The sequence below is a fragment of the Meriones unguiculatus genome, chromosome 6, assembly GCF_030254825.1.
Source record: "Meriones unguiculatus strain TT.TT164.6M chromosome 6, Bangor_MerUng_6.1, whole genome shotgun sequence".
NCBI lineage: Eukaryota > Metazoa > Chordata > Mammalia > Rodentia > Muridae > Meriones > Meriones unguiculatus.
In genome coordinates this window covers 27,932,563-28,004,651 of record NC_083354.1, presented here as the reverse complement: position 1 = coordinate 28,004,651, position 72,089 = coordinate 27,932,563, and the positions used below count along the sequence as shown (strand labels likewise).

At 41.4% G+C, this 72,089-nt stretch overlaps 1 pseudogene; it reads right to left on the bottom strand.

Moving 5' to 3' along the window:
- Positions 1-17,361: 17,361 nt before the first annotated feature.
- LOC132654820 (baculoviral IAP repeat-containing protein 1a-like) lies at positions 17,362-60,503 on the bottom strand (annotated as a pseudogene).
- Between the last annotated feature and the right edge of the window lie 11,586 nt (positions 60,504-72,089).

Here is a 72,089-nt window from a genome sequence, read left to right as displayed (position 1 = left end):
TTCTCAAGTGTGCTGTGACCTTCAGCCATTTTCATGCTTTCAAGATGAAGTTTCTCAGACTTCCTAACATCTAGGAAGCACATCCAGGAAGATACTGCCAACTGCAACATCTATTGATCACAGAATGCAGGGGAAGCCCTGTGCTGGTCTCTAGATTCACAAAATAAATGAGACATCTCCCCAACCAACAGCATGGGAACAACTGTTTTTGCATATGCAAAAGAACACAGTTGGATTCCTGCTTCCAACTCATAAAAAGGTTAACTTGGATTGACAACATATGTAAGAGATAAAACTATAGAACTCTTAGAAGAATACAAGTAATCTTCATGACCTTGGATTTCACAATGGATCCTTAGATATGCTATAAAAAGCAATAGCAAAAAAAAAAAAAAAAAATAGACCTTAGGCCATCCTTGGTTGTTAACTTCATTACATCTAAAATTAACTAAAACCTAAATGATTGAGCACACCTGTGAGGTTTTTTCTTTTTTCTAATTAAATAATTTGAAGTGGGAAGATCAACTTCTAACTTGGACCTTTGAGTCAGGAAGAGCCATCTTTAATCAGGACCATACTTCCTCCAGGCAGCCTATGTAAGGACATAAAAAAAATGAAAGTTCTCTTTCTCTCCCTCTCTCTCTCTCTCTCTGCCTGCTTGCTATGCCTCTTGTTGGCAAATTTGTTCTTTCACTATCATTAGAGCCTGTTTCTTCAGGATTCTAGCATATACTGAAGACCAGCTGAGACAACCAGCCTCATAAACTGAACAACTACTGGATTCTTGGACTAGCATTTGTAGACAATAATTATTGGACTAGCTAGACCACATCATGTAAGTCATTCATATATATATATATATATATATATATATATATATATATATATATGCTCTGTAAGTTCTGTTCTTCTATTGGACCCTTGCTAGTACAGACCTTATCAAAATTAACAGTTGTTCATGCATCAAAGGACATTACAAGATGAAATGACAATCTACAGGATGGGAGAAAATGTCTTTCAAGCTACATCTCTGAATTTAGGTTTGGATAGATTTTTTTTCAGGCTGAGACAGAACTCCAGGTCTTACAACTGGTAGACCAATGCTCTCCCAGTGAGATGCTTTCCCTGTATCATAAGGGTTTAATATCCACAGTACACAAAGATCTCCTGCAATAGAGCAACAATGATTCTGTTCTGTTTTGTTTGAGATAGTTTTACTCTAGAGCCTTGGCTGCCCCAGACCCATTATATAGCTCAAGCTGGTCTCAAAGTCAAGACTGCCTTCTTCCCTCACATTGGATTCCTGAGAGTGCAGGTATGAACCTCCATACCTTGACAACATGTTTATATGGACAAGGATTTAAGCGCAATTTTCTCACAGAAAGGTACACAGCCACACAAAGTGGCCCAAACAGTCACTAGAGGAATGTAAATCCGAACTACAGGCGAGAATGCTCACTTACTAGAATGTGTCTAAGATAAGCAAAACAAAGGGAAAATGGGGTGGAAGATGTAGAAAAAGTGGAGGCTTGCACATTGCAGTGTGAGATACATGGGGTAGCCACCATGGAACACAGTTGGGGAGTTCCTGAAAGGTTAAACACAAAAAAGATATGGTGCCTCATAGATCTAACCCCAATGACTGGGAGACTGAGGCTGGAAGATTCCTGTGAGTTCCAAGCCATTCTACCATAGAGAGAGACCCTGTCTCAAAAACATAAGAACTATATAAAGCAACCATTCTACTCGTGGGAATATATAAAAACCAATACAGCAGAGCTCAGACACTAATGACACAAATTATAACTGCAGCATTAAAACTCAGTGTCCAGGAACAGATTAATAGATAAACAAAATGGCACGTGCACAATTATAAACCTACACACAAAGTAATATTATTATTATTCACTTACAAAAAGAAATGAAAGTCTAATATATGTTATGCCATGGTAAACTTTGAAAACATTATATGAAGGCATATGAGCTACACATGGGGTTAATTATTATATGATTATACTTATATAATATATCTAGGTAGATAAGTTTGTTAGGACAGACAGTAAAACAGATTCTACAAAAGACTGATCAAACTATCCCTGATTTTAAGCTGTACTACAGAGTGACAATGATAAAAACTGCGCGGCACTGGCATTGAAACAGACTGGTGAATCAATGGAATCCAGTTGAAGGCTGAGAAAAAAACCCAGACACTTATGGACACTTGCTTTTTGACAAAGGAACCGAAACTTTACAATGGAAAAATAATAGCATCTTCAACAAATGACACCGGTTTAACTGAATGTCTACATGTTTAAAATGTAAATACATCCATATTTATCACCCTGCAGAAAACTAAAGTCCAAGTGGATCAAGGATCTTAACATAAAGCCAGAGATACCAAATCTGTTAGAAAAAAAAGTGGGGAAGAGCTTTGAATGCATTGGCACAGGAGACAGCTTCCTGAACAGAACACCAACAGCTCAAGCTCTAAGATCAATAGTCAATAAAAAGGACCTCTTGAAATTGAAAAATTTCTGTAAGGCAAAGGACACTGTCAACAGAACAAAATGGCAGCCTACAGATTGGGAAAAGATCTTCACCAATCCTATATCTGACAAAAGGCAAACATCCAAAATATATCAAGAAATTAAACACCAACAAAACAAATATTCCAACTTTTAAAATGGGCACAGAGATAAAAAGAGAATTCTCAACAGAGGAATCTCTAATGTCTGAGAAGCACTTAAAAATGTTCAACATCCTTAGTCATCCAGGAAATGCAAATCAAAACAACTCTGAGATTCCACCTTACCGTAGGCGGAATGGCTGGGATCAAAAACTCAAGTGACAGAATATGCTGGCAAGGATGTGGAGAAAGGGCACCACTCCTGCATTGTTCGTGGGAGTGTAAACTTGTACAACCACTTTGAAATTCAATCTCGCAGTTTCTCAGAAAATTGGGAATAACTCTACCTCAAGACCCTGCTGTACCACTCCTGGGCATATACCCAAAGGATGCTCTATCACAAAACAAGGATATTTGCTCAACTATGTTCATAACAGCTTTATTTGAAATAGCCAGAAACTGGAAACAACCCAGATGTCCCTCAACCAAAGAATGGATAAAGAAACTGTGGTACATTTACATAATGAAATACTACTCAGCTATTAAAAACTAGGAAATCATGAAATTTGCAGGCAAATGGTGGGAACTAGAAAACATTATTCTGAGTGAGATAACCCAGACCCGAAAAGAAACAGATAGTATGTTCTTACTTATAAGCAGATATTAGGATGCAGGACATAGAGGATAACCATACTATAATTCACAGATCCAAAGAAGCTAAGTGACAAGGACACAGGGGAGGATGCATGAATCTCACTGAGAAGGGGAAATAGAATAGATAGAGGAAGTGCTCAAAGAGAGGGGACAGGATAGGAGAGAGAGCGCTGAGGGACATGAGATAGGGATCTGGTGCGAGGAGAGAAGGAGAGGTGGAAGGAGGACAGAGGGCATGCAGGAGAAGAGAAATCATGGCCTGGGCCATCTCTGAGACAGGCTGGAGACCTACAATAGGGTAGGCTTCTGGGAGGCCTTGGGGGTGACTCTAGTGGAAAACCCTCCTAGCGAGAAACATGGAGATTAAAGAGGCCACCCAATAACTGGACAAGACTCCAAGTAGAGGGAGGGAAACACCAACCCACCTACAAAAACTTGGACCCAAAATTTACCCTGCCTGCAAAATGTGCAGGGATCAAAATGTGCAGAGACTGAGGTATGTCCAAGCAATGTTTGGCCACACCATGGGGGAGCGGCAACCCCTAACACTATTAAGGGTTCTCTGCCATGCTTGTAGACAGGAGCTAGCATAGCTGGCTTTTGAGAGGCTCCACCCAGCAGCAGATTGAAACAGATGCTGAGGCTCACAGCCAAACATTGGGTGGAGCACAGGGAGCCTTGTGGGAGAGTGGGAGGAAGAGTAGAAGGACCTGGAGGGAACATGATCTCCACAAGAAGACCAACAGAGCCAAATAACCTGGGCACAGGGGGCTTGAGGAGACTCAAATAACAACTAAGAACCATGCATGGAGTGGTTCAAGGTCCCTACTCGTGTGTACATGATGGACAGCTTGGGCTTCATGTGGGTCCCTTAGCAAAGGGAGCAGGGTCTGTCTCTGACAAGGACTCTCCTGTATGCTTTGTGGGGCTGCCTTGCCTGCCCTCTGTAGTAGAAAATATGCTCAGTACTGATATGCCTTGATGTGCTGGGAAGAGTAGGTGGGAGGGGGCTCCCCTTTTATAAGGGGGAGGAGAGGAGGGATATGGGGAAGAAGGAAGGAGGGTGGGAGAAGAGGAGGGAGGGGGCTGAGATTGTGATGTAAAGTGAATAAATAAATGAAGAAAGAAAGAAAGAAAGAAAGAAGGAAGGAAGGAAGGAAGGAAGGAAGGAAGGAAGGAAGGAGGAAGGAAGGAAGGAAGGAAGGAAGGAAGGAAGGAAGGAAGGAAAGAAAGAAAGAAAGAAAGAAAGAAAGAAAGAAAGAAAGAAAGAAAGAAAGAAAATGGGCTAATGAAGGGAAGAGTTACTGTTTAGGGCTGGAGAGATGGCTCAGTGGTTAAGAGCCCTGTCTGCTCTTCCTGAGTTCAATTCCCAACATAAACATGGTGGCTCACAACCATCTATAATGGGATCTGATGGCACCTTACAACATGCTATTGTATATGCAGGGCACACATATACACAAAATAAATAAATGAATAATTTTTAAAAAATCAAATTTAAATTAAAAAAAAATAGTTTCTGTTTAATGGAATCAAGTTGCTGGATGGGAGAATTAAAAGGTCCTAAGAAAGGGTAGGGGTGATGGATGGACAAGAATGTGGATGTTATTTATGCCATTAAATCATATATTTTAAATGGCCAAAACATTATTTTGTTGTTTGTAATTTGGTGTAATAAAATTCAGGCAACAGGACAGGAGCTTAGCACAAAGGGCTGTTGAAAGACTTTACCCAGCAAGGTAAAGGAGATGCTGAGACTCATAGCCAAACTTTGGGCCCAGTGCAAGGAATATTGTGAAAAAATGGGGAGAAAGAAAGACCTGGAGGGGACAGGAGCTCCACAAAGTGAGCAACAGAACCAAAAAATCTGGGCACAGGGGTCTTTTCTGAGACTGATACTCCAACCAAAGACCATGCATGGAGATAACCTAGAACCCCTGCACAGATGTGGACCATGGCATCTCAGTCTCCAAGTGGGTTCCATAGTAATGGGAACAGGGACTGTCTCTGACATGAGCTCAGTGGCTGGCTCTCTGATCCCATCCCCTTGAGGGGGAACAGCCTTACCAGGCCACAGAGGAAGACAATGCAGACAGTCCTGCTGAGACTTGATAAGCTAGTGTCAGAGGGAAGGGGAAGAGGATCTCCTCTATCAGTGGACTTGGGGATGGGCATGAAAGGAGATGGTGGAGGGAGGGTGGGAGTGGGAGAGGATGAGAAAAGGGGCTACAGTGGGGATACAGTGAATAAACTGTAATTTATAAAAATATTTAAAAATAAAGTGGAAATAACAGTTTAAAATAAAATATTTCTCTTTTTAGAGCAAGCCTGTGGTATTTCTCTCTCTGTCCCAAGCAACCACTGAACATTTGATCCTTCTGCCTCTGCCTTCTACATGCTGGCCTCACAGGCATGCACCACCTTGCCCAGATTGCAAAATTCTATGGCCAAACCCAGCTATTTGTGCCAGGCAAGTAATCAACACCTGAGTTCATCTCCAGCTGGTTTACTTAAAGTCAATCAATGTTTTTTATAATGAGTGAGTTGGTACTTATTAAATTTTGATGCTGTTTCAGAGCCAGGATGTGGTGCCATACCCTGCAATCCTGTAATCTAGTGCTGGGGAAATGGAGGCAGAAGGATCAGGTAGATAACCAGGATAAGGCCAGTCTAGACTACAGAAGACATCATCTCAAAGCATGTCCAACCATGCAACAGGCTGATGAAAAGGAAGCTTTACTATTCATTATAAAATAAAAAAGTTAAATACTTACAGTGATATCAACACATCAAAATATATTGAAGGAAATAAAATGACAATCACCTATAATTCAGGAATAAATGGGAAGGATGGGTGGCAATATTTTTCTAGTGTTGTCTGAGTTACTTGAAACCCATTCTAGGATTCAGGGCCTTATACACTGCCCCAAACAGTGAGAGTATTCAGATCTCTCCTATCGAGGCAAATTCATGGCTTGTGCCTGAGAAGTTTTACTCATCTAACACTAAGAATGAGAAACCGCAGAGTCAGCCAGAATGCTTGTGAAAGCACACTCAGGGATACCTGGTAGATGGTGCATCCCATAGAACTCAAGAGACTGCATGGCAGGCAGGGTGAGAAGCAGCTCCTGTTCTGCTGTGCTGAGCTCCAGCATGCACATGGAGCACTTGGTGACAGAGGCCTTATTCAGCTCCAGAGCCCGGCAGATGCTTTCAAGAAAGCCACTGCTGTCGGACAAGCAGAGCTCAATATTCTGTGAAGCTGAGAAAACTTCCATTAGGACCCAGTGCAGTGCTTGGTCTGCTGGCCCATGTCAGCCACTGCAACTTTCAACCTAGGGATCTTGTGTGGCTTGGGTGACAGTTTCCAGCACCCTTCCCTGATGTCTGGGGAGGCCCTGGGTCGGATATTTACATATTTACTGATGATCTCCTCATTTTCAGTAAATGTTTTCTTCCAATCTTTTATATGTTCAAAAGCACATGTGTACTCCTTATCTATAGCTGGTGGCTGTAAGTTTTCAAAATATGTCTTGAATGAATAATCTATATGAGAAGACATTTTATTTCCTATTATGGAAACCTGTAAACTCTTCAACATTGACAGGCATTCTGGGTGGTCCCAAAAGTACAGGAAATTCAATATTCTCAAAGCCAGTGTTCTCCCTCGAGGGAATTGCAAAGTCAAAGGAGAACATGCAGAAACTGTGTTGCTTTCATAAGCAATGTTTAAAGCAATATCTAATAAATGCTCTGAAAGGAATGAACAGAAAGCTTCTGGAGATTCCTGGCACAGCACCCTAACAAACTCGACCCACTTGAAAATTTCCGGGTAGAGTTTCTTGTAATTCTCATAGTCAGACATGTTCTCCAGCGACTCTTTCTCATCCACCAACTGAAGCAAATGAGACACAACTTCTGGCCCTGCCTTTGATGAAGGGTGGCTAGAGACATACTATAAAAAGTTGTTGTAGGTGGTCAGAGCCTTCAAGGGCGAGTTAATTTGTCTCAAATAATAAATTCCCAGGTCTTGGTCTTCCTGTCTGTCTGAACTTAGAGTTCAGTCAGCCTCATGGCAGCAAGAAATTCTTCAAAGAGAGGACTTAAAAATCGGTAGACTGATCTCAGCCTCTGGGCAATGAATTTGCTCATCAAGCAGGTGGTCATGTCTTCATCTTCATCCACTCCAGCCTCTGTGAGGTCATCATTGTTGAACTCAAAGCATGAAGAAAAACACCCCCTCAAGGCAGCTGCCCACATGAGCACACAGTGGCCTTGAGGGCCTCAGCTGCAGCTTTGTACTTTAAGGACAAGGTACTTCATATAGGACCTGAAAACTGCCACATCATGAAAGGGCTGATCAGAAGGATTTTGAAACCAGTCAGAACAGACTGCTGCCATGAAGAGAGGAGTTTTGTGAATTCCCTGTAAATTCTGTCCAAAGTAAACCATAAACTTTTGCAGAAGTGTTATACTCTATGAGAAGACCTTTTGTAATACAGAGAATGAATTATAGAAAGGAAACTCTTTGATCTCTAGAATTGTATCCAGGTATGGACAGATGGACCTGGCCCTGTTTGTATGGACAGCGATCAATAAGCAGATTAGTGACAAGTAGTTTTTGGTAATCAGTGTCTCTAGTGCTTGGGGGAGGGAGTCCATCCCATTATAGTCATCCAACAGGAACAGCACCTGGTGTTTTAACTGCTGGCTGCTGCTGCTCAGGCATGCTTCACTAACACAGCCTCCTGCATCTAGAAGTTGGGCACAAATGATACTGGCCAGACCCTGGTCTGGTCTGGTGGAACTAAGGGAGAGGTAGAAGACTAGCTGGAACCTGTTCAAGAGGTGAAAGCACCCTGATGCCCAAAGAAAAGCTATTTTCTTCAGGAAGGTTGTCTTCCCACTGCCAACTTCCCCCTCCACACACATGACCAAGCTGAGTTTGGCGAAGACCTTGGGGATCGTCAGGGCCCCTTGCACTGGCCTGCTGATGTGCTTTGAAATGATGGACACATCACAGCCAAGCAAGTGGTCAGTGCCTTGGCTATAGCACAACTCTGGCAAATTCATGTGGTGGAAAGTGGCTTTGGGGTAGGCGCCTCTCAGCTGCTCACTCAGACTCTTTGCCTCCTGAAACCACTGGGCTTCCCTCAGAGCCAAGCCTGTGGAGAGAAGGGAGGCAGAGGAAGGTGTATCTTCATATCTCTCCGACTGCTTTGCTTGTCTGCTAAGAGTAGATTAGGACTCTCCTTCACTTCCCATGAACCCCCTCCATACCCATCTTTTCATAGCATCAGAATATGGGGTACTGTGTCTAAGGCCTCTCATTTGACAGAGACTTGGATATCCTGGTACCCTATCTTCCTTTTAGGATCTCAGGAGACCAGCCTGCTGCACAATGCCTTTAACACTGGCTGCTTTGGATCTGGCATGAGGACTGCTGTCAGTAGTCCTGCATTCACTCACAAGATGCCATGGGAGCACTGACTCTCTCACCCACAACTCGCTTCACCTCAGTGCTCTCCTCTAGGAGCTCCTTAGACAATTAGAAATATGCTTTCCTGTCCAATGTACAAATACACAGAATCCCATGTGCTTTCATGTTCCTATCAGCCTCCCTGGGATGAACTGGGTCCTTGTGATTGCTTTCACTTGTGATTTCCTTTGAAAGGGAAATCCTTGGCCATTCTGATGGGTGTAAGGTGATATCTCAGGGTCATTTTGATTTGCATTTCCCTGATGGCTAATGAGGATGAGCATTTCTTTAAGTGTTTTTCTGCCATTCGATATTCCTCTGTCGAGAATTCTCTCTTTAGCTTTGTTCCCCATTTTTTAATTGGATTACTTGGATTGCTGCTTTTCAGCTTCTTTAGTTCTTTGTATATACTGGATATTAGTCCTCTGTCAGATAAAGGGTTAGTGAAGATTCTTTCCCAATCTGTAGGCAGTTATTTTGTTTTGATGACGGTATCCTTTGCTTTACAGAAAATTTTCAGTTTTATGAGGTCCCATTTATTGATTGTTGCTCTTAGAGCCTGTGCTGTTGGTGTTCTGTTCAGGAAGTTGTCTCCTGTGCCAATGAGTTCTAGGCTGTTCTCCACTTTTTTTTCCAATTGATTTAGGGTATCTGGTTTTATGTTGAGGTCCTTGATCCACTTTGACTTTAGTTTTGTGCAGGGTGATAAATATGGATCTATTTTCATTTTTCTGCATTATATAGACCTATAAGATATGATAAACATAATGAAATCTATACACCTAAAAAAGATAATCAATTGAGCGGACATGGGGTAAGATGATCAATCCTCGTTTAGAAAGACAGATGGGATGTGCATTGAACGTATGACAGGAGTGTACTGAGCGCATCTGAAAGACTCTAACTAGCAGTGTTTTCAAAGCAAAGACTCATGACCAAACCTTTGGCAGAGTACAGGGAATCATAAGAAAGAAGGGGAGTTAGTCTGATGGGGAAAGGATAGGAGCTCCACAAGGACCAAATATATCTGGGCATAGGGTCTTTTCTGAGACTGACATTCAACCAAGGACCATGTATGGATATAACCTAGAACCTCCACTCAGATGTAGCCTGTGGTAGGTCAGTAACCAATTGGTTTCCCAAAGTGAGAGGAACAAGGACTATTTCTAACAGGAACTCAATGATGGGCTCTTTGGTCTCCCCACCCCCGAAGGGAGGAGCAGTCCTGTTAGGCCACAGAGGAGGGCTTTGCAGCCATTCCTGAAGATACCTGATAAAACAGGATCAGATGAATGGGGAGGAGGTCCCCCCAATCAGTGGACTTGGAAAGGGGCATGGTGAAGATGAGTGAGGTAGTAAGGGACTGGGAGGGAATGAGGGATCGGGACACGGCTGGGATACAGAGTTAATAAAATGTAACTGATAAAAAAAAAGAAAGGGAAATCCTTTATTAAATTAAAATTTGCATGACAGTGAGACATAATGTTATCATTGAGAACCCAATGTCTTCTAGACTTCACTCTGTTTGTGGCATGTATTCTACCAACAGAACAACATTTCCAGACCTTGCAATGTTATTTTGAAATTTGCAAATATTGTACACATATCACATCAACCCAGAGTTGATTATCTTTTCAGTTTTAAACCTTTTTTCTTCATTTTTGTTCTGGTTTGTTTGCTGTCAGGTTTTTGTTTTGTTTTGTTTTTAGAGATGGGGTTTTATAGTATAATCCAGGCTTATCTTGTACTCACAGCCATCTTCTTGCCTCAGCTTCCAGAATGCTATATTGTACACATGAGCCATAATTCCCAGATTTGGTTTTGATTTGTGGGGAGCAATCATAGCACAACTACCAAACAACTGTGGCATGCAGCAATTGGTATGCCCATTGGATTGACAGTTGTTTCTTCTGTTGCAAAAATAGATTTCCTGATTTACTTCTTGGCATTTGGTTTTGTTTACCAAGCACATTCATAGGCCAGAAATATATCTCACTTAAGAATGCTTGAGTAGCACAGAAGGGGTCTTGGTTTCAATACAAGAAACAACATCAAAAGTCAAATCAGCTCGACTTGGGTGCACAGTTGGAACCATAGCATTTTTAAGGCTGAGACAGAGATCCCAAGTTCCAGGTCAGGTTTGGCTACACAGAAAATACAAGATCAGCCTAAGCTGAAAATCTGAAAATCTGTCTCAAGCAAAAGTCCCACCAAGGAAAATGACACGTGACTTTAATGTTCAAAAGTTCTAGCAGAAAGTCAAGCCTACTGCCCTGCAGGAAAAGGGCAGATGGAATGTGTTTAATCTGCATTTTAATCAAGTTGAACTCTAAAAGAGTCTCAAGGGTCTGCTTCTCCTGGAAAAAGGGCTCACTGTTCACTGTGAAGCCCCATCTGTAGCTATCATGTGACAGTTGCTTCTTAGATTCTCGTGGATCTATCTAATTATGGTACATTTAAAGTTGACAATTGCGGCTCAACCCCACAATGATGTGTTGCTGAGTCAGAGAAGGGACGGGGCTCATTACCATGGCTTCCAGAAGTGCATGGTGGCTGTCAAGGGCTGGAATCACTTCTGCAGAGGACTTCCGGTTTTGAAGAAATATGCAACTATGCAGAGAAGAGAAAAGTCATGAAATGGTTCCATGCAGTTAAATGTCTGCATTAGCTTTATGGAGAACATGAAGATTCGGGACCAGGAATGAGGCAGAAAGTAAACATTCTCAGTGACTCTGTCAGTCTTGCACCCTGTATAACTTTCAGTCTCTGGGTTCCAAAAACTGCATGTGGTTTGTAAAGTAATGGTGAGAATATTTGGGGAATGTGTTGGAGTGAGAACAGAGTTAGTGTGTTAGGCCCAGCAAGAGCCTAAATATAAGAAGGTATGAAGAGAACTCAGGAAACTAATCATCCATCCATGCAAATTTGCAAGAGGTTCATTCTTACCATTGGGCAATGGGGTCAACCCTGCTGGTCAGCAAGGAGTGGCACTGGGAGACAAAGACCTTATGTTTTTAAAAGACAAAAGGCGGGAATCTCCTGGGGTTGCTATCTTGGTGATTCGGGATTGGATGAGGTGTTTAACTTTTAAAATAATTGGTTAGTTCTGGTCACCCTTATGTCCGGTCAGCCCTGTTGTAAATATCTCATCTTCAAGTCAGTTTGAAATTTCCTGCCATATGAGATAAAGCTACAGTTAAAGTGGGAAAGTGATTAACTCATCTCAGTTTCCAAACAAAGGTCATCTCACAGGCACAGCCTGTGATTTATTCTCCATTTAGTAGGGATCTCTGCTTGTTCTTTTCCTTATCTCTGCCCTCAGAGATGGCTGATGTCAGGAACCTTTACATTCCTTGGCTCTCTGGAGAAGCACTAAGAGGCTTTAATTAACATGGGCCTAAAACTTGAAAATATAAGTTATAAGGCAATTGAAAGAAACATAGGTTACAAACTTAGTTTGATTCTTTCAAGTGCCTGTCAGTGAAACCAGCTAAAATAATCTTAAAGAATAGAAAATAGTGACACAGAACTGTGGGTGCAGAGTCGAGAGGATAACTAGGGCTCATTGGATGCTACCTTTGCTCCAGGTTCAGAGAGAGACCCTGCTTCAAGGGAACAGGAGGGTGACATAAAGGAGAGGAGACTCCCTGTCTCCCTTTGGCCCTATGTAGAACACACAGTGCACACACAAACACACATTAACTAAGTTAACAAGGTAAAAATAAATAAAAAGTCACAGATTATAAAATGAGAAAACTCTATAGAGTCATGAAAAAAGAACAACAAAGGACAGTAAAAAATATTCAATTAAGTGTACAATTAAGAATTTGGTTAACAATAATTTTTAATTCGTGTCAAACTGTCAGAAACAAATCCACAAGATCTGAGTGTGCCAACTATATGAAATTCACATTAAGAATAAAAACATAGATATCACACAGTTAAATAAAATTTGATGCTTGCTGCACAAACATGGAGACTGGGCTCGGATCTCCAGCACCTGTGTAACAGCAAGGGAATAGGGACAGTGTAATCTTAGTGCCAGAGAAGGAGAGACAGGAAGACCATAGGGGCTCACTAGCCAGCCAGTAAGTCTCATTGGCAAGCTCCAGGTTTAGTGAGAGACCTGTCTCACAAAATAAGTTGGACAAAACTACAGACCTATTTCTGAATACACAGAACATGTTGCTTTCAGGAAAGAGAGGAATCAAGCTGGAACTGACTCAGAATTTCCTCCCTGCTGTCTCCCTGTCACAGTACTGGAAGAGGCTTTGCAGTCTGCTGGGAGAGGAAGGCCACCTGTATTCTACAACATCACCATCATGCCAGACAAGATGTGGCCAACGGTGAAGAGTGGCCTGAATCTTTGGGGATAACCGACTGCTTTTGAGTTGGACTTGAGGCTGCTTCACAGATGCTCTAATCATGGTCAAGCTGGGTGTGGTGGTGCAGGCCTGTAAATCTCGGCACTTGAGTGTCAAAGACAGATGGATCTCTGGGTCAAAGGCCAGACTGATCTACATAGCAAGGTCAGAACAGAAAGGGCAATTCAGTGAGACAAAATGAAAGAAAACAAACCCTAAACTAAAGAAACTAAACTAAACTAAAGAACCTAAACTAAAGAAATTAAACCTAAAGAAAACAAAAACCCAAACTAACCCTGGTCAAAAGCCCATGGCCCAGAAAGTCTATAAAGGTCTTGCAGGGCAGGGTCTACTAATGCTATCTGGCTTAATGGACATCCTGTCAAAATTCCTTCTGAATATTTATGTTCATATGCAAATAATTATGCTGCTTTGAACCTTGGCTGGGTACGCTTCTCACTGTAGTACATGTTGTGGTGAACTGCAACGTTAGCAGCAGAGGTTTCAGACAGTGAAGTGGGAGTTTGGGGAAATGAAAGCCTGCAGAAAGATACTTTGGGGCAGTTGCTGAGACCCATAAACAAACTTTGGGCAGAGTGCAAGGAATCTTGGGAAAGAAGAGGGAGATAGTAAGACCTGGAGAGGACAGGATCTCCACAAGGATAGCAACAGAACCAAAATATCTGGGCTAAGGGGTCTTTTCTGAGACTGATACTCCAACCAAGGACCATTCATGGAGATAACCTAGTACCCCTGCACAGATGTAGGCCATGGCAGCTAATAAGGTGACAGTCTCTGACATGAACTCAGTAGCTGGCTCTTTGACTGCCTCCCAAGGAAGGGGGAGCAGCCTTGCCAGGCCACAGAGGAGGACAATGCACACAGTTCTGAGGAGACCAGAAAAGCTAGGGTCAAATGGAAGGGGAGGAGGATCTCCCTTATCCTTGGACATGGAGAGGGGCATAGGAGGAGATGAGGGAGGAAGGGCAGGATTGGGAGGAGAAGAGGGAGGGGACTACAGCTGGGATACAAAGTGAATAAACTGTAATTAAGATAAAATATGAAATTTAATTAAAAAAGAGTACTTTGGTGAAGGAGAGTTAGCTTTGGAGATGTGATATTTCAATGCCTATTGAAGATGTATTTATAGTCTCAGGCTAGAGCTGGAGATGGAGGAGGCAGTGTAGACCTGGAACTCAAAGCCGTTGAGCTGGATGAGGTGGTCCAGGAAGTGCACTTAACAGAGACAAAGTCAGGAGAACTCAGACCCCCACTTCCCCTGCCACAGATGTGGTCATAGAGGAGAAACAGCAGGGGGCTGAGCTGCAGCTCTCTGAGGAGGAAACAGGAGTGATGCCTCAGGGAAGGTGGAGCAGGTGCTTCCTGAGGCCAGTGATGGGCCCCACTGGAGTTACCAGCAATGAAGTAAAATAAGGTACAAAAGGCCAATTAGTAATTACAGATTTATTGATTCCTTTAGTGAAAGCACTGCCAGTCCACCTTATTGTCAAGCATAACTACACCTTGCTACCTGGAACAGAGTGACCTGTCATTTCTGTCTGCTCACTGGATTCTGTTATAACATTTAAACATTTCTGACAATAAAGTATTACATGTCAAATCAGATAATAAACAAGATAATGTGTGATCCTATAGAGACAAGGTGTCTCTGAGTTTGAGAGACAGGTCTCTCCAACTTGGTCTACAGAGTGAGTCTAAAAACAGCTATGACTACACAGAGAAACCCTGTCTCAAAAGAAACAGAGAGAGAGAACAGAAAGAGAAATAGAGATAGACTGTCTTGGAACCAAACATGGGTTCTTTGTAAAAGTAACAAGTGTTCTTAACAATCTCTTAACAAGTGTTCTTAACATCTCTCAAAGTCCTGAATCTTTATTTTACACATAAAAAAAAAACAAAACAGAGAACTGTAAGATAAAGAATAATACAGAAAGGGGTAGAATGGAAAGTAAGAATACTTTCTGACTCAACTTTACAGATATAATAAAAGATTTAATAAAATTTTAGAGCTGTTTGGAAATATATTTCTTTCAGATTTATTGAGGTATAAATTGACCGATTAAAAGTATATATTTATAATCCTGTGGCTAGTCCTGCGTCCACTCCGGTAGAATTTACTGTGACAATGGCCACTCTCAGCTGCTCCATCGTAGTATCGAATTCTCCAGTCCAATTACCTAAAATATAGCTCGACAATTGTTTAGACAGATTTGCAGCACAGGAAAAATTCTCATGTTGTATGCTAGTGACACAAAGTCCAGCATACTTTCATTGACAGCCAGGTTGAGCGATTTGCCATAGGGTATCAATTTGCTCCTGCAAGAGGTCAATCCTCTGATTGACCACCATCAAGCTTCCTTTTAGTTGAGCATTAATTCCTTTATGTACAACTAAGGCATGAGCTACATTGGCTAAATGATTATTCAGGGTCTGAGCAGTCTGCCCAGTATGACTCATGGCTAATGCCACGGTGGTAGCTCCAACAGCCGTCAATGAGATGGTAGTAACAATGGTGGCTGTAGTTCCAAGATCCCTTTTCTGTCTGAAGAGAGTCATAGCGTGAGGGGCATCAATGGGCATAGGCATTATCAACATGGATTGCTGCAGCCATGAATCATCTGAAGGAATGGGCGGGCATGGGAGGGTTAGCAGGCCTTCTGGTGTTGGTCTCCTTGGTTTGCCTGTGGTATATATGCAAGATTAGAGTCTCACAACAGTGTGATGCAGCCATGATCATTCAGGCCTTTACAGCCATTGAAGCAGGACATTCTCCCCAAGCATGGTTGGATACCATAAAAAGCTAAAATGATACGCTCAGGATGCGAGGCTAAGCACTGCACTCAGGGTCAGCCGCTTTGGACCCAGAGAAGAGCATGTCTGATTGCATGCAGGTTGATGCCCCAGGTCCCGCCTCTGAGAAAAAGGTATCGGACGGTCTGATGCTCTTTGGGTGGATGACACCTAAATGAACATCTGTACAAAGTCCCAATTTATTTCTAATATCAGAGATCAGACCTCTACTCTTGCCTGATGCGTCTAAAACAAAAAGGGGGAACTGTAGAGAGCTGCGGAATGCTATGCCTTAAAGATGGTTTCTGCCTTCCACCTTCCCGATGGTGATTGCTCTCTGTCACGAACAACTCCACATTTGGCTAAGGCCGAGGATCTGGCTTGCTTCCATGTATGTGGACCTATCTGCATTGCCCCCGTGGCACGCCTGGGTTGGCTACCCAGAGGCTATTTAAGCTGTGGGCTGGCTTTCCCCGGGGTCCGAGGATTGTTCAATGTTCCTGAATAAACTGCATTGAAAAAAATAAATAAATAAAAAAAAGTATATATTTATGTTAAGCCAAGTATATATTTATGTTAAGTATCAAGGTAAGATTTTTATATACATATGGAATACTAAATGACTGTCAAACCAAGTTAATATATCCATGAGTCCTTAATGTTTCTGCAAATATGATTTTAACAATCCTAGCCCTAGGAGGCAGAGGCAGACACATCTCTGTGAGTTCCAGTTAGGCCCGGTCCACATATTCAGTTCCAGGCTATCAAAGGCTACCTAGTGAAAACCTGTCTCTAAACAACAAAATGGAAAAACAAAGGAAACCTTAAGACCATTACAGCACATGCAAACTTTTCAAAAGCCTCTGGAAGGAAAGCAGTTTTCTCTAAGCCCATTTCCCCCCTCACATTGGCAATGAATGAGAGATGACAGCAAGCATGGCCACACCAAGGCTGGTGAACATACAAAAGCCCTGCAAAGACTAAGCATCTCCTGGAAAGTCAGCTGCATCCTGTGGTGAAGTTGACTCGTGCTTCATCATGTGTGAGACTGATGCAATACTAAACCGTCTGTTTCTTACCTCCATCAAATACTCCTTACATGTTCTGGCTTTTATACACTGATGTTCTTTTCCCCAGCCCATTCCTCTTCACCTTGCAATGGAGTGGTCTCTGCATGAACTTGACAAAAGCTGTAATCTTTAGACAGGAGGACCATACAAGGACTGCCAAGGCACTGTTCGTCATTGTTGCTAAGTTTAGTGAGGAACAGGCAGGCTTCTAGAAAAGTATCAGCAGCCTACACCTTTAATAAATATGATTTCATATGATGGTTAGTTATGCCTTTATTTTTTTAACTTTTATTAATTACACTTAAATCACTTTGTATCCCCCATAAATCCCCTCCCTCCTCCCCTCTAATCCCACCTCCCCCTTTTTCACACATGCTTCTCCCCAAGTCCACTGATAGGGGAGGTCCCCCTCTCCTCCCTTCTGATCCTAGTCTATTAGGTCTCATCAGGAGTGGCTGCACTGTCATCTTCTGTGGCCTGGTAAGGCTGCTTCCTGCTCCGGGGGAGGTAATCAAATTGCAGGCTGATCAGTTAAGACAAGATCTTGCTATGTAACACAGGCTGGTCTAAACCTCTTGATTCTCCCACTTCAGTCTCCTAAATGCTGAAAGTACAGAGGAGTACCACCTTGCTTAGCTACAGTAAAATGTTTTAGGAAATCAGATATTTAAAACTGTCAGTAGCCTTCAGCTGCATCCTTCACTTCTGAATGACAGGAGAGAATGGCAGTACCCATTTCCAGAAGATAGTCAAGCGTTTGCACTGAGGGTGTCTTTCCTTCATAGCGTTCATCACTTTCATGTTCTCTTTATCCAGGAGTCAGCTGAGCATCCCGAGCCAGCTGAGCATCCCGAGCCAGATGAGGCTGGGCAGTCTCATCACACACTGGCTCAGAGCCTTGACAGTGGTGGCCTGAACTTGGATGCATTCTGAGAGATTCCTGTTGATGTTCAGCTCTTGCAGGTTTGGCAGGTTGTTGAGGACTTGAAAGAAATGTTTGTATCCTTCCTCTGTAATATTATGATTTACTGAAAGATTTAAGTTCTCAAGTTTCTGGAAGCCTCCACTGGTTGCTATCTTGGCTAGAAAACAAAATATTTATGAAATGAGACTCCTGAGGCTGTCAATAATGGTGACAAGTTACTGGTACTACTCCCAACCCTGACAATGAAAGTAGGAAATGGTCAACATGATGTTTTAGAGGACATTCTTTGAAAGCACCAAACAGCTGCCTGGCCGATAGGGAATGACCTTGCCAAACTGCAAAGGGGAAACAGAAACCAGGAGGAAGTGCCAATACTGGTAAAAAAGAAAGAAAGAAACAAACAAACAAAAACATTGATCTACCAGAAAGATCTTACAACTCTACATGTGCTTTGCACATAGCTTGAAGATATAAAAGAAAACTAGAGCCATAAGGAAGGTAGACAGGTGGCAGAGATCAATAGGTTGAATGAATGACTGATTGATTGAATGACTGATTGACTTTTGTGGTGCTTGGGCATGACCTCAGGGCTTCACACAATCTAAATGAGTACTGCTGAGTACATCTCCAGTTTCACACCTGGAGATTTAAACACACCCTCTGGAAGTAATTATGGTGTAAATAATGGAATCTATTTCACATGGAATCATGCCCTTAGCTCCTCTTCTAAGGGTTAATCATGTGGGGCAGGTCAGGGACCTCAATAGGAGACCACCTTTAGGAAGATGGGTTCACCTTAAGATAATGTGTTTTTCTTCTTAGAATTTTTGAGCCCTAGTGCAGTATCCATGAGTCAAGTACGATCTATCTGGCTTCTGAGGTGCATCTCAGAAAGGTAATCCATTTCTTTTTCCTCTCATGCTTTTCTTTCAGATGCTGGTCAATCTGAAAGATGTTCCTCAACTCCTCAACTAAAGTGGTGCAGGATATTTGATTCCATTATGAACCCCATAATTGTGAACTATAAAACCCTGTTTTTATCTCGTTTGGTTGAGCTGAGAGTAGCAGGCCTGACCCACACCCCCCAAAAGTTACCATTGGGCATAACGAGTCCTATCACACACCTTAAGTCCAAGAATTTTTCATTGTGAACAGGTGATTATGGTGTGGTTCACCCAGCCCTAACACACACCCTTAATTCAAGAGCTTTCTGTACATCAAATTTAATAAAGTTAACCTTATATCAAGAGGCAGAGCAATAAACCAGCTCATAGTGATTAAAGAATAGGAGGGACTTTGCATTGAAGGGTATTTAAGACAGTGTGGAGACATAGAAAAGAGCTATTACCTCAAGCTCTGGCTTTAGCTTGGGCTTCAGCTCCTCATCTCCAGGGCTTTGGGGCTTTGAACTAGCAAGCCCTCAGCCTTGGGATTTTTGGCCTTTGCTTCCTGAGCTGCCACTTGAACTAGTAAACCTTTTGGGTTTTTTCCATCCAGACCTGAGCTGAGAAGGAATGTCAGCTGGGTCCTTTCTCTGCCTCTCTGAGCTAGTAGGTTTTCATCCTGGCATCTGGCTCCTGAGTCTTTATTGGTAAAATTTTTTGGTAAAAAATTGTTTATAACAACAGTTGTCAGGGACCACCTGTGGAAACTCACCAACTTGCCTCAACTTGCCCGTTCCCTTACCTGCAGTAAACATACTGCTTGGCAGCAGCAGAGATGTGCTCACAGAACCGTGGCTTATCACAAAATGTTTCAGGCCCCTGGCCGAGAAGAATCTGTAACTTTTCACCTACCTTACTTCCTCATCCTAAACCCTTTATAAAAGCTTATTTTGCTCAGTAAAGTTAGTCCTTGACAAGCACCTGTTTGCTTGGACTCCTTCTTTTCTCTCATCCATTTTTTCACAGGATCAGATCCTCTTCTATCCCCCAAATAACAAGCTCCGCTGGCCGGGGCAAACAGTAAAGCTTTGGATTTTATTACCTATGAGAATCATCAGAGTACCCAAACTACAAGGGATTGACAATATTTACTGGGGACAGAATGTCAACCAACCTCTGTTGAAGGTAAAAGCTACCACAACACCATGGAGACTTTTGCTCCTGTTTCTTTGTTTGTGATCAGTCTCCTGTGACCCAACCTGGCCTTTAACTTGCTATTTAGACGAGGAACCCTTGAACCTCCTCAAGTGTAGACTTACAAGCATGTACCACATCTAAGCAAAAAAACATGGTTTAATCAATATTTGTAAGGTATCTCAGAAATTCCATCCCCAGAAATACCCAAATGTGTATATTTTATAAGAATGCTCTTAGAAGCACTTCACAGTAACCAGCTACTAGAAACAACTCAAGTACCCATTGAATAGACACACAGAGGGCACATGTGTTCAAATAATGAACAGACACACAGCCATGAAATCAATGCACTATGGACATATGTATTATTCTGAAATAAGGTACAAACACAATTTTTGGTGAAAAAAGACAAAGCATTGCCTATCGTATAGAATTCCCTTATATGAAAAGTCTAGCTGTAAATAAAGCTACGGTGAGAGAGAGCAGTGAAGTGGTCATTTGTGTATGGAAGTGGAGGGCACTATTGGAGAATGGATACAACTTGGGTTTTTGGGCACTGGGGAAGCTCTGTGCCCTAACCTGGTTCATTGCCACACTGACTTAGTTGGCAAATGTTTCAGTAACATGTGCAGGAAAATGGATGCAGCTCTATATTTCAACTTGCTACAACTTGTTTACATATTTCCAGTATCCAGTTGACTAAAAGGGGATACGGTAAGGTATCTGAAGCAACAAGGGTGGAGACATAGATTTTACCGGGGTGTGGTGCAGTAGCGGAACACTGCTTTGGTGTATGTGAAGTACTGAGTTCAATCCCCAGAACTGGGAAAATAAACCACAGCCTGAATACTTCTCTACCTCCCCTCCCTTACCCCACTACCTTGACCACCTCTAAAGAAAAAAAAAAAAAAAAAAAAAAAAAGGAGAGCATTGACCAAGATAAATCTAAATTTTCAAAAGGGCATGAGAAGCAGCAGCATGATAGTACAAATGAGGAATGCTTTGGAAGCCTTTCTCAGGTCTAGACATTTGCAGCAGGTAGCTCCAGGGGCACCACTGCTTACACACAGGGGAAACCTTTTCTCTGAGGGAAGCTCACCAATTTCCATCACACTGTCGTCATCCAAGGTGTGGTGAAAGGCAAGAACTCAGAGACACTGAAGCTGCAGACATTGCTGGACAATCAGTCTGGCCACTTGGTGAATCCCGTCCCCAGTGGGAAGAAGCAGTTCCTCCAGGTTCCTGAGAGAACCCAGAGCCAGTGCTGTGGGAGACACAGCAAGCCATCCTCTGTAGTTGTTCCATTATGAGCAGCTGTGACCTAGTCATTCTGCACTCTAGGAGGCCCCACCTAACAGAGGCCCTCCTCATCACTGCCATCTCAAAGAAGAAGAGAAAAGGGGTCAGTGTTCCAAGATATTTGATCTCACTGTGAACCCCGAGCTTGTGTTGTTTATCAAAATATCCTGTTTCTAGTTGTGGTCGGGCTCATCCTTAGTAAATACATTTAATCCAAGAATTTGCCTGAACAGGATTAAATAAAGTCAACAAAAGTTCAAGAAGTGGAGCAAGCAACCAGTTGATAGGGAATGAATGTAGAAAAAAATAGTAAGAAAAGGCAGAAGGATGGATAAAGAAACACATGGGAAGTAGAAGAGTAAGACACTGAGTTTTGAGGGGTTTTGGAGATGGTATTGGGAAAGAGAGTTTCCCTTTGTCACATAGATTGAGGAGGAAGGTCAGCTGAATGCTTTCTCTGCCTCTATCAAACAGCAGCCTTTTTAAATTTTTTACCCAAGCATCTTGCTCCTGCATCTTTATTCGTGAAATTGAGTGATTGAAATTTGTACATGTACATATATATACTGCTTCATCACATGGCACAACCACATGGACAGGGAAATTATGCCAGTGCAGACAAACTGAGAAGCTGTAAGATTTGTTAAGTCACCTGGAAGTTCTCCAAGAAAGAGTTAAGATGGGAAATACCATAATACAAAGTGCTAGAACCCTGCATAATCCTGCTTTAGATAGCTTTAAAACAGAAGAAGTAAATGAAAAGATAAATGACTTAACTGAGATTGACATAATTCAGATTATAATTACTACCAGCTAGCAATTAATATTTTATCCTTATTAGCCATAGTAGATTTTATACCCTCTCAAAGGAAAAAAAGAAAACTTAGAGATATAGGGAAAATAAAAATATCAAAAGTGGACTGATAGGATACAATCCTTAGAAGAAAAATTAGAGATACTTATAAATAAAAATGAGAACAACACTCAGACAAAGAGAGAGACATTTAGATAAAAATTTACTGTGCCACTGCATGATGAAACTGAAGAGGGGCAGCTTAAGGTTATTAGAAAACCCACCTTAGATTGTACAGCAACTATACAAAAGATGATAGACACCCCCAATGTTCTGAGGAAGTTAAATGGAATCTTATAGGCATATTAAATTTGAGATTTAAAGAAATAATCATTTTATTTGGTATGCATTCACCCTATGTGAAGTAAATATTAAAGTTATTGGCAACTTAGAACAGAATTATCCTTTGTCTGGAAAGATTTGGCAACAGCAATATTGGAAGCCAGTTCTCAGTTACAATGGCAAACATGGTAGAAAGAGGAAGCCAGGACTACAGAACAATGATATAAGACTAGAAGTATTAATATTTCCCAGGATTCATTGCTAGGTAAAGGTCAATATGATGAGGTACAAAGGTAGCTTGAATATGATAATCATACCATGACACTATGTTGCTTAGCAGCTTTAAATGTTTGGTACAAAGTTGAAGAATCAGGAAAGAGGTTGGAGTCATTTACTAAAATCTACAAGGACCAAAAATATGCCTATACTGACCCTTTTGCAAAGATTGACTTCAAATGTGAATAAAATAGTATCAGATTCACAAGTCAGACAAATTTTGATTGAATTTTTGGCTTTTGAAATGCTAATTCAGAGATGGGTGGTGTTGGCACATATCTCTAATCTTAGCATCTAGGAGGCTGAGGCAGGTGGATCTGTTAGTATGAAGCCACCCTGATCTGCAGAGTGAGTTCCAGACAGCCATGGCTACACAGAGAAATCCTTTCTCAAAGAACCAAAACAGAAAAAATGCTAATTCAGAATGCAAAAGTGTGAGCAGTCCTTTTAAGCAGGATTAGCACCAATAGATGAATGGACCAGAAACATGGCTGATATTGGATCTCATGTTTATAATGCTGCTCTGATAGCAGAAGTAATTTCTAACAGTCTTAAGAACAATCAAAATGTGAGATGTTTTAATTGTGGTAAGCCAGGTCATTTTTAAAGGGATCATAGACAAAGCATTCTTAGAAACTATGGGGGTGTTTTTCCCCTGGAAATTATTGAAAAGGAAGGCCTCTCAGCTTTGTGGAGTATGCAAAAGGTGTGGCAAAGGATGGCACTGGACTAATGAATGAAGATCAACAAGTGAGGAAGAGGAATGGGAGAGGTGAGACTGAATATCACTATAGTGCCCTCCAAAGGACCAGCATGGTTGATGCATGACCCATACTTCGGTGGATCATGCACAGCCACCCAACACAGACTTGAAATAAGTCAATGAATGTAAACAAAAAAGGCCCAGTGAAAGGCCACTCCTCAGGCCTCATAAGACCCAGTCAGGAGGAGGCAAGTGTTCAGATTTTTGTGCTGAGTCTGAGATCTAGTCTCATCAAACAATGAGCATTTATGGGAAACACTCTTAAAAAAAAGCAAGACAATGCCAATATAGGATAGAGAGCTTTCTCTTCACAGTTCTTCTCAGATTCATTGTGCATAAGGAGAGCCTGAGTTTCTCCTTGATCCCTTTTGTTTCTTTTAGGTAGAGATAACAACTCTGTGTGTGTGAATGTGTGTATGTGTACGCATGTATGTACATGTGTGCTTTGTGGGGAGATTGGATAGATGAGTCATTGTGCTAAAGTATGGGCACATTCCACAACCACAGGCTAAATTTTTAAACATTGTGTCTTTACCAAACACATACAGACTCTTCTCCCTCTTCAATATTCCCAGAAGAACACAGCATAACATTTGTTTACAGGGCGATAGGTGTTGTAGGCAATGGAGAGATGGGTTAAAGTACATGGAGGATGTGTGGAGTCATGGGCAAGCATGGCACCATTTTGTATCATAGAGGATCTTCTAGTGTTTACAGCAGCAGCAGGCTTTAGACCCAACTGCCATGGTTGTCAAGGAACAACTATACACAACTTGCTTGGTTATGGGTTCACTCTAGGAGGAGGGAGAGGAGAAGAAGATGAAAAAAAATTAAGAAATGTTGTTTTACAAACTTACCAAACTTTCTTGATGTTTCCTTATCTGGAAAGTGTTGGTCGTTAAGATTCAGTATCTTCAGAGAAACAAAATTTGGCAAGACGGTGACTAGGACAGAAAAAATAAATTTTAGTTAGGTCAGACGCGTTTCCTATGAAAAAGAAAAGTACTGTTGAAATAAAGAGTATTTCAAATGTGATGAAAGGTGATATAATGTTCAGGTTGAATTACTATGACTAAGTAGAAGATGAAAATGAAAGACTTAAATTGTAGACAGATGTGTTTCACTTTTGTGAAAGCCTCACTGAAGATCAAGTGTCGTCACAGTTCCCATGATACCAGTAGCATTTTAATCCTAGAGTACTGAATGACTGTGCACAGGAGCATCTGAAGTCAAAGTTGTCCAGTTCTTACCAAATGACGTGGTTTCAAAGCATAGTCCAGAAAACTCAGTCTCTCTGAGTTTCTTGCAGCAAGCAAGCACAGCCATGAGAGACTCAAAATTCAACAGTAAATTACATTTCAGATGGAAGACATGAAGATTTGGAGAGTTCTGAATCAATTTAACTGCAAAAGATGAAAGAATTTCAGAAATTAGAGAAGGCCACCAATTTCTATCAGAATTGGACCCTCAACATCAGTTCCAGCCACACTGATTTAACAGGCTGTGACTCGGGGGCCCAGTGCCTCTGTGACACAGTGGCACAGTATCTAGAAGTCACACTACATTCATTGGGGTTATGCTCAGTTTCTGCAACTGACTAGTGAGCAGATGACCCAGGGCAAGTTCTTGACCCCCTCTGGAAACAGAGAACTGAAAAAGAAAACTATTTCTGTTCACTATATTTCACCCCCAGTGTCAGCATCCTGATGTCTCTATGTTTGCACACTTTACTGACACAATAGGAATTCTGTGCAAAGTAACATAAAAAAAGAGAACAACTCTGAAACACAACTTTAAAAACATGTAAACATATTTATTTTGTCTATGTGTATGTGGTGTGTGGAGATCATCCATATGCCAAGCACATGTTGGGAGTTCAGGGGAAAACTGGGAGAACTCGATGTTTCCTTTTACCACAGAGATCTATGGGACTGAAGCCAACAGGAGTGACTTAAGCACATTTACCTTCAACTTGGAAAATGTTTTGTTTGCTTGCTTTTGTTTCTTTTCAGACGGGGTCTCATATTGTATCTCCAACTAGCATGGAAATAACTACATTTACAGAGAGAGGCTGACTTTGATGTGATAGTCTTCCTGTCTAACCCTTCCAAATGCTGTTACTATAGGCAGGAGCCTCCATACTCTAGTGACTTTTTGACATGCAAATCTGCCATGTCACTTCCTAGCTTACAACTCCTTAGTGTTCAGTGCCTTAAAAATTAAGGATCTCCACAGTAGAGGACAATGCAGCCACTTTTGATGTGAACTGATAGACTAAGATCAGAAAGGGGAGGAGAACCTTCCCTATCAGTGGACTTGGGGAGTGGCATGCATGCATAAAGTGGAGGGTGAGTGGGATCGGGAGGGGAGTAGGGAGGGGCTTATGGGGGGATACAAAATGAATAAAGTGTAATTAATTAAAAAAAAGTCAACTGAAAAAAAAATTAAGGATCTGATGTTGCTTTTGTCATTTTGCTAAATGGCATGTTCTAGAAAGATGGCTGCACAGCTGTCTGTCAACAGGAGAGGAGACTGGGATGAAAGAAATGGAGAAAAGGTTCTAACTGCTTCTTGGCTATTCAAGCCAACTCAAAAGCCATGTACTCCCTTTGTAAACTTTGTGTACATTGTAAACCCACAAGGTCCCAGGCCTACAAGCAATAAAATTGTCTCAATCCCTGATCTCGTCCCAACAATCAGGCCACAGAATCCCTCAACTCCCAGACCTCCCTGGAAAGCTGTGCCACTCCAACTGCACACCACGCAACCCTACATAAACTCTGTGTTCCACCCAGTTCTCTGCTGCTTCTTGCTTGAGAAGAAGCAACCACCCTCCCAGGTTTTCCCTCCCAATAAATCTCTTGTACGAGGTTTGTTACATGGTGTGGCTTGGTGGTATTCCTTGGCTCTGGACTACCAGGATATCTTCTGGAACACACTGAAACCCTGTTGGCTGAGCAGAACTTTTGCTGGGGAAACCTCCCCTGCAGAAGCAGAGCTATTACACTTGCACTGGGGAAACTCTCCAGGCAGCTGGAGCAGAACTCCTGTAGGGGAAGCCTTTCACTTCAGAGCTGCAACACCTACACTACTCCCAGTCAGATTCCTTTGCCCTCAGTAGACAGATCTGCACTTGCCACTCAGACAGCAAAAGAAGAGGACTCCACACACTGCTTTGGAGAGGAAGTGTTAGGAGTGTAAAGCTCAGGCTGTGCAGTCAAACCTTCTGTTTGGAGACACATTTCCTTAGCCCTGAGCCATCTCTGACCTCATTTCCCAAGCTGACAATTAGCAATAATCATCATACCTTCTCTCACACAGGGGCTGTGAAGACTGAGTCAGCGGTTGTGAAGGGCTGAGAATAGTTCCCCACATGTTAAAGACTCGGGTAACAAATAAATCTCTGCTCTCTTAAGGAGGAAGAGCACTGTTCCCACACGTTCCCATGTGGGAACAATTCACACTGTGAAGCCAGGGAAGGTTTAACTAATGATGGTTCTACCAATTACTAGCCAAGTAGCTTTTGCAGCTGAGGCATGAGCTGGAGATCCAATCACCATCCTTACCTAGTCTGGAGAGGTCAGACTTTGTGGAAATTTGGATGGATAACTTCTCCATGTGGTGGAGGTTTGGGAACTCTCTAGGAAGGACTGAAAGCACATCTGCTTTGTCATCTAGTCTCACAGACAGTTCTTTCAGTCCCGGGAACTTGTCCAAGTCAGCAAAGAGTTGATCTGGAAAGCAGCACATAGTTCCCATCACTCAAGGTCCCCAGTGGAAGTTCTAAATTATGCTGTCATCTTTAGCCATTTTCATGCTTTCAGAATGAAATTTCTCACACTTCCTAACATCTGTGTAGGAAGCACAGCCATGAAGATACTGCCATCTGCTGATTATAGACTATAGGCGAAGCCCTGTGCTGGTCTCTAGACTCACAAAATATATAAAATTTCCCCCAACCAACAATCAGCATGGGAAACAACTGGTTTTGCACATGCAAAAGATTATAGTTTAATTTTTAACTCCAACTTACATAAAAATGTAACTCAGAACCTCTCCACCAACCTGATACTGTGCATCCTCTTCCAAAGTCTGTCCAGGTAACTCTCCAACCCTCCTCTCTCATCCATCCCCAAACCGCATAGATCTAGCTTGGATCCCACATCCAGTACCTAGGCCTAGTCCAGCCACCTCTGCCTGTGTCACTGCCAAACTGTGGAATTCTTTTACAATCCACCCTGCCTTCCTTTCCATCCCCAACCTTCAGCCACATCCTACACAATCTTCTCCAGGGTCTAGCTGGGTGAGTTTTCTTGATGCTCCCCACCCCCCACCCTCCCCAACCCCCACAAGCTTGGACTAAAATGCACGTCTTGCATATCAGCCCAGGCTCCAGTGTCCACCTGAGCCATATCCAACTTGTAGGCCCAATCCAACCCTCACAATCATAAAACTGATGGAATGACAAAGAAAATCCAGGATTTGAAAATAAAATTCAATAAAGATAGAAACACTGAGGAGGACTCAAGATAAATATATATATAATTGAAAAACCCAATAACTGAACTAAAAAACTCAAAGGACAGACTTACAAGTATAATGAATTAAGCAGATGATTCAGTATGAGGACTGACTTGAAGATAAAGTACATATAATTAGCAAAGAGTATGGGGGGAAACACAGCAAAGAAACATACAGGAAATGTGGGACACCAAGAAAAGAGCAAACTTTCGAATTTGAGAAATAGATGAGGGAGAAAAAGCCCGGGTCAATGACATAGACCAGCTCTCCAACAACATCATAGGAGAAAATTTGCCAAAATTAAAAAAAAGACATACCTATACAGAAGATATGGGAAGCACAGAGAACGCCAAATAAAAAAGCCTGAAAAGAAACTCTTCATGGCATATTTTCTTTTAATTTCAATAATTTAATTACTAACTACACAATAATGTTGATGTCTTTTTTAACCTTTCAGCTATTGTTGTTTCTTTTCTTCTTATTTATTAAAATTTATTTACTTTGCATCCCAGCTAATGCCCCTCCTTTATCCCCTCCCAATCTAACCATCCCTCCCTCTTCTCCTTCCAAGCCCATCCCCAGCCCACTGATAGGGGAGATCCTCCTTCCCTTCCATCTGACCCTAGCCTATCAGGTCTCATCAGGACTGGCTGCATTGTCTTCCTCTGTTGCCTGGCAAGGCTGCACCCTCTCAGGAGAAGGTGATCAGAGAGCCAGCCACTGAGTTCATGTCGGAGACAGGCCCTTTTCTCTTTACTAGGGACCCCACTTGGAGATTGAGCTGCCATAGGCTACATCTGTGCAGAGGTTCTAGGTTATCTCCATGAATGGTCCTTGGTTGGAGTATCAGTCTCAGAAAAGACCCCTGTGTTCAGAATTTATGGTTCTGTTGCTCTCTTGTGGAGCTCCTGGCTTCTCCAGGTCTTCATCACCCTTCTTTAATAAGATTCCCTGCACTCTGCTTCATGGCATATTTTAATGAAAACATTAAGTATACAAAAAATTTGAAAACATCAGGAGAAGAAACACAAGTCACACATACAGGAACACCCATCAGAATACCAGGTGATTTCTCAATGGAAACACTGAATGCCAGAAAATCCTGTGTCACTGCATATCAAATCCTAAAAAACCACAACAGACAATCTAGGTTAATACTGATAGTAAAACTATCTAACATACATGACTGGGGGGAAATTCTATGATATAAATAGCCTATGAAAACTATATCCAAAAAACCAGCCTAAAGAAATTAAGGGAGACATTATTTCAGACTGAAGAGAGGGGTGAACTGAGCTAAGAGATGAAGAAATTTGAAGGTATGATTACTAAAGTACAAAGTACCACTGAGAGCACAAACAACACCAGAAATCAACAACACATCACTACAACCAACATATGCACTTCAATAATACCTTCAAATATTAATGGTCCCAAGTCTCCAATCAATGATTCAGGCTGGCTCAATGAATCAAGAAATAAAATCATGTCAGGCAGTAGTAGCACAAACTTTAATTCCAGCACTGAGGAAGCAGAGGCAGATGGATCTCTGTGAATGAGGCTAGCCTGTTCTACAGAGCAGGTTCCAAGATAACCAAGGCCAAAGAAAGAAACCCTGTCTCTAAAAACATCATCATCATCATTATCATCATCATCATCATAATAATAATAATAAATTCATCTATCTATTGTTTATGAGCAACATATCTTAGATTTAAAGATAGGAACTTACTAACTTCCCCTTCTTTCATACAATTACCTGCACTCTGCCCAAGGTTTTGTTATGAGTCTCAGCATCTGCTTTGATACACTGCTAGATAGAGTCTTTCAGAGCCCCTCTGTGGTAGTTTCCTGTCCTATTTCTTGTTTTCTCCTACATCCAATGTCCATCCCATTTGTCTTTCTAAGTAAGGATTCATCAACTTACCCTGGTTCCCCTTTTTTTGTTTATCTTCTTTAGGTGTATAGATTTCAGTATGTTTATTGTATCTTATAGGTCTATATAAGTGAATATATACCATGTGTGTCTTTCTACTTTTGGGATACCTCACTCAGGATACCTCACTCATTTCTAGGTCCCACCATTTGCCTGCAAATTTCATGATTTCCTCATTTTTAATTGCTGAGTAATATTCCATTGTGTAAAAGTACCACAATTTCTCTATCCATTCCTCAACTGAGGGACATCTAGGTTGTTTCCAGGTTCTGGCTCTTACAAATAAAGCTGCTACAAACATGGTTGAACAAATGTCCTTGTTTTGTACTTGAGCATCTTTTGGATATATGCCTAGCAGTGGTATAGCTGGATCTTGAGGAATCACTATTCCTAATTGTCTGAGAGGACAAGAGCTCCACAAGGACCAAATACATTAGGGGACAGGGGTCTTTTATGAGACTATTTCTACAGCCAAGAACCATGTATGGAAATAGCCTAGAACCCCTCCTCAGATATAGCCCAAGGTAGCTCAGTATCCAAATGTGTACCCTAGTAAGGGGAAGAGGAACTATTTCTGACATGAACTCAATGGCTGGCTTTTCATCCTCCTGCCCCCCCCGGAGGGAGGAGCAGACTTGCTAGGTCACAGAAGAGGACATTGTAGCCATTCCTGAAGAGACCTAATAAGCTAGGGGCAGATGGAAGGGGAGGAGGTCCTCCCCTATCAGTGCCCTATCAGTGGACTTGGAAAGGGGCAGGGAGGAGATGAGGAAGGGATGGCAGGATTGGGAGGGAATGAGGGATGGGGCTACAGCTGGGATACAAAGTAAATAACCTGTGATTAATATAAAGAAATGAAAATTATTATTAAAAAAGAAAAAAGCTTCTATGAATATTAAAAAATAAAGATAGGCACTTATATAGAGTAAAGGATACACCAAATACTCCAATTAAATGACACTAGGAGTCAAGAAGCATTGTTATGCTAATATCTGACAAAATAAACTTTAAACGAAAATGATGTAGAGGAAATGAGGAAAAATACTTCACTCTAATCAGAAAACAGCTAACCAAAACACATTATTATTGTAAACATATATGCACCAAATTCTGAGGCATCCAATTGTATAAAAAGTGTACTACTGGAATTAAAGACACATACTAACACCAACGCATTGGTATTAGCTGATTTCAATACCCTTGTTTCGCCAATAGAATAAAAAGCATAGAAAAATCAACTTTAAATGACATCATCTATAAAATGAACTTAACAGATGCCTATAGAATATTTTACCCAAACACCAAAGAACATACAGTCTACTAAGCTACGCACGCACGCTTCTCTAAAATAGATCATATTCTGGGACGCAAAACAAATCTGTACAAATTCTGAAAGATTTAAATAACTCAGTGTATCCAGTATGGTCATAATATAATATATAAAACTTAAAATCAACACATCTCTAGTAAATACACATAGTATGGAGATTAAACACATTACTGAATGATGAATGGGTCAAAGAGAAAATCAAGACAGAAATGAAAGAGATTAACTATAACTAAATAAATACAACACAACACAAAAACCTAGAGACACATTAAATATAATCCTGCATGACAATTTTATAGCTCTAAGTACTACATTTTAAAAAAAAGCAGATAAAGTACAGATCAATGACTTAATGGTACAACTCAAACATTTGGAAAAATAAAAAGAAACCAAACCCAGATCCAGTTAATGGCAAAAAATAGTAAAACTCAAAGTAGAAATTAATGAACTAAAATAAAACAACACCAGGAATCAACAAATAAGAATTGTGGCTTTTTTGAGAAAATAAACAAGATTGACAGGCCCTTGGCCCAACTAAACAAGTGAGGCAATCCAAACGTAGAAAGACAACTGTCACCTGAGGTTCCTGGCTCAAAATCTCAGATATGAGTATATAATCTGGAATAGCAGCATAAAACAGGGGGGAAAGGCCATTGTGAGGAGAGCAATAGAGAGAGAAATAGCAACAGAAGGGAAATCGTAGGGTTCAAGCGATGTAAAAGAGTAAAAACACGGGACTTTAAACACAGAGGAGAGGAAGGAGACAAATAGAGAAGGAGGATGGAGGGACTATTAACTATCTACTTAAATATACCTATGATACATTTAAGTAATATATAAATCTATACATACATATATAAATACCATACAAATATACACAATTTAAATGAAAATTTCCCATCTGTGCTGACAATGCTCCACCCAAAAGCCCTAGGTTATCTAACAAAAATCCTGACACCAGGCATGAAAAACCCTTTTTTGTGTTGTCAGTCAGGATTGTCTAAGAAGCTCCCCAAACATTATAGACTATTTCTGATGGCATTGTTTGCCTTCCAGAGGTGGATGATATCTCTCTATTGCTGAGGAGAACATGTGCTTCAGACACAGGACCTCAAGATGTGAGCTGGAACTGACCTGAGAGCCTCCTCCCTGAGGACTAGCTTTTGTTTTACCAGAAGGCAGCATGCAAGCATCCAAGGGAGGGAAGCAACCAATTCTTCACAGCTATGATATCTATGAACTACAACAATGACCAGCGTGACACAATACCACTAACGGTGTAATGGTGGCGTTTATACCTTAATGGTAACCAACCATCTCTAATTGGACGTAAGGTCCACTCAACAAGAGGGAAGACATGACTGGTACTGTAAACCTAGCCAAGTTCTCAGGGCTTGCAAAGCTTGGATGTTGAAGAACAACCTCCAAATACCACCGTACTAAACCAGCATAATCCCTAACTACATTCTACATATCTGTCCTTGTGCCCACAGACTATCCCTACCCTCATCAAAGACACTTCTCTTTGCAACAGAGGAAGACTCTTACAGAAAACCGAAACTGATTGAAATTAAGAATTGTGATGCCTAGTCCCAACTGACACATCTACAACATGACTGGTTGGCCTAAGGCTCAGAGATCACTGTGGGGAAAAGAATAGGAAAGATTCTAAGAGCCAGAGGAATGCCAAGTTTTACTGATGTTCTGTCTTCTGGAAATGTCAGAGAATCTACACCCATGAAGTCTCACTAAGAAGGTTTCCTAAACATGACCTGAACAAGATTCACACCAATGGACATGCTAACATGGACAGGCTGAAGCTCATGAAGCCTCAGACACAAGGAAGAACGTCAGGCAACTAAAGATGCTAAGACAGGGATTAATACTCTTCCCAGGGAAGAGAACTTAAAACTGTCACACACACACACAAAGGTCCAGGAAACATTCTTCTTTTCTTCTGAAGGTTTTACGATGCATTGTTATCATTAACCAGTATTTTACTATTAAACTTAAATGGCCAATTGAGACAAACATTTCTGAGACCATTCTTTCACCACTGATTAAGACAAAGAAAACAAACAAACAAACAAGATTAACGCTCACAGTACCCAAAGGTGCTATGAAAGCTGTCAAGGGAGAAAAGCAATTCACCGTCTTACCCAGCCACAAAGCCTATGAACCATAACAATGACCAGCGTGGATGGTATATCCTATGGTATATTAATGGCTTTTTGTATCTTGGAGGTAACCAACACCTCCCCAATAAAATGTAAAGGCTGCTCAGGAATAGGAAATTCATGCCTGCTACCATAAACCTAGCTAACTTCCTGTGGCTGGTAAGGTCATGGCCCCTAGAAGACAGCCTACTCTTGCTAAACATTTGCTAAACAAGTGTAATTTCTACCTGCATTTTGAATACTTGTCCTTATATCCACAGAGAACTGTAGCTGTCGATCTGCAGCAAAGAAATCAAAGAAGCTTCTTCTTTCTTTTTCTGTTTATTTTCCTTTTGTGTGTGTGTGTGTGTGTGTGTGTGGTTTTTGGAGACAGGGTTTCAATGCATAACCCTGGCTGTCCTGGAACTCACTCTGTGGACCAGACTGTCACAGATTCACAGAACTCTGTCTGCTTCTACCTCCCAAGTGTTGGGATTAAAGGTGTATGCCACCATCACCTTTCAAAGAAGCTTCTTTTTCACAAAAGATAGAGACTATAATAGACGTTCACAACTGGACAAAATCTAGAGAACAAGCTACCATGTGGAGCCCACCACAATTGATATATATAAGACTGCTCTTATACCCAAGGCTCAGAGAACATAGTAGGAGAGGAGACAGGATGCTTGTAAGAGCCAGAGGATCAGAATATCTGCTATACATATCATATCTTCTATACATATGACCAGAAAGCTACACCATAAAATCTCAACAATGTGGTGGCCTAAGCAAGGCCTATACAATGACAACACCAGTTAAAAACAATATGGGTGGGGGGGAGCCAAGATGGCGGCGCCAAGAGAACACTGCGTTTGAGAAGCAGGACAGCACTCGCCATTGCAGAGACCAGGAGACTGAACTTTGTGCCCTGAAACGACATCAATCGTGTTTCCCAGGTGAGGGAAGGCTCCCACGGTGTGGGAATCGGTCGAGTCCACTCACGGCTACCCAGCCAGAACCCGGAAGAAATCCAAGGTAATGCGGGCTTTGTGTCTCCAGGCTGGAGCCACAAGCATCCTTGTCCCAATCACTTTCCCAGGCTGATCCGTGAGCACAAGAGTGCCTGAGGCTGGGAGTCCCAGCTGCGGGGGGACCCCACTGGGAAGCAAAGTTGCCAGACTGATCATGGGTCACCCAGTCTATCCTCGGAAGGTTGCTAGGACGATGGGTACCCACCGCCAACACAACTGAGCTCCTGCTGCGCAGAGATCTGCGCGCTCAGCTCAGCGGTAGAGACAAGCTGTGTGCCCCAGTACAACAGGAGCTGGGAACCCCTGTCCAGAAAGGACCCCACAGGGAAGGAAGAAACCGTGCTGCTGGGGTCACCTAGGGAAAGTCTAGCAGCAAGCAGATCGCAGACAGGTGAGTATGCCCAGCCATCACAGATCTGGGCCCAAACAGGGAGCACAGAGTGATCAGAAACTCAGCTTCCACAGATTAGCAGGCGGGCGCACACTCCACCAGCCCAGAGGCCTGCATTGTACCAAATACACCTTACAGGCAGAACTGTGCGCCCCAAGACACCAGAGCAGTACTCACCCGCCACAAATTACCTCTTGGGTTCTGGGGCACAGAGCCCCAACCTCAGACCTACAAAAAACTGGGAACCCTGAGATCAACCCCCCCCCCCCAGATACTGCTCCAAGGGGCAACCAGTTATCCCTAACAAAACAGACCAAACCACGGGACACACAGGTTACAGCAGTTGATCACTAAATTTACAGCAAGAAACCCAGAAGGAGGGCAACTGTCTCCAGGACTTCTCCCAGTGAGAGGAGAGACCTCTCGATTATTAAGGACCACAGTTACTACCCAGGTCTCTATGCCTGAGGTGAGCTATAGCAACTCCTGAAAAACACCGGACATCCAGTGACTATACCCAAAAAGCTGGAAACAGGAAAAACCATCTTCCTGCCAAAGGGATTCTCTCCACTACAAGAGTCCAGGAACAACCAGAAACTAAATTCAAACAAGTAAGATAGCCCAATGGGTAGAGGACAGCGTAAAAGTCCAACCAACAAAAGCCAGAGCAATGTGGCATCTCCAGAACCCAGTTATCCAGGGGCAAATAGCCCTAGACACCCCAGCATAAATGAAATTCAAGGAGATGACCTAACATCTATGCTCATGAACAAGAAAACAGAGGAAACAAATAAAATACGAAAAGAATTAGAGGAAGATAAAAACAAACAGATCATGGCTATCCGTAAAGAAATGGAGGAAATTAAAGACAAGGAGATTATGGCCATCCGTGAAGAAATACAGGAAGCTGCAGCCAAACAGTCTGTGGCCTTTAGAGAGGAAATGCTTAAATCACTGAATGAAATAAAAGAAACAGTTGATTGTTCAAACAAACAGCTGAAGGAATTGACAGAAAAACATGAAAATACAGTCAGACAGGGGAAGGAAACCAACAAAATAGCTCAAGACCTGAAGATAGAATTGGAAAAATTGAAAAAAAACACAAATGGAAGAAATTGTGGAGAGAAAGAACTTAGGGAAGAAGGCAGGAACTACAGAGGTTAACATAACCAATAGGATACAAGAAATGGAAGAAAGAATCTCAAGTGTGGAAGATACAATGGAAAAAATAGATGTATCTGTCAAAGAAAATGTTAGATCTAAAAAATTCCTGACACAGACCGTCCAAGAAATTCAAGACAACATAAAAAAACAAAACCTAAGAATAATAGGAATAGAGGAAAAAGAAGATTCCCTGCACCACGGCCCAGAAAATATCTTCAACAAAATCATTGAAGAAAATTTCCCAACTTAAAGGAGAGACCACTAAGAATACAAGAGGCCTATAGAACACCCAATAAATTAGACCAGAAAAGAAAATCCTCCCGCCACATAATAATCAAAACAGTAAGTATACAGAACAAAGAAAAAATACTAAAAGCTGCAAGAAAAAAAGGCCAAGTAACATATAATGGCAAACCCATTAGAATCACACCTGACTTTTCAACAGAAACTATGAAAGCCAGAAGGGCCTGGACGGATATCATGCAGACCCTAAGAGAACACAGATGTCAGCTCAGGCATACCCTGAAAAACTCTCAGTGCTCACAGATGGAGTAAACAAGATATTCAATGACAAAAACAAATTTCAACAATACCTACAAACAAATCCAGCATTACAGAAGACACTGGAAGGGAAAATACAACCCAAGAAAGCTAGATACATTCAAGAAAACACAGAAAATAAATAACCCCACTACAGTAAAACAAAAAGCAACCAAGCACACAACCGTATGACCACAGCCAACATCAAATTCTAACAGCCACTGGTCATTAATCTCTCTCAATATCAATGGACTTAATTCTCCAATAAAAAGACACAGACTAGCAGAACGGATGCGTAAACAAAACCCAGCAATCTGTTGTATACAAGAAACACACCTAAGTCACAAAGATAGACATTACCTGAGGGTAAAGGGATGGAAGACGGCTTTTGAAGCAAATGGACGCAAGAAGCAAGCAGGAGTAGCCATTCTAATATCTGATAAAATAGTCTCTCAACCAAAATTAATCAAAAGAGATGGGGAAAGACACTTCATACTCATCAAGGGAAAATTCCACCAAGAAGACATCACAATCCTGAATATCTATGCCCCAAATACAAGGGCACCCACAAATGTGAAAGAAACATTGATAAAACTTAAACGACACATAGATCCCCACACACTAATAGTGGGAGACTTCAACACCCCACTCTCAACAAAGGACAGGTCAAGTAAAGAGAAATTAAACAAAGAAACAATATCTCTAACAGAGGTCATGAATCAAATGGACCTAACAGACATTTACAGAACCTTACACCCAAACACAAAATAATTTACCTTCTTCTCAGCACCTCATGGAACCTTATCCAAAATAGACCACATAGTTGGTCACAAAGTAAGCCTCAACAGATACAAGAAGATTGAAATAATCCCTTGTATCCTGTCTGATCACCATGGAATAAAGCTGGACCTCAGTAACAACAAAAATAGCAAAAAGCCTACACATACATGGAAACTGAACAACTTGCTACTAAAAGACAGCTGGGTCAGGGAAGAAATAAAGAAAGAAATTAAAATCTTCCTAGAACTCAATGAAAATGAAGACACAACATACCCAAACTTGAGGGACAGGATGAAAGCAGTGCTAAGAGGAAAGTTCATAGCACTAAGTGCCTTCAAGAAGAAATTTGAGACAGCGCATTCAAGCACCCTAATGGCTCACTTAAAAACCCGAGAAAAAGAAGAAGCAGACACACCAAGAAGGAGCAGACGACTGGAAATAATCAAACTCAGGGCTGAAATCAATCAATTAGAAACAAATAAAACAATTCAAAGAATCAATGAAACCAAGAGCTGGTTCTTTGAGAAAATCAACAAGATAGACAAACCCTTAGCCAAGCTAACTAACAGGCAGAGAGACACCATCCAAATCAACAAAATCAGAAATGAAAATGGGGACATAACTACAGACACTGAGGAAATCCAAGCAATCATTAGGACTTACTTGAAAAGTCTATATGCCACAAAATTTGAAAATCTAAATGAAATGGACAATTTTCTTGATCGATTCCACTTACCAAAGCTAAATCAGGACCAGGTAAATCAATTAAATAGTCCTATATCTCCCAAGGAAATAGAAGCAGTCATCAAAAGTCTCCCATCCAAAAAAAGCCAAGGACCTGATGGTTTCAGTGCAGAATTCTACCAAACATTCAAAAAAGAGCTAACTCCAGTTCTCTTCAAACTATTCCACAAAATAGAAACAGAACCAACATTACCAAACTCATTCTATGAAGCCACAGTCACCTTGGTACCTAAACCTCACAAAGACCCAACCAAAAAAGAGAACTTCAGGCCAATCTCCCTTATGAACATTGATGCAAAAATACTCAACAAAATACTTACAAATCGAATCAAAAAACACATCAAAGATATCATCCACCATGACCAAGTAGGCTTCATCCCAGATATGCAGGGGTGGTTCAGTATATGGAAATCCATCAATGTGATCCACCATATTAACAAACTGAAAGAAAAAAAAAAACACATGATAATCTCCCTAGATGCTGAAAAAGCATTTGACAAAATCCAACATCCATTCATGTTTAAAGTATTGGGGAGATCAGGGATACAATGCACATATCTAAACATAGTAAAGGCGATATACAGCAAGCCTATAGCCAACATCAAAATGAATGGAGAGAAACTTAAAGCAATCCCAGTGAAATCAGGGACAAGACAAGGCTGCCCACTCTCTCCATATCTCTTCAACATAGTGCTGGAAGTCCTTGCTAGAGCAATAAGACAGTTGAAGGAGATCAAGGGGATAAAAATTGGAAAGGAAGAAGTCAAATTATCACTATTTGCAGATGATATGATAGTATACATGAGTGACCCCAAAAACTCTACCAGGGAACTCCTACAGCTGATAAACACCTTCAGCAAAGTGGCTGGATACAAAATTAACACAAAGAAATCAGTAGCCCTCCTATATACAAAAGACAAAAGGGCTGAGAAAGAAATTAGGGAAACAACACCCTTCACAATAGCCACAAATGACATAAGGTACCTCGGAGTAACCCTAACCAAGGAAGTCAAAGACTTGTATGAAAAAAATTTCAAGTCTCTGAAGAAAGAATTAGAAGAAGATATGAGAAGATGGAAAGATCTCCCATGTTCATGGCTTGGCAGGATTAACATAGTAAAAATGGCCATTTTACCAAAAGCAATCTACAGATTCAATGCAATTCCCATCAAATTACCAACACAATTCTTTCCAGACCTGGAAAGAAAAATTCTCAACTTCATATGGAATAACAAGAAACGCAGAATTGCTAAAACAATCCTCTACAATAAAAGATCTTCTGAAGGTATCTCCATCCCTGATCTTAAGTTGTACTATAGAGCAACAGTCTTAAAAACTGCATGGTACTGGCATAATAACAGAATAGTGGATCAATGGAACCGAACAGAGGACCCAGAAATAAACCCACACACTTATGGACACCTGATCTTTGACAAAGGCGCCAAAACCATACAATGGAAAAAAGACAGCATCTTCAACAAATGGTGCTGGTCCAACTGGATGTCTACATGTAGAAAAATGAAAATAGATCCATACTTATCACCCTGCACAAAACTGAAGTCCAAGTGGATCAAAGACCTCAGCATAAAACCTGACACATTAAATCGGCTAGAAAAAAAAGTGGGGAATACCCTAGAACTCATTGGTACAGGAGAAAACTTCCTGAACAGAACACCAACAGCACAGGCTCTAAGAGCAACAACCAATAAATGGGACCTCATGAAACTGAAAAGCTTCTGCAAAGCAAAGGAGACCATCACCAAAACAAAGCGACTGCCTACAGATTGGGAAAGAATCCTCACCTACCCTTTATCTGACAGAGGACTCATATCCAGTATATATAAAGAACTAAAGAATCTGAAAAGCAGCAAACCAAGTAATCCACTTAAAAAATGGGGAACAGAGCTAAACAGAGAATTCTCTGTAGAGGAATACCGAATGGCAGAGAAGCACTTAAAGAAATGCTCAGCCTCACTAGCCATTAGGGAAATGCAAATCAAAACAACCCTGAGATTTCACCTTACACCCATGAGAATGGCCAAGATCAAAAACTCAAGAGACAACACATGCTTGAGAGGTTGTGGAGAAAGGGGAACCCTTCTCCACTGCTGATGGAAATGTAAACTTGTACAACCACTCTGGAAATCAATCTGGCGCTTTCTCAGACAACTAGGAATAGTGCTTCCCCATGATCCAGCCATACCACTCCTAGGCATATATCCAAAAGAGGCTCAAGTACACAAAAAGGACATTTGCTCAACCATATTTGTAGCAGCTTTATTTGTAATAGCCAGAAGCTGGAAACAACCCAGATGCCCCTCAACTGAAGAATGGATGCAGAAATTGTGGTACATCTACACAATGGAATATTACTCAACAATGAAAAGTAAGGAAATCATGAAATTTGCAGGTAAATGGTGGGATCTGGAAAGGATCATCCTGAGTGAGTTGTCCCAGATGCAAAAAGACACACATGGTATATACTCACTCATATAGACATACAACATAGGACAAACCCACTATAACCTGTGCATCTAAAGAAATTAAGCAAGAGGGAGGACCCTAACTAAAATGTCCAATCCCCATCTGGAAAGGCAAAGAGGATGGACATCAGAAGAAGAAAACAGGAAACAACCTAGGAACCTACCACAGCGGGCCTCTGAAGCCCTACTATCAAAGCAGATGCTGAGCCTGATGGGCAAGTGTTGGGCAGAGTGAATGGAATTTTATGTAAGAACTGGGAAATAGTAAGAGCTGGAGAGGACAGGGTCTCCACAAGGAGAGCAACAGAACAAGAAAATTTGAACACAGGGAACTTCCCAGAGACTCATACTCCAACCAAGGTCTATTCTTGGAGATAAAACAGAACCCCTGCACAGATGTAGCCCAGGGCAGTTCAGAGTCCAATTGGGTTACATAGTAATGTGAAGAGGGACTGCCTCTGACATAATCTGATTGGCCTGCTCTTTGATCACCTCCCCCTGGCGGGGAGCAGCCTTACCAGGCCATAGTAGAGGACAATGCAGCCACTTTTGATGTGAACTGATGGACTAAGATCAGAAAGGAGAGGAGAAGCTCCTCTATCAGTGGACTTGGGGAGTGGCATGCATGCAGAGAGAGGAGGGAGGGTGGGATTGGGAGGGGAGGAGGGAGGGGCTTATAGGGGGATGCAGAATGAATAAAGTGTAATTGAGGAAAAATTTAAAAAAAGGGGGGAAATAATTTAAGAACCTTAAATGACTTTCAAAAGTGGAGCAAAACATGGAGTTAGTCAATTTACATGGAGCACGTCTCGCCCCTGGGGGCAATGGTCTCCTGAACCTACTCAGACCTCGGACACCACCACTGCTAGTTCTAGAAATGATGCAAGATGTTCCAATGAGGAGGTTAAGGCTTCTCATAATACTTCCTATAAGCCCACACCTGTTTGTTTATATCCCCCATTTTTATTCATTATTAGCCAGATAGAGCCAAGTAATTGTGGTGATGATACTTGCTTTTTTGCCCAATGCTGGCTGGAATGGTAGTGAATTTAGGTATGCCCTGGTTACTCGCATGCCTCGCTGGGTGCCTGTGCCCGTTGATGCCCCTCACGCTATGACTCTCTTCAGACAGAAAAGGGATCTTGGAACTACAGCTGCCACTGTTACTGCCATCTCATTGGCGGCTGTTGGAGCTACCACCGTGGCATTAGCCATGAGTCATACTGTGCAGACTGCTCAGACCCTGAATAATCTTTTAGCCAATGTAGCTCACGCCTTAGATGTACAAAAAGGAATTAATGCTCAACTAAAAGGAGGCTTGATGGTGTTCAATCAGAGGATTGACCTCGTGCAGGAGCAAATTGATACCCTATGGCAAATGGCTCAACCGGGCTGTCAATGAAAGTATGCTGGACTTTGTGTCACTAGCATATAACATGAGAATTTTTCCTGTGCTGCAAATCTGTCTAAACAATTGTCTAGCTATATTTTAGGTAATTGGACTGGAGAATTCGATACTAGGATGGAGCAGCTGAGAGTGGCCATTATCACAGTAAATTCTACCAGAGTGGATGCAGGACTAGCCACAGGATTATCACCATGGATTGCTGAAGCCATGAATCATCTGAAGGAATGGGCGGGCATGGGAGCATTAGCAGGCCTTCTGGTGTTGGTCTCCTTGGTTTGCCTGTGGTGTATATGTAAGATTAGAGTCTCACAACAGCGTAATGCGGCCATGATCATTCAGGCCTTTACAGCCATTGAAGCAGGACAGTCTCCCCAAGCATGGTTGGCTACCATAAAAAGCTAAAATGTTATGCTCAGGATGTGAGGCTAAGCACTGCACTCAGGGTCAGCCGCTGTAGACCCAGCGAAGAGCATGTCTGATTGCATGCGGGTTGATGCCCCAGGTTCCGCCTCTGAGAAAAACGTATCAGACGGGTCTGATGCTCTTTGGGTGGATGACACCTAAATGAACATCAGTTCAAAGTCCCAATTTATTTCTAGTATCAGAGATCAGACCTCTACTCTTGCCTGATGCGTCTAAAACAAAAAGGGGGAACTGTAGAGAGCTGCGTAATGCCGCAACTTAAAGATGGAGCGGTTTTCCACCTTCCACCTTCCCGATGGTGAGTGCTCTCTGTCACAAACAACTCCACATTTGGCTAAGGCTGAGGATCTGGCTTGCTTCCATGTATGTGGACCTATCTGCATTGCCCACGTGGCACGCTGGGGTTGGCTACCCAGAGGCTATTTAAGCTGTGGGCTGGCTTTCCCCAGGGCCCGATGATTGTTCAAGGTTCTGAATAAACTGCATTGAAAAAAAAAAAAGATACTGTGAGTCAGTACAGTGTGGGCCAGACTTAGCCTACCAAGTAGTAGCCCATGACACTTCACTATGAAAGAAAAAAAGATGAAAGAAAGAAAGAAAGAAGGAAAGAAAGAAAGAAAGAAAGAAAGAAAGAAAGAAAGAAAGAAAGAAAGAAAGAAAGCAGCTCAGTAGCTCAGTGTCATACAGGTCCTGGGGTGTCTGACCTGGACTTTGCTGCCTGCTTCTTGTCAGTTCCCTCCTGATTGGGCTGCCTCACTAGGCCACAGGGGAAGAGGACAAGCTCAGTTCTGATGTGACTTGATAAGCTGGGGTGGGTTAGTAGGAGGGTGGCTTCCATTTTCCATTTCCCTATTTGTATGTTTAATATTTGAAATAAAATACATACAAATAGGGAAGGGGAGAAGAGGGAGAGAGAGGAAAATGGGGGGAAGGAGGAGAAAAAGGAGGGAGGTATAATCAAGACGTAAAGTGAATGAATAAAAAACAAACAAGCAAACAAACAAACAGATTTAAAAAGCAATCTTTCATCCAGAAAACATCAGTACTTCATGGTGCTTAAAATTACCTCTTCATCTTTAAACAAATTCAGACAGGCATTCTTCTGATTTTTCTTTTCATCCGTGGTGGTCAGCCCCCCATTTACATTCATTTTCCATATAGAACAGAGCAACTTTAAATTCCTATTACATCTTTATTTTGTGTATGCATGTGGGGGGGGGAGGGTGAATGTGTGTGTGTGTGTGTAGCAGGAGAGTACCATGATATATAGGCGGAACTCAGAGAAAGACTGTGACAATCAATGTTCTCTTCCCACCATGTAGGTTGGTAGCAGTTACCATTACCTGCTGAACCATGCCCCGTCCTTAGAACTGTATACTTATTTTTATTTTATTTCTTCTTGCTAAACTAAATACATTTACGCTTCATCCATGTCTTCTTGGAAAGATTGCTAGCCCAAACTAACTGGACTCACACTAACTCAATTTTCAGAGGACATCCCAATTTTCAAGTCCTTGAGTGTCTTTCACTACTGCAGTATTTGCAGACAATAAACCTGTCTCACTTTTTGGAAATAATTAAAATAAAATACGAACAAAAAAAATAAAAATAAAAACAATATGGGTAGTTCCACCGCAGGATGAAGAGCTTCGTGTGCTTAGTGGACGCTGAGTGGGGACTCAGCTTCTCCACAGAAAATGCCCAGCAGGTTATCCAATTCAAAGCGGTCAGCCCTGAACACATATGTATACAAGCAACACTAATAGACTCGGCAGTTTGTATTTATATATGTGTTTACAAATACAGATATGTAGACTAGGTTGACAGGGAACTGTGGAACAATAGTAGGTGTTGGAGGGAAGAGAGCATGGCATAGAAAGTATGTAAATACAGCACTCGTGTATGACATTGTCAAAAATATAATGAAATAAATGTCAGTAAAAACAATAAAACAGGCAAACAAAATAAACAGAGAGAGAAAAAGAAGGAAGGAAAAAAGAAATAAAAAGGAAAAAGAAAGATTGAAAGCTCATGAGGCCTCAACCCTACACAAAGAACTATAAAAACCTAAGGGATGCTAATGATGGGAAAAACAGTCTTCCCAGGGAAGAGCATGCCAGTTGATTCTGTAGTAACAAATGGTCAGCCCTTAAGTCATATATACAAGTAGTAGTATTCAGACTGAGCCGGTATTTAAGTATTGAGAAATGTATACACATAATTAGTATACAAGTATATTAGAAATATATATACACACATGTATGTATATATGTCAATATCAATATCAACAACTAGTTTTAAAAACATGCCATGAATTTGAAAGAGAGCAAGAATGGGTATATGGAAAGGCTTGGATGGAAGATAGGAAAAAAGGACATGATATGTTTTATGGTTTCAAAAATAATTCTTAAAAAGAAAAAGGATGAGGCTGGAGAGATAGCACCGTGGTTAAGAGTGCTGTCTGCTCTTCCAAAGGACCAGGGTTCAATTCCCAACACCCATATGGCAGTTCACAACTGTTTGTGATGCCAATTTCAAAGGAACTGACATCATCATACCAAATGCACATAAAATATAAATTAAATAAATTATTAAGAAAACAAAAAAGTCATTAAAAAGTTTTTTTTTCATTAAAAAGTTTTTAAAAAAAGTAAAAGGACAATACAGACAGAGCAAAGAATACTTGAGCATATAGCATGCTGCTAAAAAAAAATCAAAGTTCTGCTACTAACAATAACAAAATTTAAAAATTAAATATTTGCCATGGTATAAAAACTGAGAAATGAACTGAATGAAAGATAGTAAAGTCTAGGAGCTGAAAAGATGGCTCGGCAACTAAGAGCTCCTGCTGTTCTGCAGAGGACCACAGTTAGGTTCCCATCACCCACATTAGTCAGCTGAAACAACCTGTAACCACAGCTCCAAAAGATCTGACACTCTCTTCTTACCTCTGAGGGCAACTAAACATCCATGCATAGGAACACAGACAATTAAATAAATATATTTTAAAAGACATCATTGTAAAGTATATCCTGAAAACTATCAAACAGCGCTTAGAAGAAGACATAATTATTATTTATGCAGATTAAATGTCTTCTCTGGATAAGCCATTTCCTCCTCTGGGCAGCGAGAGTGCAGAAGGTTCTCCAGCATCATTTGACACACAATGCCCCATTTACCAACAACAAGCTACTCAAGCACCCTTCTGAGGACCTTGAGAGATGAAATGATGGTGGCAATATTTTCCTAGTGTTCTCTCAGTTACTTGAAACCCATTCTAGGATTCAGGGCCTTATACACTGCCCTAAACAGTGAGAGTATTCAGATCTCTCCTATCAAGGCACATTCATGGCTTGTGCCTGAGAAGTTTACTCATCTAACACTAAGAATGAGAAACCACAAACTCAGCTAGACTGCTTGTGTAAGCACACTCGGGGATACCTGGTAAATGGTTTGTCCCTGAGATCTCAAGAGACTGCAGGGTAGGCAGGGTGAGAAGCAGCTCCTGTTCTGCTGTGCTGAGCTCCAGCCTGCAAACGGAACACTTGGTGACAGAGGTCTTATTCAGCTCCAGAGCTGGGCAGATGCTTTCAAGAAAGCCACTGCTGTTGGACAAGCAGAGCTCAATATTCTGTGACACTAAGACTTCCTTTAGGACCCAGAGCAGTGCTTGCTCTGCAGGGCCCATGTTGGCCACTGCGACTTCCAACCTAGGGATTTTGTGTGGCTTGGGTGACAGTTTACAATACCCAGAATTTATTTTGGGTAGATGGCAGCATTGGATATTCAAAAAACTGTATAAATTCTCTTCATTTTTAGCTAAAATTTCCGCCCATTCCTTCATATGTTCAAAGGCAGATGCATAGTCCTCATCTAGAGTTGGTGGCTGTAATGTTTCATAACACTTTTTCATGACTGAGTAACCTACATTATGTGATATTTTATTTCCATTCATGGAGTCTTTTATACTTGCCAACAGTAACAGGCTTTCTGGGTGGTCCCAAAAGTACTGGAAATTCAATACATTTAAAGCCAGTGTTCTCCCTCGAAGGAATTGAAAAAAAAAAAAATGGAGAACATGCAGAAACTTTGTTGTTTTCATAAGCAAAGTTTAGAGGAATGCCCAACAAATTTTCTGAAAAAATCAAGGAAAAAGCTACAGGAGAAAACTGCCACAATTTTTTAATTGACTGTGCTATCAAGGAAGGTTCTGGTCTGTGCTTTACACGATCCTCTTCTTCAGACATGTTCTTCAGTGACTCTTTTTCATCCACCAACTGAAACAAATGAGATACAACTTCCGGCCCTGCCTTTGATGAAGGATAGCTGGAGACATCCTTCAAAAAGTTGTTGTAGGTGGTCAGAGCCTTCAAGGGCAAGTTAATTTGTCTCAAATAATGAATTCCCAGGTCTTGGTCTTCCTGTCTGTCTGAACCCAGGAGTTCAGTGAGCCTCATGGCAGCAAGAAATTCTTGGAAGAAAGGACTTAAAAACTGGTAGACTGGTCTTAGTCTCTGGGCAGTGAATTTGCTCATCAAGCAGGTGGTCAGGTCTTCATCTTCATCCACTCCGGCCTCTGTGAGGTCATCATTGTTGAACTCAAAGCATGAAGAAAAACACCCTCTCAAGTGCAGCTGCCCACATGAGGACACAGTGGCCTTGAGGGCCTCAGCTGCAGCTTTGTACTTTAAGGACAGGTAATTCATATAGGACTTGAAAACTGCCACATCATGAAAGGGCTGGTCAGAAGGATTTTGAAACCAGTCAGTACAGACTGCTGCCATGAAGAGAAGAGTTTTGTGAATTCCCTGTAAATCCACATTCTGTCCAAAGTAAACCATAAACTCTTGCAGAAGTGTTATACTCTGTGAGAAGACCTGCCGTAATACAGAGACTATTATAGAAAGGAAACTCTTTGATCTCTAGAATTGTATCCAGGTATGGACGGATGGACCTGGCCCTGTTTGTATGGACAGCGATCAATAAGCAGATTAGTGACAAGTAGTTTTTGGTAATCAGTGTCTCTAGAGCTTGGGGGAGGGAGTCCACCCCATTATAGTCATCCAACAGGAACAGGACCTGGTGTTTTAACTGCTGAATGATGCTGCTCAGGCATGCTTCACTAACACAGCCTCCTGCATCTAGAAGTTGGGCACAGATGATACTGGCCAGACCCCGGTCTGGTCTGGTGGAACTAAGGAAGAGGTAGAAGACCAGCTTGAACCTGTTCAACAGGTGAAAGCACCCTGATGCCCAAAGAAAAGCTATTTTCTTCAGGAAGGTTGTCTTCCCACTGCCAACTTCCCCCTCCACACACATGACCAAGCTGAGATTGGCAAAGACCTTGGGGATCATCAGGGCCCCTTGCACTGGCCTGCTGATGTGCTTTGAAATGATGGACACATCACAGCCAAGCAAGTGGTCAGTGCCTTGGCTATAGCACAACTCTGGCAAATTCATGTGGCGGAAAGTGGCTTTGGTGTAGGCGCCTCGCAGCTGCTCACTCAGACTCTTTGCCTCCTGAAACCACTGGGCTTCCCTCAGAGCCAAGCCTGTGGAGAGAAGGGAGGCAGAGGAAGGTGTATCTTCACATCTCTCTGATTGCTTTGCTTGTCTGCAAAGAGTGAATTAGGACTCTCCTCTCCTTCCCATGATCCTCCTCCATACCCTAAGACCCTCTCATTTTTCCATAGCATCAGAATGTGGGGTACTATGTCTAAGGCCTCTCATTTGACAAGGACTTGGATATCCTGGCACCCTAATTTCCCTTTAGGATCTCAGGAGACCAGCCTGCTGCACGATGCCTTTAACACTGGCTGCTTTGGATCTGGCATGAGGACTGCTATTGGTAGTCCTGCATTCACTCTCAAGATGCCACAGGAGCACTCTCTCACCCACAGCTCCCTTCACCTCAGTGCTCTCCTCTAGGAGCTGCTTGGACAATTATAAACACACTTTCCTGTCCAATGTACAAATACACAGAATCCCATGTGCTTTCAAGTTCTTACTGGCCTTGGTGGGATGAACTTGGTCCTACTGATTGCTTTCACTTGTGATTTCCTTTGAAAGAGAAATCCTTTATTAAATTAAAATTTGCATGATAGTGAGACATTATGTTATCATTGAGAACCAAAGTCTTCTAGACTTCACTCTGTTTGTGGCATGTATTCTACCAACTGAAGAACGTTTCCAGCCCTTGCAATGTCATTTTGGACAGCCCTTGCAATGACATTTGGACATTTTGAAATTCACAAATACTGTACACATATCACTTCAACCCAGAGTTGATTATCTTTTCAGTTTTCACCCTTTTTTTCTTCATTTTTTTCCATTTTGTTTGCTGTTGGTTTTTTGTTTTATTTTTAGAGATGGGGTTTTACAGTATAATCCAGGCTGATCTTGAACTCAGAATCATCTTCTTGCCTCAGCTTCCAGAATGCTATATTGTAGACATGAGCCATGATTCCCAAATTTGCTTTTGCTTTGTGGGAAGGCAATCATAGCACACCTACCAAACAACTGCAGCATGCAGCAGTTGGTATGCTGATTGAATTCATAGTTGTGTCTTATGTTGCAAAAATTTCCTGATTTACTTCTTGGCATTTGGTTTTGTTCACCAAGCACATTCATAGGCCAGAAATATATCTCACTTCAGAGTGCATGTGTAGCACAAAGGGGGTCTTGATTTCAATACAAGAAACAACATCAAAAGTCAAATCAGCTGGATATGGGTGCAGACAGTTGGAACCATAGCATTTTTAAGGCCAAGGCAGAGATCATAAGTTCCAGGTCAGGTTTGGCTACACAGAAAATTCAAGATCAACCTTAGCTGAAAATCAGAAAATCTGTCTCAAGGAAAAGTCCAACCAAGGAAAACGACACGTGACTTTAAGTTTCAAAAGTTCTAGCAGAAAGTCAAGCCTACTGCCCTGCAGGAAAAGGGCAGATGGAATGTGTTTAGTCTACATTTTAATCAAGTCGAAGTCTAAAAGAGTCTCAAGGGTCTGCTTCTTCTGGGAGAAGGGCTCACTGTTCACTATGATAACCCATCTATAGCTATCGCTATCATGTGACAGTTGCTTCTTAGATTCTCATGAACTCTATCTAATTATGACACATTTACAGTTGACAATCATAGCTCAACCCCACAATCTTGTGTTGCTGAGTCAGAGAAGGGACGGGGCTCATTACCATGGCTTCCAGAAGTGCATGGTGGCTCTCAAGGGCTGGAATCACTTCTGCAGAGGACTTCAAGTTTTGAAGAAATCCACAATTATGCAGAGAAGATAAAGTCGTGAAATGGTTCCATGCAGTTAAGTGTCTGCATTAGCTTTATGGAGAACATGAAGATTCAGGACCAGGAATGAAGCAGAAAGTGAACATTTTCAGTGACTCTGTCAGTCTTGCATCCTGTATAGCCTTCAGTCTCTGGGTTCCAATAACAATGCATGTGGTTTGTAAAGTAATGGTGAAGATATTTGGGAAATGTGTTGGGGTGAGAACAGAGTTAGTGCCTGTCTGTGAAACCAGCTAAAATGATCTTAAAGAATATAAAATAGTGACACAGCACTGTGGGAGCAGAGGCAAGAGTATAACTTGGGCTCACTGGATGCTAGTAGGTTCAGAGAGAGACCCTGCTTCAAGCGAACTAGAGGGTGACATAAAGGAGAGGAGACTCCCTGTCTCCCTTTGGCCCTATGTAGAACACACAATGCACACACAAACACACATTAACTAAGTGAAGAAGGTAAAAAATAAATAAAATTTCACAGATTAAAATATGAGAAAACTATAGAGTCATGGAAACAGAACAACAAAGGACATTAAAAAATACTAAACAAAGTGTACAATTAAAAATTTAGTTAACAATAATTTTTAACCATTTCAACTCTTGTCAAACTGTCAGAAACAAACCCACAAAATCTGAGTGTGCCAACTACATGAAATTCATATTAAGAATAAAAACGTAGATATCACACAGTTAAATAAAAATTTGATGCTTGCTGCACAAACATGGAGACTGGGCTCAGATCTACAGCACCTGTGTAACAGCGAGGCAATAGGGACAGTGTAATCTTAGAGAAGGAGAGACAAGAAGACTGTAGGGGCTCATTAACCAGCCAGTGAGTCTCATTGGCCAGCTCCAGGCTTAATGACAGACCTGTCTCACAAAATAAGTTGGACAAAACTACAGACCTATTTCTGAATACACAGAGCATGTTGCTTTCAGGATAGAGAGGAATCAAGCTAGAACTGACTCAGAATTTCCTCCCTGCTATCTCCCTGTCACAGTACTGGAAGAGGGTTTGCAGTCTGCTGGGGGAGGAAGGCCACCTGCATTCTACAACATCACCATCATGCCAGACAAGATGAGGCCAATGGTGAAAAGTGGCCTAAATCTTAAGGGATAACCAACTGCTTTTGTATTGGAATTGAGGCTGCTTCACAGATGCTCCAAACGTGGTCAAGCTGGGTGTGGTGGGGCAGGCCTGTAAATCTCAGCACTTGGATGTCAAAGACAGGTGGATCTCTGGGTCAAAGCCCAGACTGATCTACATAGCAAAGTCAGAACAGAAAGGGCACCACAGTGAGACCCTATTTCAAAAAGGCAAAATGAAAGAAAACAAAAACCTAAATTAAACCTGGTAAAAAGCACATGGCCCAGAAACTCTCTAAAGGTTTTAGCAGGGAAGGGTCTAGGAATGCTATCTGGCTTAATGGACATCCTGTCTAAATTCCTTCTAAATATTTATGTTCCTATGCAACGAATGCTGCTGCTTTGATCCTTGGCTACATAAGCTTCTCACTGTAGTACAGAGAATAATTGGTTATTGAGTGTTCAGCCATACATGAGACGTCTACGTCAACCTCACACCAAGGCTCTGGGAACATCTGATGGCACAGCCATATCCATTGGAAACAGCAAAAGTCATGCAGCCTGCACAGCTGTTTGACACAGCTCTAGCAAAGAAGAGCCAAATGCTGCAATCATTTTCATTCTTTCCCTCTTTTGTAGGTTTTTAGGATCTATGCGTTTTATTTGGGGGGGGGGATGCTTTCTGCATTATGATTTTTTCTGTCTTTTTCCAAGAAAATTATGTCTGAGTTATTTCCTTTTATGAAAAATAACATTATCTGGCCACTGTTTTGAAGGTTTCCTTATGCTTTGGAGATCACTGAGCACAGATTAGCATGTAAGCTAGAAATTATTTCATGAAGCCGTTACTACAGGAATCTTTTGTGGATATCTGCCCTTAAGCAAACTCAAACAGTATAATTGGTACAGGGGAAACAAAGACAGCTGACAAGCTCTGACTGGCCAGAAAACCAGGTAACAGATTCAAGGCCTCCCTTTACAATACGCTTAGAACTCTCTGAAAATGTAGTTTACAGATAGGGGGTCATACAGGGTACACCCCTGGAGGAAGAGAACTGAGTAAATAAGACAGATTGACTAAAATAACTTGTTCCTACTTTATAGTGTAGATGATGACACAAGTAGTAAAAGGAGTTGTGTATTAATATTTGTTCTTCATTAAAAAGAAAGTTCAGGTGTTTTCTGTTTGTCTGGAGTGCCTTAAATCTACAAATACCACCAGCCTAAAAGCAGGATGTTATATAAGAAATGTGTTTGCTTTGGATAAGACAATCTTTAGAGTTTGCGTTGGAGTTATAAGGCTTATAATAAAGATAAATTTGCTCTGTTTATATTTTCTAATCATGACTGAAGTTCTAACACTTTGTAATGAAAAATCAAACAAATCTTCTGTACTTCTTGGACATGTTAGTCTGTCATTAGTCTGTCTTTGTTCTCTGAAACCTCTGTAATAAAGAAGCAATCTCATTGCTAGTCAATCAGAACTGCAAAATTCCCCTGAGCACCTCTCCTGACTCACTCCTCTCTCCCTCGCCAATTATCTCCTCTGCACACCACTCTCTGTTGCTCTCGGTCATCTATAAGCCCTGATCAAAGTGGCAGAGTTTTCTGAGCCACAGTTTGGAAGCCTTTTCTTTTTTAAAAAGTATTTTATTCTTTGGAAATCACAGATGTGTATACAATGTATGTGGATTATATCAACCCCCATTGCCTTTCTTCAGTTTCCCCAGACTCCTCCTAAAGTCAGGTCACCTCCCAGCTTCATATCCTCTTTTAACTGAATTCAATTAGTGCTGCTCATGGGTGAGTGGACACGGGGCCATCCAGCAGAGCTCAGGAAACCTCAAGGCCCACTGCCTGAACAAGTGTCAACAGCTCCCCTCCTACAGGTGGGGCTTGGCTTGGCTGGATTTGGCGCAGGTTTGTATGGATAGGCAACCACAGCAACTGAATTCCTGAGGGAAGGACCCTGCTGTGCACAAAACAAGACAAACCCAAGACAAAGTCCTCTACAATCTCTGGCTCTTATGACCTCTTGGACTCCACTTCTGCAATGGCCCCTGAATTTGGGAGGAGGAAGTGTCCTCCTTAGGAATGAGCAATCAATGTCACTTATTGTCTGCACTTTGACCTTGTTGTAAGTCTCTGAAATTTTGTTCTTGTTAAGGTCTGAATTTATGTTCATTCCAGATTCCCATTAGCAACTGAGAGCCCTGGGGTGTCCTAGAGAGACACTTGGAATAAAGGATATGGTCATTGTTGCCAATTGTAAGTTTTCATCTTGCTGTTGTCTATCTAAACAAAATCTGGGGCTAAAGATATGGCTCAGTGGTCAAGAGCACTGGCTGCTCATCCAGAAGGCCAGAGCTCAATTCTCAGTACCCACATGACAGCTCACAACTGTTTATAGCTCTTGCTCCATGGGATCTGACTTCCTCACACATGCAGATGAAACACCAATGTATAAAATAAAAATGAATAAGCTAAAAAAACAAAAAAATGTTGTGTGTGGTGGAGCATGCCTGTCATCCAGCACTTGGGATATGGAGGCAGTTGGAAAAGTTTAAGGCCATCCTCCCTAAACACTGAGTTGGAGGTCATTCCGGGTTATCTGGCACTCTGTCTCAAACACCCCTCTACCAGCTGACCAGCCCCCCAACAAACATAGCAGGCAAGCCAGTCAATTATGGTAGCGCATGGCTATGCATCTAGTATTCATGAGAGTAAGGCAAGAAGATGTGAGTTCAAGGGAAATCTGAGCTATACTGCAAATCAAGATCAGCTACACAGCAAATTTTTTAATTTTTTTTTTTTCTGAAACAGGGTTTCTCTGTTTAGCCCTGGCTTTCTGGGACTCACTCTATAGACATACTAGAATTCTGTCTTAAACAATGTGAGGGCTAGAGCAGTAGTTCAGTGGCAATGTGCTGCTTCTCAGTCATGACACTCTGGATTCAACCTCCTGTCCCCTTTCACACACACACAACAGACATAGAACTAAAATAAAAAGAAACAACAAACAACTGAAGAAGAACAGGCAAAGTTGAAGGTTCATGTAGATGTGTGTGTGTGTGTATGTTGGTAAAAGGACAGTGAACTGAAAATCAGGACTATGTTTCCCCCTGGATGAGGAGGGTAGCATCCTCAGGACAAGGGAGTGGCAAGGTGGCCTCTGAGGTATTGAGAGACCTTGACTTCTTGACTTTAGCACTCAGCTCCTAGGCTTTATTGTTATTGCCCTTTAAACTAGATCCGTAACTACAGTAGATACACATTACATATGCTAGTTTTAATTAAAATAAAACAAAGTTTGTTGATAGATTCTAGAACAAGTTTTAAGTACAACCAAATTCTCTTCTAATTTGCCACACAGGAATTGAGAAGAAGGCCCTGGCATTCTCAACTATTTTCTACATACAACTAAAAAAAAAAAAAAGAAAAAGAAAAAAAGTGGGGCCTGAAAATGTTTCCGTGGGAGAACAGTCACTACTCCTGCGGAGGACTCAGGCTTGCTTCCCAACACCCATATCAGGCAGTTCACCGCCTCCTGTAACTCAGTTCTAGGATATTTGATGCCCTCGTTCTGACCTCTATGGGCACCAGGCATGCAAGCAGTGCACAGATATACATGCAGACAAAACACTCAAAAGTCAAATACTTTGAAAAGTAAAAGAAAAAAGTGACCACTGCTGTCACTCATCTTCTAACTTAAAATGAGATGGAAATGTTCTATGTATTTATTTTTTTATTTAAAACCAGGAGAAATCTTGCTATATAGCCCTGGGCTAGCACAAAACATGTGATTTTAGAAGGAAGAGAACTGAGAAGAGCTAGAGAGAAATAAGAGAAGGTAATGGGTGGATGGTGGTGAGCATGATTGTAGTAAACTGTAATACATATAACATATATGTAAAACATAATGTATATATATGCAATGTTATTGTATTTATTAATGTACACTAAGAAAACATTTTTAAGGAATATTTTAAGTGATTCAGATACTATTAGCATCCTATCTCAAGACAAGATGGTTATTTAAGACTTTACATTTAAATGTTAATAATTAAACTTAAATCAATTTAGAGTACTTTTAGGTATGTGTTGGATGGAAAGAAAACACACTGGTGGAACTGAACACAGACTGCAGAGGTACCAACACAGTTGCAGATATTCCTGTCTTCCAAGGGAAACCAGATCAAAAGACTCTTGTTTCTTAATTACAAGTGCTGGATTTTAAAACAGATCAAATTTAGGGTAATTCATATCAAAGTATTTAATATAAAACAAAACTACGTTTTTCTTCATGCAGCTTTCTGAGAGCTAGGACTTCATGTGTCAACCACCTTGCCCAGAAATACCCACTTTTCAATCTATGCATATTGATATTTAGCTTTGAAAATTCTAATTACTACACAATAACAAATTTCCTTGTGCAAGTGGACCTTTCTAGGGTTTTCTTATGTAGAAGAGGAATAAAAATACATTTGAAGACTGACAGAAAAGGGGTGAGAGTAGCTCTATAGTAAAGTGATTGCCTGGTGTGCTCAAATAAGTTCTTCTACCATCAACACTGGAAAAAAAAAAAAACACCGAGGAAATCTTAGACAATAGAAATAGAAATCTGCAAAGCATTCTAAAAGGAGCTGAAAAGAAAAACTAGTTTGTACTCAAAAAAATCAGAAAAGCCTAGAACTGGCAGGCATGATGTGCTCTCAGCAGTGGGCTTAGGTGGCTGAGGCAGGAGGATCATGAGATCAAGTCCTACTAGAATTGTTATGACAGTCTGTGCTACACAGATCCTGTTTTTAAAAGTGTGTACATAGATCCAACTAAAACTATGATCTTACTATGATGAGTAAAAAAGCTAGACAGGGAGAGTATCAAGAGGGAAAAGAAATAAAGATACATGGATACATTCTTCACAGTGGGATCCAGAGAGTGAGCAGACACTACCCACAGATAAGAAACCTGGACAGTGAGGGAATAACAGATTAAGTGAGTTCAAAGTCAACAGAATTCACTTTGCTCACTTTGGGAAAAACTTGGTATGGTCTGCTAATGGGTCATCACCTTCCTCCCACTTCTCCATACATCCTCCACAGGAAAAACACCAGACAATGTCCTTTATGCCTAGGAAAAGGAGATGGGGTCAGCTCAACAGCACATACACCTGTCAACTCACAAGAATTCGACACCAGATTTCACTAGTGAAATCCTGCTTGCTCCTCCAGTTGGATTATGTGGCAATACCACGCACAGGAAGCAAGAGTTCACACAGGACTCTTGGTCCTTCCGTGGGGTGGTCAGCAACAGTTGCTGAAGGTTCCCGTGCACCGTGTGCTTTGATGAAACTTCTCCCAAACCATCATCCTGAAAGATTTGCCATCAGGATCTGGAGTAGGAGCTCCGTGAGAGCAGAGATTTCTGTCTGTTCTGGACAATGATGACATATGGGACATTCACAGACATAGGCAACCAACAAGATTGCTTACTGAGTAAATTGGAAGAATATACTTGTAGCTGGGGCAGGATGGAAGAGCAAACTTAGGAGCCTCTATGAAAGGCAGATCATGAAGAATCCCTGTCTCTGCTCACATTATTGCCAGCTCTCCTCCCCTAGAAATAGGAGCACTTCATCGGTGAAACTCAGGCAAGGCTGGCAAGAGAAGACAATGCAGTAAGACTGGGTGGTGAGTTTAGTGCCAGTGGAATAGGCCTGTCAGATGAAGTGACCTCAGGATCCTCAAGCTCAGAGGCTGAGTACCGAGGGAACTATGGAAAGCTGAAGGTCTTATGAGGCCCCAAAGAGATCTATGACAAATGAAAATAAAGAAAAGTGCAAGTCCGGGATTAGACTACTTGTCAGACACAAAATACTGACTATTTCAGGTGCTAAAGAGATGCTCAGCATAAAGAGCACTGGCTGCTCTTGCAAAGGAGTCAGGTTTGGTTCCAGTACCACATGCTGGCTCATGGCAACTATATCTCCAGTTCCAGGATCCAACACCCTGGCTAGCCTCTGAGGGCACCAGGCAGGCATGTGGCAAACGTGCTTACATGCAGGCAACACTCACACATAGCAATGTAAAATTAAAGGGGAAAACCCCGACTGACCTGTGTAGAAAAGGCCTGCTTTGACGAGAACTTCAACAGCCTCAGGTGACTTGTGGGGCCAGTCCTTAAAAGTCTCCTTTCTCAAGTCTTCATTAGCAAAGACGCTGTCATTGCAGTAAGCTTCTGTAAAAAGATGTGGGTGAGAAGAGCAGGCTTTGATAACAAAGTTCAAGTTAGTTGTGTATATAGGTGGAATGATGTCATGATCTGTGTCAGAATAATTGTGGGTGGTTAGAAGAGCAGGGAGAAATAAGAGGTACAAGAAAGACCATGTTAGAACTGCTGAAGCAGAGTGGAAAACACTGGGGTATTCCATCCATTCGATTTATTTCTGTGCATGGTCATTGTGTTAAAGTGTAACTTACTACTATCCCCTGGTCATCTAGCATCAGGATAGAAGAATATTGAGAGGAGATTCCTATTTCCAGAGTCAGTGTGAAGATTTGAGAAAGGTCATTTCTCCTGTGGCTTTCTTAAAAACAGTCATTTTCATGGCTTGTTCTTTGAGATCACCACACTGGGAAGAACACTCATCCTGGCCCTGGGCCACTGGTCTTCTCCACACTGTGAGGACTTCAAAATTAAAGTGTCCTAACCTTGGTCTGACAAGTTTCTCAAGATGAAAGTTGCTTTGTTCACACATAATCCTAGATTCCCCCTTTTTTTTCTTTTGCTTTAAGTATTTGTTTGGAATTTGAAATACTACACTTTAATTTAACCAGAAAAATATTTTTAGTGTCTAGAACCTTTTATTGACTTTTGCCTTCTATTAAGCCACAATCTATTCATAGCGAATAGATTCTACTGTTTTTCTTTTTTTTTCAACAATGTATCCTATATATATTATTTTTTTAATTTTTATTAATTACATTTTATTCACTTTGTATGCCCCCCATAAACCCCACTTTCCTCCCCTCCCAATCCCACCTTCCCTCCCTCTTCTCCACACATGCCCCTCCACAAGTCCACTGATAGGGGAGGACCTCCTCTCCTCCCTTCTAATTCTAGTCTATCAGATCTCATCAGCAGTGGCTACATTGTCTTCCTTTGTGGCCTGGTAAGGCTGCTTTCCTCTCAGAGGGAGGTGATCAAAGAGCACCTACTAGAATCTGTACACCTAAAGAAACTAATCAAGAGGGAGGACTCTAGCTATAATGCTCAATCTCCATCCACGAAAGGCAAAGAGGATGGATATCAGAAGAAAAAGAAAACAGGAAACAAGTTAGGAGCCAACCACAGAGGGCCTCTGAAAGGCTCTGCCCTGCAGACTATCAAAGCAGATACTGAGACTTATGGCCAACTGTTGGGCAGAGTGCATGCCATCTTATGAAAGAAGTGGGAAATAGTGAGATCTGGAGAGCACAGGAACTCCAGGAGGAGAGCAACAGAACCAAAAAATCTGAGCACAGGGGTCTTTCCTGTGACTCATACTCCAACCAAGGACCATGCATCGAGATAACCTAGAACCCCTGCACAGATATAGCTCATGGCAGTTCAGTGTCCAAGTGGGTTCCATAGTAATGGGAACAGGGACTGCCTCTGACATGAAATGATTAGCCTGCTCTACTGTTTTTCTTAGTTCTCACAAGTATGTTTCTCTGTTTGGAGCAGGTTGGCACTTGTGTCTTTCTTTGGCTTCCTTCTTTATCTGATCATTTCCTTCACCTGTATTTGGATGCTGTCTCGGGACTATGTTGTCCTCTAGCTTCCAACCTTCACACATGGACCCATGCATACACATATACATTAGGGAAATAACTGAGTGTAAATTGGGTTTTGTTTTTCTTTGTTTTAGAGACAGATTTTCTTTGTGTAGACTTGTCTGTCCTGGACTAGTTTTGTAGACCAGGCAGGTTTCAAATTCAAAGATCCACCAGCCTCTGCCTCCCTGAGTGCTGGGATTATAGGCATGTGCCACAGTGCCTGACTGGGTGTCAATTTCATAAAGATTTACTTTTAAGGATTCACTTATTTTTATTTTTGATGTAGGTGTCCTGTCTGCGTGTTTGACTGTACCACATGTGTGCAGTGGCCAAGGAGGTCAGAGGATGGTATTGGATCCTCTGGAAATAGACTTGAAGAGTTGTCAGCTACTAAAAGGTGCTGGAAACCTAACCTGAGTCCTTCTCAGGAGCGTGAAGCACATTAACTGCTCAGCCATCTCTCCCAGCAATAAAGTAAGAAAACAAAAAACAAACCAAAGTCATACCATGATGGAGAAATCACTTATAAAAATATTTCTTGAAGAAAGATGATGAGGACTGAAGAGATGGCTCAGTGGTTAAAAGCACTTTCTACTCTTTTAGGGGACCTGAGTTCGGTTCCCAGCACCCACATCAGACAGCTCACAAATGCCTGTTACTCCACCTTGAAGGGATCTGATGCCCTTGTCTGGCTTCCAAAAGCACCTGTATATGTGCAGCGTGTGCACACAGAAAGAGAGAGAGAGACAGAGAGACAGAGAGAAAGAGAGACAGAGACTGAAATACAAACAGAGAAAGAGAGAGAGAGAAGCACAAAAAGAAAGAACCAAACAAAGCCTTTGGAATGTGCCTAAGGTTTTACCTGATACCATAGGTAATTCTCTTCTGACCCAGGAATTCACAAAATGTTCTCCCTGTGGAAAGAAATTCAGGTTACTGCCTGATTGGCTGACTTACAAAATATACATCTATCTGTGGCCTGCAACATAAGGTCTTCCCAAACTGAAGTGAATTTTCATTCGAGCAGGAGAATTTGAGCAAAGCAGCCCTTTAATTTTGGTTTGATTTCTATTGATCTTGTAAACTTTTATGCAGTGCCAAACATCAGTGAAATGGAAGCTTCTTATCATACACTCTTATCATAAGGGTCACTCTTATCATACACCCTGCTCAATCACAGAACTGCAGTTACATACAGAGGTGTATTTTGACTCATGAGGAACTTAGATATGGGAAGGGAGCCTCGATCAAAAAAACCTCTCCAACCAAGCAGCTCTCCCTCTAAGAAAACTGCACCCCAACTGTCAGCCCATGCCCAGTCACACAATACAGTCTCCTTTGGCTTCAGTTTGAGGTAGGTTCCCACTGTTTGCCACTAGGATGTCCTTACTAGTTTAAGGGTGTAAATAACCAGGTTCAGGAGCCAGCTTCGAGTACCCTGCCTCTGCCATGTACTATACAGAAGACTGAATCAGACATCGAGATGGAGGTGGCAGGAGATAGCTAGAGTAGTGAGTGGACTCACTCAGAGGGAAGACGAAGGAGGCAGCAGAAGGAACCCAAAGCCAGCATGGAAACTGTCTTAAGTGGTTCCAGCTTCACAAGACAAGAGTTTTGTTTCCTCTCTGCAAAGAAGAGGCAGGACAATGACAAGAGAAAGGAAGAAAAATACAGAGTATTTGGGAAAACAAACAAACAAACAAAAATGAACATCACCCTGATGAATCACATATTATTAGGTAACAAACATATGCTAGTAGAAAGAGTTGGCCCTTGTAAATTACTGTCACATGAACAAATCCCTCGTAGCTTTGAATATACTAGGCAATTTCTTCTGACAATTTCTTGCTTTGAAGAAATTCACATCTATAATTAAAAATATAATTAAAATGTACTCCAAGTTCCTGGGGCTGTACCATTTCCCAGGACCCACATCAATCTGCAGTCCTAGAGACCAGCACAGATGAGGGACCAACAGGTGAAACCTCCCCCACACTTCCCCATCTAGTGGCCTGCCAGTAATAGTGATTTGGTCTGCCCAGAGTGCTTGAGCTCCAATTCCCTATGAGCCCTAAACTTCAGTTTCCTCAGCCTGTGCCATTTACCGGGACCTGCTCCAATCTGTGGCCTTGGAGATCAGCATTGATCAGAGAGCAGCATCAAAGATCAGAGAGTAGCAGACCAGCATGGATCAGGGAGCAGCAGGAAAACCAGAAGACTGAGGCCATCTGGGACCAAGATCTCCACCTATAACTCCAGAGACCTGCTACCATCAGAGAGACCACCAGGCCTGCTAATACCAAAGTCAACCAAATGACTAAGAATCAGTGCAAGAACACAAGCAACAAATCCCAGGGCCACGTGACATCACCAAAACCCAACTATCCTACCACAGCAAGCCCTGAAGATACTATCACACCAGAAGCACAAGAAAACAATCTTAAATCTGAGGTTGTGAAAACAAATGATTAAGGCCTTAAAAGAAGTAAATAAATCCCTCAAAGAAATTCAGGAAAATACAGTCAAACAGGTAAAGGAATTGAATAAATCCCTCAAAGAAACACAGAAAAAAAAAAAAAAAAAAAAACAACAGCCAAATGGGAGAAGGAAAAGAATAAAACTGTCCAAGACCTAAAAAGGGAAATAGGAGCCATAATGAAAACACAATCTGAGGCAATCCTGAAGATGGAAAACCTAGGGAAGAAAACAGAAACTACAGACAAAAGCATCACCAACAGAATACAAGAGATGCAAGAGAGAATCTCAGTTGTAGAAGATACTATTGAAGAAATCGATTCATCAGCCAAAGGAAATGTTAAATATAAAACATTCCTGACACAAAACATCCATGAAATCTGAGACAATAGCAAAAGACCAACCTTAAGAATAATAGGAATCGAAGGAGAAGACTTGAAGCTCCCAGGCCCAGAAAATATTTTCAACAAAATCATAGAAGAAAACTTCCCCAACCTAAAGAAAGAGGTGTCTATAAATATACAAGCCTACAGAACACCAAATAGACTGGACCAGAAAAAAAATTCTCCCATAACATAATAATTAAATTAGTAAATGTACAGAACACAATAAAATATTGAAAGCTGAAAGGGGAATTCAGAATTAAATCTGAATTCTCACCAGATACACTAAAATCAAGAAGGGCTTGAGCAGCTATGTTACAGACACTAAGACACCACATATGTCAGCCGTGACTAATATGTCCAGCAAAACATTAATCAACATAGAGGGAGAAAGCAAGATATTCTATGATAAAAACAAATTTAAACAATACCTAACCACAAACCAGCCCTACAGAAGGAAAACTACAGAGGGAAAACTGCAACCCCAGCAGGCTAATCATACCCAGAAAAACACAGGAAACAAATAACCCCACAACAATAAACCAAAACAGGGAAGGGGCACATACACACACACACACACACACACACACACACACACAGCACCACAAACACCACCACCACCAAAACCACCACCACCATCAAAATAATGGGAATCAACAACCAGTGGTCATCAATCTCTCTCAACATCAATGGCCTCAACTCCCTGTTAAACATACACACACACACACACACACACACACACACACACACACTCACACTCACGCTAACAGAATGGATATGTAAACAGAACTCCTCATTCAGTTGCTAACAAGAAACACACCTCAGCAACAATGATAGACATTACCTCAGAATAAAGGGTTGGAAAAAGGTTTTCCAAGTAAATGGTCACAGAAGCAAGCTGGAGTGGCTATTCTAATATCTAGTAAAATAGACTTTCATCCAAAATTAATTAAAAGAGATGAGGAAGGGCACTTCATACTCATCCAAGCAAAAATCGACCAAGATTATATTTCATTTCTGAACATATATGCCCAAAGTGCAAGAGCACCCACAGTCATAAAAGAAACATTACTAAAGCTTAAATCACACGTTAACAGTGGGAGGACTTCAACACATCTGTCTCACCAAAGACAGATCATTGAGACAGCAATTAAACAGAGAAATAATGAAACTAATTGACGTTATGAGTCAATTGGACCTAACAGAGATCCACAGAACATTTCACTCAAACACAAAAGAATATGCCTTCTTCTCAGGAACTCTTGGAATCTTTTTCAAAACTGACCACATACTACATACCTAAACTTATGGGACACAATGAAAGAAGTACTAAGAGGAAAATTCATAGCACTATGTGCCTTCATAAAGAAATGTAGAGAGCTTATACGAGCAACTTAATAGCACAATTGAAGGCTCTAGAAAAATGGAAGCAAACACACCCAAGAGGAGTAAGCATCAGGAAATAATCCAACTCAGGGATGAAATCAATAACCTAGAAACAAAGAGAACAATACAGAAATCAACAAAACCAAGAGCTGATTCTTTGAGAAAATCAACAAGATAGACAAACCCTTAGCCAAACTAACTAAAAGATAGAGGGAGAGTATCCAAATTAATAAAATCAGAAATAAAAAAGGGGCTATAACAACAGATACCAAGGAAATCCAAAGAATCATTAGATCATACTTCCACATATGTATGCCACAAAATTAGAAAATCTAAATGAAATGGATGATTTTCTTGATAGATACCACTTACCAAAGTAAACTCAAGATCAGGTTAACAATTTAAATAGACCTATAACCACTAAGGAAATAGAAGCAATCATCAAAAGCCTCCCAACCAAAAAGAGCCCTGGCCCAGATGGTTTTAGCACAAAATTCTACCAGACTTGCAAAGAAGAACTAATATCAATACTGCTCAAACTACTTCACAAAATAGAAACAGAAAGAACATTGCCAAACTCATTCTATGAGGCCACAGTTACCCTGATACCAAAACCACACAAAGACCCAACAGAGAAGTTCAGATTAATCTCCTTTATGAACATTGATTCAAAAATACTTAATAAAATACTTAAACTGAATCAAAAAACACATCAAAAATATCATCCACCATGATCAAGCAGACTTCATCCCAGAAATGCAGGGATGGTTCAACATATGAAAATCCATCAACATAATCCACCATATAAACAAACTGAAGGAAAAACAAAAAACTCATGATCATCTCATTAGATGGTGAAAATGCCTTTGACAAAACCCAAAACCCCAAGGGGGATCCAAGATGGCGGTGACCAGCAGCATAGTATCTGAGAGGCTGAGGACCTGAAACTCCAAAATTGGTGAGTGGAGGGGCAGCTAAATCCTAAAAATCGCCATTGAGGCTTCCTGAACAAGAGGGGGCATCACATGAGTTGAGACCTTTAGATTCAGGTCACCCAAGGACTTCTCTGGGGACCGAGAGAATTGAACTTTTGAACCCCTTGCACTTCTGTTTTTCGGGCCTCCCTCCCCTCAGAGTTGGCCCACAGTGCCAGAGACTCTCAGCACAGAACTCTGCCTGGGGACTGAGACAGCAGAGGCAGAGCTCATAGCTCCTCAGCCACCCAGCTGCCAGCCATACCCACCTTCTGAGTCCCAGATCCAAGATACAATCCTTCCCGGTCCCAGGTCCTGGGTCTGCAAGCAGCTGTACAGACTCTGCAGGGCCAGCTAGCCAGTGACTGTATGGGCCGCCCAACCCCTCAGTGGCGGATAACCAGCCATAGAGCCACCAAAAGAACCAGGTACACCAGGCGCCAGGCCACCTAGGTCTGTGGATGACTGTTGTGGTCCCCCAGGACTTCCCAGCAGGCACCTGGACCAGCCTCCCATTCTGAGGCTGCAGCTGGACTCCCTAGTTCAATGGTTGCAGCACCACTGAGCTGACGGAGCTTATCCTCCCATGTTTGACTCAGCAGGTTCAAACATGGGAGTAGAGAGCAGGGGTACCAAGGTGCTTGCCGAATTGACCTGCTAGAGAGAGAGTGTGCCCTCAAGTCCCTGCAGAGTCCCAGATCCAGGGTCCTTCTAAGATAGCAGCTGGTCATCAGATCCCTCCCACCCATCCATCCACTATGGGAAACAGAGGGATTCTTGGGACATTGAAGCCCCTGTTCTGCGGGGTCCACCAGTGGAGTTCAGGCAAATAACATCTGGAGCTCAGACAGAGCCAGATACCAGTAGCCTGTAGGCCACTGAGGTACTCAGGGAATTTACATAAGCAATTATCACCAGCGTGTGTGACACTTTCAGTGCCTGCAACCCATTTGGTGCCTGCAAGGCAGCACCCCTCCCACACACTCAAGGCTTCTACATTATCTACCACCCTGTCCCTCAAGGTACACTTCCACCCACGTGCAAACACACACGCTTGCCCAAACTTGTCCTGCTGCACCCTCGGACTTTCCTCCCACAGGTACAGCTGAAACACCAATGCACATGCTGAAACCACTGGACCTCTCTCATCTTCCTGAAGAATTCTCCAGACTCCAGAGAAAGACTGTACAGTCTGAACTATAGAATCCAGGAACAAACAGTGACAGTTACAGATAAGTAAATGGCCAGAGGTCAGAGAAAGAACACATCCAACAAAAATCAGGACATTAGGGCTACACCTGCAACCCCCCCAAATCAATGGCTATCCAATCCATCTAAAACACAGGAAAATGACTGTAAAGCTATGCTTATCCAGTTATTAGAGGCACATAAAGAGGAAACAAACAGATCTCTCAGAGAAATACCATACAAATAGAGACAGTTAAAGAGGAAATGAACACATTTCTCAAAGAACTGGCCACACAAGTGGAGGCAAATAAAGAGGAAATGAACAAAGCTCTCAAAGAAACACAGTCAAATAGAGCCAAACAAAAAGAGGCACAATTACTGGAATATAGAGAGAAAATGAACAAAAAAATAGAAGCCATCATACAGAGACAGGAATCTACATCCAAAAAGATGAAGGAAATGGTGCAAGGCATAAAAACAGAATTAGAAACAATAAAACACACACACACACAGAAAACTTCTAACACAGTCAAATATAGCCAAACAAAAAGAGACACAAGTAGTGGCATAGTTACTGGAATATAGTGAGGAAACAAACCAAAATAATTGAGGCCATCATACAGAGACAGGAATCTACCGTCAAAAAGATAAAGGAAATGGTACAAGGCATAAAAACAGAATTAGAATCAATAAAACACACAAACACAGAAAACTTCTAATATGGACTCTATCGCCTGGTTTGGATCAGCTCCCCGTGACAGGACTGAATTTCCTGGCCTCGGTGGATGAGGATATGCTCAGTCCTGATGTGACTTGATGTCTTGGGGAGGGCTGATAAAAGGGAAGAGGACTCTCATTTTCTGGAAGAAAAGGGAGAGTGGAAGAAGAAAGGAGGGGGAGAGGAGATTGAGAAGAGAGAAGGGAAGGGTCACCCTTATGATGTAATATAAATGAATTTAAATAAAAGAAAATTTTCTTTATTAAAAAAACTCTATAAACAGAGATGTTCTACACTGCAAAAACCTTTTGATAAAACCTCTCAAATTATTGGACTTTATACGTCACTAATACTATCAGGAAAAATACTTGCAAACACAAGACTTGAGTAGGTCCCAACCAGATGGAGACCCAGCACTGAGCAGGGAAATGGACAAAAGGACCCTAACCAAGAAGCTATTTCCAACTGATCCCTGCTGATGAGGGGACAATCAGTCTCCAGTGCAGTGTCCCTGGGTATAACCACACACTTCAGGGCAGGCCTATGCCCAGGAATACTTGCCAACACAAAACACACTCCTTTTTTTTTTTTTTTTTGGTCATGCTAGTTTTTTGATTGTTATGATTTTTCTTGTGAAGAGGGGCGAAATCAAAGAATAATAGGAACAGACAAAAAAAGTCCATACCAGGCTCCACGGTCCAGAAAATATCTTCAAGAAAATCATAGAAGAAAAAATTCCCAACTTAAAAAAAGAGATGTCCATAAACATATAAGAGGCCTATAGAACACCAAATAGACCAGAAAAGAAACTCCTCATGTCACATCATAGTCAGAACACTGAATCTACAGAACAAAGAAAATATATTAAAAGCAGCAAGGGAAAAAGGCCAAGTAACATATAAAGGTAGACCTATCAGAAACACACAAGACTTCTTATCAGAAACTATGAAAGCCAGAAGGGCCTGGGAAGATGTCATGCAGACTTTATGGGACCACAGATGCCAACCCAGACTACTATACCCAGCAAAGCTTTCAATCAACATAGATGGAGAAAACAAACCATTCCATGACAAAACAAAATTTACGCAATATCTACACAGGAAGCCAGCCCTACAGAAGATATTAGAAGGAAAACTCCAATCCAATGAAAACACTACACTCAAGAAAACAGATGATACAGATAATTTCCCAACAAAAATTACAAGAAAACAAGCAAAGAATCACAGTAAGACCACCAATTCCACAATAAAAGGAACTAACAGTCATTGGTCACTATTATCCATCAACATCAATGGACTCAAATCTTCAATAAAAAGACACAGACTAACAGGATGCTTGCAGAAACAGGATACAACATTCTGCTGCATCCAAGAAACACACCTCTGCAACAGAGATAAACACTACCTCAGAGTAAAGGGCTAGAAAAATGTTTTTCAAGCAAATGGACCCAGAAAACAAACTGGGGGTAACTATCCTAATATCTAATAAAATAGACTTTCAACCAAAATTAATCAAAAAAGATGAGGAGGGGTACTTCATTTTCATCAAAGGAAAATTCCACCAGGAGGACATCACAATTTTGAACTTCTATGCCCTAAATACAAGACCACCTACATTTGTAAATGAAACATTATTAAAGCTAAAATCATTCATCCATCCCAACACCTTAATAGTGGGAGACTTCAACACTCCACTCTCATCAAGGAACAGATCATCCACACAGAAGCTAAACAGGGAAATAAGGGCACCTACAGAGCTCCTAAATCAAATGGACCTAATAGAGGTCTACAGAACTTTTCACCCAAATTCAAAAGAGTATACCTTCTTTGAACACCTCATGGAACCTTCTCCAAAATAGACCATATAGTTGGTCACAAAGCAAGCCTCAGCAGATACAAGAAGATTGAAATAATCTCTTGTATCCTGTCTGATCACCATGGAATAAAGATGGACCTCAACAACAACAGAAATAGCAAAAAGCCTACACATTCATGAAAACTGAACAACTCCCTACTCAATGACAGCTGGGTCAGGGAAGAAATAAAGAAAGAAATTAAAGACTTCCTAGAATTCAATGAAAATGAAGGTACAACATATCCAGACTTATGGGACACAACAAAAGGAGCGCCGAGAGGAAAGCTCATAGCACTAAGTGCCTGCAAGAAGAAATTTGAAACATCCTATACAAGCAACTTAATAGCTCACCTGAAAGCCCTAGGAAAAAAAAGAAGCAAACACACCAGAGTAGTAGACAGCTGGAAATATTCAAGCTCAGGTCAGAAATCAATAAATTAGAAACAAATAAAACAATTCAAAGAATCAATGAAACCAAGAGCAGATTCTTTGAGAAGTCCAACAAGATAGACAAGCCCTTAGCCAAACTAACTAAAAGGCATAGAGAACCTAAAAGAGGGACATAACAACAGGCACTGAAGAAACCCAAACAATCATTAGGTCTGACTAAAAAAGCCTATATGCAACAAAATTTGAAAATCTAAATGAAATGGACAATTTTCTTGATAGATTGCACTTACCAAAGTTAAATAGAAATCAGGCAGAAAGATTGAAAAGTCCTCTATGCCCCAAGGAAACAGAAGCAGTCATCAACAGTCTCTCTTCCAAAAAAAAGACAGGGCCGTATGGTTTCAGTGCAGAATTCTACCAGACCTTCAGGGAAGAGCTAACTCCAATTCTCTTCAAACTATTTGACAAAATAGAAACAGAAGGAACATTACCAAACTCATTCTATGAAGCCACAGTCACCTTGATACCTAAACCACACAAAGACCCAACAAAAAAAGAGAATTTCAGACCTATCTCTCTTGTGAACATTGATGTAAAACTACTCAATAAATTACTTGCAAACTGAATCCAAGAATGCAAAAAACTATCATCCATCATGACCAAGTAGGCTTCATCCCAGGCATGCAAGGGTGGTTCATATACAGAAATACATCAATGTAATCCACAATATAAACAAACTGAATGAGAAAAACCACATGATCATCTCCTTAGATGTTGAAAAAGCATTTGATAAAATCCAAAACCCATTCATGATTAAAGTCTTGGAGAGACCAGGGATACAAGGTACATACTTAAACATAATAAAAAGGCAATATAGAGCAAGCCTACAGCCAACATCAAACTAAAGAGAGAGAAACTTAAATCAATCCCACTGAAATCAGGGCCAAGGCAAGGCTGCCCACTCTCTCCATATCGCTTCAACATTATACTTGAAGTCCTAGCTAGAGCAATAAGAAAAATAAAGGAGATCAAGGGGATCCAAATCAGAAAGGAAGAAGTCAAAGTATTACTATTCACAGATGATATGATAGTATACATGAGTGACCCTAAAAATTCAACCAGAAAGATCTGTTTTTAAGACTAAGCATGGGCTCCTGACACACTAGACTCCATTTCTCTGAAGACCTCCACTCCCAACCCACACATTGCTTGTTGAACTCCACTGCTGAATTTGTCTGTGTCCTTGGGTCCTAACTCAAAGGCGTAACTTTCTCTCCTCTTCTCCATGTCTCTCCTTCTGGAAGCTGCTGTGATTTATACCTTGCCTGCCTCATCATTTTTCTCTGAAACTCTAATAAAATGATCCCTGAGCTTCCTTCTGATCTCAACTTTTTTTTTTTTAATTAACAAGACCAAGAACCCACGAAGGAAACCTTGATTTCCCCCTAATAGGTTGTGTGTGAGTGTTTGTGATTTGTGAGTGTGGGCGCCCCAGGCCACAGTGTGTCTGTGAGGCTGGTTTTTCCCTTCACAGTGGAACCCAGGGATTGAACTCAGGCTTGCAAGGCAATCTCTTTTACCTGAACTGCTTTGAGCTTTTGTTGCTTGTATGTTGTTTAGTTCATTGACTTTTGAATGGCTAATCACTCCCCTACAATGGAGCATTTATGCCACTGCCATTTTCTCTTCATAAACAAAGATGGGTTCAAGATGCTAAAAAAACAAAACCTTTCCTCAAGTTTAAACATTTTCTCAGAGTAAATTCCTGAAATAAGAATTGCTGAGTCAAACACATGCATCTTCTTAAGGGTTTGGGTGTCTGTCAGGCACTGGCTTTGCTTATGGTCATCTGGGCTCCTTTTACCTTCAGTAAGGTCAGGGTCCTGCTTCTTCTCACGTGGTTTCCTGCAATGAGGTTTCACATATCAGAATTCCATGTCTCTCTGTAACAGAAATTAAAGTCTGCTTACAAACCAAAAACTGATTTCCCAAGGGAAAAGCCTGGTCAGGCATCTCAACGATGTCCAAGTCCAGCACCCCAGTGGTCATCCTGGGGAACAGGCATGGCCTCCACTCGTGGTTATAAGTAAGTGAAACTGAGCTTGTGTGGTTCCATCATAATCTGTTGGTCAGTGGTTATTTCAAGTTCCCAAAGAACCTCCTGTTCTTCAAAGCCACATATAAAGTTAATTCCAAACACTCACCCAAGCCAACCCTTTCAAAAACTTTGAAAATAGATGTTTGCAAAAAATTTCAAACATGATATGTGATTTCTCCAGCAATCAAGAAACAAAGCCCATTTTTTGGTCTATCTTATCTCCATCTTGTATCTAGTAAAATAATTCTGAAAATTGGGGCTTTTTTTTAGAGTAACCCAAATAAAAATATTTCCCATTTGTTAAGTCCTGTTTATCTCAGCTAACCAGCCCTCCCTCCCCCCACTGGTTAGCTGATGAACTGGAACTTTCAGTCCAACCTGATTCCTTCCTGCAATGAGGCTGTGCTTCCCAGTTGAATCAAATGTACACTTTTCATCAACAGTTTGTAGCAGTAAGCAAGAGGGTTTCTACTGCCTCTGGAATAGCCAGTGTGGTGGTACACACCCCAAATGCCATCACTCAGGAGCAAAAGCCTAGATTAAGGCTATTCTGGTCTATAGAGCGAGTTCCAGGACAGCCAGAGCTAAAAAAAACTCCCTTCTCCCAAAAGAGAATAATAAACAAATAAGTGAATATCCTCTGAGAACATCTTAAATCCTCTCTTCTTGCAAGGCTTAATTTTTACTTTTTTGCTAAAATAGGGTTAATAATAATGAAAGCATTTTCCAGCTGCTTAGAGCACCAGTGTCCCCAAGCTTATGATACTCTTGCTATATAGTCTTGGCTAGCCTTGAACTTGTTCTTGCTCTCCCAAATCCTAGAAAACTTAATGAATTCTTTTTATTACATTTGGAAAGTATGTGTGTGAGAGTGCATATCAGGTCTCTCTTTCTGCCAGGTGAATCCCAGAGAGCAAACTCTTGTTATCAGGCTTCCACAGAGGTACCTTTACGTGCTGAGCTATCTAGACAAAACGTTCTTAAAACCCTATCAGTTCAGAATGAAGCAAGTAGAAGGTTACACTTTAGTACATCCACTATCATCTACAATTCATTTGCTGTATCATCAACTTTATCACACCCATAAGAGATTTTTAAATAATTCTTAACGGTTATCAAATATACTGTGTCTTCAATGAAGGCTGAATCTCTTGACATTCCCCAGAGAGCCTATAGGTTTCAAACTGTGGGCCTTGAACCCTTGTGGACAAAGGCTCCTTTCACAGGGGTTGCCTAAGACCATCAGAAAACACAGATATTTACATTATGATTCATACAGTAGCAATGTTGGACTTGTAAAGTAGCAACAAAGATAACTTTATGTCTGGGTCACAACAGGAGGAGCTGTATTAAAGGGTCTCAGCATTAAGAAAGTTGAGAAGCACTACAATAGAGTGTTTCAAAGTAGATATGTAAGTAGGCCTCAGTTATTCAAATGTTTCTATCCAGCACCTGCAAACAGCCAAAAAGTAGATATTCATGAACTTTCTTTCCTCAGAGCAGGGATCAGGGGTAGGTTCTCCATTCAGACACCTTATCATCCTTTCTAGTAGTTCAGGTAAGACACAATCATGCAGTTTATCACATAAATTCCTACTTTCAAGCATTTTCACTATTAATATTACAATGTTATTGGGACACAATGCACACATTATACATTCTCCTCTATGCAGTTAATAGATTTTAGGACATTCACAGACTGGTACAATCAGTGATTTTCAAACAACTTACTACTCCCAAAAGAAAGAACTGTATCTGTTAGTACTCGATGGATTTCCATTTCTCCTCAATCTTCTTAGCCCTACAAAACTTCTAATTCACTCTATTTTCAGTTTTCCAGGAAAAGGTAATGCAGACATTCATTATTTGAAAACAGCAACATGAGAAAAACACCATGTTTCTCCTTGCAAAAGCCACATTTATTGGGCAGAAACAAAGACCCCGACGTTCACCTCAGTGGATATCATTGCTCATGTAGTTGCACACTGAGCCTCCACATGGCATTTCCTATGTGCACAACTAATTTTGTATCCACACAG